The sequence below is a fragment of the Tenrec ecaudatus genome, chromosome 1, assembly GCF_050624435.1.
Source record: "Tenrec ecaudatus isolate mTenEca1 chromosome 1, mTenEca1.hap1, whole genome shotgun sequence".
NCBI classification, from domain to species: Eukaryota; Metazoa; Chordata; class Mammalia; order Afrosoricida; family Tenrecidae; genus Tenrec; species Tenrec ecaudatus.
This window is the reverse complement of record NC_134530.1, coordinates 314,569,051-314,641,139: the sequence shown is the minus strand read 5'-3', so window position 1 is coordinate 314,641,139 and position 72,089 is coordinate 314,569,051. Positions and strand designations below refer to the sequence as shown.

The window sequence follows — 72,089 nt, the reverse complement described above, 5'->3', positions numbered from 1 at the left end:
CCCTAATTCACAATGATATGATTTTTTGTTATTTGATGCTTGATACCTGATCCCTTCGACACCTCATGATCACACAGGCAGGTGTGGTTCTTCCATATGGGCTTTGTTGCTTCTGGGCTACATGGCCACTTGTTTGCCTTTAAGACCCCAGATACTATATGTCTCTATAGCGGAGCACCATCAGCTTTCTTCCCCACATTTGCTTATGCTCCCATTTGTCTTCAGCGATCGTGTCTTGAAGGTGAGCATCATGGAATTTCAGTTTAATAGAACAAAGTGTTCTTGTATTGAGGAAATACTTGAGTGGAGGCCCAATGTCCATCTGCTACCTTAATCCTAGACCTATAAATATGTGCACATAGATTTATTTCCCCATCTTCATATTTAAAATATTTTCATATGTGCATGGCTGTATTTAGACCTCTATAAATGCTCTTTGCCTCCTAGTTGCTTCCTCTAATTCATTTTACTTTCCTCTTGTCCCATTATCATGCTTAGCCTTCATTTGAGTTTCAATAATTCCTCTCAGTTACATTGCCCTTGATCAATCCCTAGTAGGCCTTCCATACCCTTCTTGCCCCTGGTTTCTTTAAACATCTGCCTTCAACTCTTTTGAGTATATTTTCAGGAGTGGAATTACTTGTTCATATGACAATTTAATGATTAGCTTAAAGGAGAACCGCTAAAATGGTTTCCCCAGAATAAATGGTTCTGATTTCTCCATAGCCTCAACACTTACCTTTCTTCTTAATTTTGTGACCACAATAATTCATATAAAGTATTATTTTATTGTGCTTTTTATTTGCATTTCTCCCATAAATAATGATACTAAATGTCTTTTAATGGCCATCCCTTTAGTTCTAACTTTTCTGAGAATATTTAAAGTGGGGGTTTTGTATGCAACATATGAGGGAGTACCCCCTCCCCCCCCAAAAAAGAAATTGTGCTGGGCAGAGTGGAGCTTCCAAGGTATGCATTTTTACTGCTAGGTGAACCTTGAGCAACTCACTCTGAGCTAGTGCACCCAGTGGCATCACCTGAGAAGGTTCTCTCTGGTCACAGTGAATCTTTTTGTAAAAGAACTTTTGCTCAAACCATGGTTTTTGGTGATGGCCTATTTAAGTGAAAAGCATGCACCTATAAAGTTTTGTTTTGAATAATGCCACAGAAACTATTGTGATGTTAAACACGGCTTACAAGGACAGCACTGCGAGGAAAACTGAAGTGTACGAGTGGTTTTCTCATTTCAAAAAAGGTGAAGTGTTGATTGATGGCAAACCTTATTCTGGACATCTGTGAACTTCCCAAATGGAACAAAATGTCCCCTCATAGTACATTTGGAGTTCATTCCACTAGGCTAGACTGTTAATCAAGCTTTCTAATTAGAGGTTCTGAAAAGATTGTGTAACAGTGTGGGACAAAAAAACGGCTTGCTTTGTGGCAGACGGGGGACTGGTTTTGCCACCACAAAAGAACCTAATCATACAGTCAACTTAGTGTGCTGGTTTGGGGCCAAAACAGCATGCCTGTCTTGCTCCACTCACCTTACTCACCTGAAAAAAAGTAAAATTAGGACCTGATTCCAGGAACCCAAGTGGAAAGCAGATTTTGAGAATGATGAAGGCAACGAATGTATAAGTGTGCTTTACACAATGGATGTATGTGTGGATTGGGATAAGAGTTGATTGAGCCCCAATAAAATGATTTGAAAACAACAACAACAACAAAAAGAAGTAAGCAAAACCCTGTCATACATACCTTGGAAGTTTTGTCAGGGGACACCAGTCCCTAGAGAACCTCATGGGTGGTAAAGTGGAGGGGCAGCAAAAAGCAAGGCAGCTCCTCTATGATATAGGTTGTCCCGGCGACTGCAGCATGGGACATGCGTGAGGATGTCACAGGACTGGGGAGTGTTTCCTTCCATTTTACATGAACTCTCTGTGCGTTAGGACCGACTGATGGCAGTTGTTCCATATATTAGTTTTGTTCTTCTACACATGGAGTCACTATGAATTGGAAATGATGCGACAGCATGTAATATATATATATTACCAATTAGTAAAGAACTATGGAACTTTTACATAAGTAGACAGATATATCATTCAAATAATGGCTTGGATTTCTAAATCAGAAGTAATGAAACAATAGTTTAAATAACGGATTCTTCAACGTGCCAGGAGAGACTTAAATTGCTTTACAAAGAAGGAAGACAGTAGGGTGTGCCTTTGCTTCCAGCATCTTTCCACAAACTCTTGCTTTCCTTATAAGAACTTATCTAAGGAAATTGTGAAGCATTTGAAAAAGCATGTGGGGCATCAAAGAGCATATTAATAAAGTAATACAATAGCATGGCTATGAATGGATTTGTGGCTTGCGTATGCATTTCATATTTCATCTGCTACTAACTAAAGCCAGTGTTTTACATCTAAGAAAAATAAATTTTAAACAAGGCTTAAAGCAAACAAAAAGGGCAACAACCACCCACACGAATACGAAGCCAAACTATTCAGATGGTTATCAAATATATAGCTTCTTGATATTTGTTAGAAATCACTTCAGTGTTTTAATATATATTTCTTCCCATACGACATGTTTTAATATTTACAGTAAAACTTCCATCCCAAAGGAGAGCATATGAACCACTCAGAATAGTACTCTCTAACAGCAAAATCAGATGTTACCCAAATCAATCTAGGGTTTTTTGGGGGGCGGCGGGGAGCATACATAATATTGTATGTTATGCAGGGAATTATTAAGGAGAAATTAAGTAGGGCATATAAATTGTAGGGGATTTTAAAGGAGACCCTGGGTGGCATACACAGCTCTGTGCCCGGCAGTTGCCCTTAATGCCTAGTGGTTTGATCCCCTCAGCAGCAGGTGGGAAGAAAGGGCTGCTTTTGAAGGATCTGCCATTGAGAACCCTACAGAGCAGCCTTCCGCGGTGTGCACGTGACCACAAGGAAAGGTCAAAGATAGTCGAGTATGTGCGTCTATATGGGAGTGTTCCTTCCCTTGTTTTCATATAATGAAGGGTACCCTATATGCTGCATAGTGTGACAGATATTTGACTTACTGACATTAGATATGAACCATGTTTCTTACTTCAATAAAAACTCAATTTTAAGACAGATTTAGGATCACTGCTTGTTCCTGATTCCAGGACTACCTGAAAGTCTCTCCCCTTTGTGTAGGGCAGACTTGTAATATGATGCAATAGCTCTTCCATGATTATGCTACATTGTGTGGTTTTAAAAAAAAAAGAAAGATTTTGCAGCTGGGTCTCAACTAAGCACATGAGCCCTTTAAAACAGATCATTTTCTTTAACTGGAAGCAGAAAAGGAAGTCAGAGGGATTCAGATCCTCAGAAGAATTTGATACGTCATTGGTGGCATTGAAAATAGTGGGAACCAAGAGCGTCAATCCTCTAATTGCTCTGAACTGAATTCTGTCAAAAACATGAATAAGCTTGGGAGCAGTCTTTTCTCCAGAGTTTCATATAAAAGCCCACCCTAGCAAATACCTTGATTCGGGCCTCAAGAGGTAGCCAAATCTATTCAAACTCCTGCGAACTAATAAATGAATGCAGACTTCCGTGGCTGCAAAGAATGCACCTCCATGGAAAATTATGAAGTATGGTAATATGTTCCAGCACGTCTCCTCAGGGAGCGCAGAATAATTGCCACGTACCTACCAGTGACCAGAGAACATAAGATGGGAACAGGAGCATGTGTGACGGTCTTGTGTTTGAGAGAGCACTCTGCTACAGCTAGAGCGGACAAGTGAGCCCGGTAGGTTTGGGTCTACCGCCACTGTTTGCCAAGAAAATGAAACAATTCTAGCAGATCTCATAGCCTCGTTCTCCTCCGAAGAAAAGAAATGTGATTCCTGAGCCAAATTTGGGGTTTGGCGTGTTAGTTTTTGGCCCATCGCAATCTGAAAATCAATTCTCCCCTGTGCAAAGACCAGTACACACTGCCATTTCTGCCTGCTTGCTCGTTCAACCCAGTGGATGGGTGACACGTGGAGCCGACTTCTCAGGACATGCTGTCCAAACCGATCAACTGACAAATGATCAAAGGCTAGACGAGATAACAATGGAATAAAAGAGGAGAGTTTCAGCCAAGAGATTCTAAGCTAAAGATTCCTATTCTCCTGGAATTGTAATGAATGATTTTCATCACTGACCTCTGGAGAATGTCAGATTTCACATTTATATGGAAATGGAAGCAGACTTGTTAGCAGCAGTTTATCACACTAAGTCTGCTGTGTTGCTGTGTTCAAGTACACACACACACACACACACACACACACACACACACACTTCTCCCCACCCCAGTGTGGTACTGTCAAATCTCGTGATTTCATCTGAAGCCTGACAACTGACAATAGAATTTAAAGCTGTAACCAAGTTAGACTTGAGAAGAGGTTCTCTGCCTCCCTGTGTGCCTCTCCATGCCCATGCCCATGTCCATATACTTGTCCATGCTCCTCTCATCTGCTTGCACAATGCACTCTGGTGGCACACCGGTTTCTCACTCAGCTGTTAACCCCAAACGTAGCTTTTTAAACCCACCCAACAGATCTGGGGGAAAAAACGGTGATGTGCTTCTGTAGAAATGACACCCAGGACACCCACGGACAGTTCCACTCTGTGTCATGGAGCCACCATGTGTTGAAATCAACTTGGAAAAAACTAACGCCAACATGTCCTACTCAGCCTGACCCAATGAGCTTTTTTTTAAAGCTCAGCTCCATAATTTATCCAAAGAAGAGGGACTACCTTCACCGTGGATGCTGTCAGGTAAGCATTGAACTTCTAACTGCAAGGTCAGTGGTTCAAACTCACCAGTTTCTCCATGGGAGACGAGGATGCTGTCTGCTTGGGTAAAGATTTATGAGTTGGAAAACCAATGAGTTCGTCACTATGAGTTGGAATCTACTAGACGAGGGTGTATTTGGTTTGGGGCTTGGCCTTCTCTACTGTCATTGCTGACTGATGTAAACAGCGACGAGTTTTTGTTTTTGCTTTCCCTACTCACCATTCTGGAGTGAGAAATGCAGACCTATTTTTGATGTTAATATCTTTACAGATAAGGCAGTGCTATGCTCCTCTTGCCATTTCCTAGCTATTTGCAGTCACAGGCACATTAACATTCATTTTGCCACAAAGGGGCACAAGGAGAATATGGACATTTTCACTAGTTTCTCAGAAGCTTGGTGTAGAAAATGGACCATTTCACTAAAAGGGTAATTATTAGAACTGTGAGATGGGAGTTTTCTAATACCACAAAATAGTTCCAAGCAAGGCAAAAGCACTAGCTTTTCCTATCAATTTCTAAAATCATAGATTGAATATAAAGAGACACAAGATGAAATGCGAATTTTTCAGATCTTGAAAACCAAGAAGTAATATCATTTCTCTGAAAAGTAAACCATCCATGAAAATGGAGACTTGGTGGAAACGCAGCTTCCTGGAATCGAGTCACATCTAGAAATACTGCATGTATAGCTAAAATGGATTTTTTTATGACAACTAGTATATGTATCAAGGAGCCCAGGTGGTGCTTTGGGGGTGGGCATTGGGCATCTAATTGCAAGGGTAATCGTTCAAATCTACTAATTTCCTATCAAGGGAATAGAAGAGGCTAAAATGTACAGCCTCTGAACTGGGTAGGGTCGCTGTGAATCGCTACCCACCCCACAACAATGGATTTTTAACATGGATGCTGCTCTTGGGCCAGCACGAGACTGCTCCCCAAGAGATCAGCACTCCAAACCCACCAGCCTTCTTCAGGAGAAAATTTGAGGCCACCAGGTCCCATCAGTATGTACAATCTCTGAGAACCCAATGTGGGATGACTGAGACAGAAAGGACTCCATAGCAATGGGTTTGGTTTGGGGCTTGGTCTATTTTCTGTATCATACAGAAATCTCGATACTGTTTTCCATTTCACAAAGATTTACAGAAGTTCCTGAAAGCAAGTCAGTTCTAGCAGTGCTGTCTGGGGTGCAGGCACTGGATAATTTTTATACGCTATGTCCTGTGTCCAATAGGAGTCCTGGTGGCACTTTGGATAAGCATTGGGCTCCTAACTGCAGACCCCACCACCTCACCAGGGCTCCACTAGGTCAGTTCTTACTAAAATAAATTAATAGGTTGTTCCTTTTTTCTTCAGTTACTTCTATAGACCATCCATCTAAAAACTTAAAAATAGATGAGGTATATATCCAAAAAGTTATGTCCTTATTTTTTATAGAAGCAGAAAAACAGAACATGTAAGGTTTCATTCGCACTGTCCAATAGACCACCTGGAGTCTGCTGAAGCCCTGTGCCCATTTGAAAACAGCTATTTGCAGCTGCAGGTTGAAAAAATATAGCCTACAGGCCAACTGCAACCTATGTCTTACATATAAATGTATTGAGACTCAGCGACACTTATTCCTTTAGGCATTGCATATGAATGCTCTTGTGCTACAATGATAGAACTAAGTAGCTGCCATGCAGGTTACATGCCCCACTCCGTAAGGGCTAAAATATTTACTCTGGAGCAATAAAATTAAAATGTTTGCTGGTTCTTGATCCAGAGAGCCCAAAGTCCAGAAGAAACATGAGAGATTAACTGTAACTGGTTAAAATTGGATGCAATAACTACTAAGTAATTCAATTAAATAATCATTAAGCACCCAAGAGTATATGTGCGCTTGGACAAACAGCCTAGTCATTCGCTGATCCCCATAGGTAAACTTGTATAATGCCATTTTGGAAATTCTTTGTGTATCTAATGCTCATATTATGTGAGAAAAGGGCAATAAAATAGAATAAAAGAACTCTGTGGGGCTCAAAGACAAATTTCTGGATTTGTCACAAATCCCCTGGCTCTATCACTAAGGAACTCAAGATTCAGGGATTAAGCACATTAACCAGAAGGTTTGCAGTTCAAGCCTTGCTACCACTCAGTGGGAGAAAGATGTGGGGGCACGCTTCAATAAGGTTACACCCTTGGAAACTTAATGAAGCAGCTCTACTCTATCTTTAAGGGTCACTAAAAGTCAGAATCAACTAGATGACAATGGGTTATCCATCCCTAATGCATGTAAGACCTAAGAAACACAACTACTTTCCAAAGTCTCAATTTCTGCATCACAAAAATAAGGACTTCATAAGGTTGTTGTGAACATCATATGACAATAGAAGACTATAAGCCTTAAATTAAGTTATGAAACTATACATTTTTATGAGTTCAATATGTAGTTTTTATTAAAGGACTGATATTTGAATGAAATTAGACCTTTTGACATTATATATTAAAAATACTTACAAATTTTCATGGTACTTTTGGCTAACCCTTAAGCAATAACTATGTGTACAATACTGTTTGAAACTGAAAGAAACCATGTGCACTTTGTGCTCTTCTGTGTGTGTGTGTGTTGTTCATTGCTACCAAGTGACCTTGGACGGATAGCAGCCTCACCAGTAATATTACTAAATGTTTTTCAGTCCTGTGCTGAATTCAGTGGAGATTGTTGGTTTTCATTTAGGAGATTTATCTTTAAGCACTAGGTTAAATAATAGTTTGGGGTAATCCCTTGAGTTTCCATTGGCTAATTTTCAAAAATAAATACCAGCTTACTTATTTTCTTCCTGTTGTTGTTGTTGTTGTTGTTGTTGTTAGGTGTCATCAAGTCATTGTATGCACAGGAGAATGAACACTGTCCAGGACCTCGCCATCTCACAATTTTCCTTCTTTCCTGGTCCATCTGAAACTTGAAGTTCTGGTGACCGCTGTCCACCACAGCTGGCCTCTTCCTTTTCAACATACCAGTGCTATGTGACAACACTATGCACTAAGAGATGGGTAGTGGAAAGATAGAATACAGACCAATAGAGAACAGATACTGGATAGATAGACATAAACAAGAGTATTTTGCTTTACAGTATGTCACGATCTTAAATTTAATATATTTTCAAGTAAGAAATTAGAAACCAAATGGTCAAGATTAAAAGAAAAGCGGTTAATATGTTGACAAAGCATTTCTTTATTTTGTTTCAATTTTAAATATGAGATATAAAGGTGAAATATCTAGATGATGAAGTATAAGAGAGTTCAATTAAATAGATGGGAATAATATCTATAACACAATAACCTATCTCTTGTTACAGGACGCTTTCCTCAACCAGGTCCAAGCAGGGAGGCATACAGTGGATGGTAAGTAGTTAGGATGAATAAGGGTCAATGGTGCTTAGAGAAAGAACTTGTTTAAAGGCAGGAAGATTAAAATTAAGACTGAGAATTTTAAAACAAGAAATAAAAGTCATAACAGTTTGATAAAAATAAGGAAGGATATTTTCATGACTTTGAAATTTGCTAGCTGTTAGTGCGCAACATTAATAGTGTACGTTTTGAATAAGCCTGTTTCCAGAAGTTTCAAGAGATTCTTTTTCACAAATGTCCAGTTTTGTGAATGAAAGATTATTTGGGGGTCATAGTTTTATTTTATATTTATTAGTTTTTAAAAATCATTTTATCGAGAGCCCTTACAAAGTTTATGACACTCCATACATCAATTGTATCAGGCAAATTTGTGCATATGTTGCCATCATTCTTTTCAAGAGAGTTACTTTCTATTGAGCCCTTGGTCTCAGCTCTTATTTTCTCTCACCCCTCTCATGATCCCTTGATAGATTATAAATTATTAATTTCCATGTCTCACACCGACCACTGTCTCCCTTCCCCCATGGTTTCTGTTGTTCTTCCCCCTAGAGGGGTGTGTGTGGTTGCATTGATCAGCTCCTCCTCCTCCCCTTTCTTCCCCAATTCACCCTTCCCATCTGGTATCTCTGATCCCATTCCTGTTCCTGTGTTACCTGCGTCCTGAGCTCTTATCTCTTATCTACGGCCATGTACATGCTCCTGTCTAGTCTGAAGTGAGAGGCATCACTGGGGGGACATAGTTTCAAAATACTATTTCTCCCCCCTCTACTCCTGTTCAATGTAAGGTTTGGGGTGGGAAAATCAAGATGACAGATCAGATCTGAAGATTTAAGAGCATATACCAAAAATCAAATTTTATTGGAAACCAGTGACGAAGACCAAAAATATAAAGCAAACACGTGTAAGAAGAGTCAAGTCAGAAAGCAAAATAGCAGAATCTGAACAAGGCAAACAAGGAAAATATTCTCAGTCCTCTCTCTGCCACAGTCAGAAGTTCTAGCACAAGGTTCGCACAAAACCGCAGGCCCCAAATGCTCGTTTCTGCAAGAAAAAAACAAGCCAGGCACCAAGAATGAATGGGGACACTAGTCAGTGGCTGCTGTTAGGTGCTCTGGAGTTAATTTCTAGTCTTAGCAACCTCACATGAAAAGATAGTACAACTGCCCTAAAGGGCTTCCTACGCTGTGCTCCATGGCAGCAGATCGCCCCTCCTCTTCCCCAGGGCTGCTCAGTGAGTTCAAGCAACCACGCACTCAGCCACTGTGCCAACAGGGCTCCTCAGAAAGTGGCAGAAGAGTAGTGAAACAGGGGTAGTGTCACTAACGATGGGTCCTCCTGAGGACATTGACCTGGCCCGCCGAGTGTTTTCACCCCTTTTGTTTTTCTACTTCAAAATAAGATACGGGCAGTGTGCATAGGAATTTGTTCATAGTTTGTTTGTTTTTTAACTATAGTCCGGCCCTCCAACGGATCTGAGGGAGAGTGAACTGTCCCCCTGTTTAAAAAGTTTGAGGACCCCTGCAAGTCTTCGGAGAAAAACAGAAAAAGTGACCAGACAGGATGTAAATGAGTTACTTCTTTTCACAGTGCAGAAAGATACTGGCTATGGTAACATAACAAAGATTATTATTTAAAAAGATAACATGCTACACTCGCTGAGTTGCATCTCTATCCCCTTTTGTGAAGTACAACTACTCAGATAGAAAACAAGCAAAGCGAACACAGCAACTAGAATGGAAACGACGGGAAGATCCACACATTGTGAAGGGTACAGCGAATGCAAATGAGCGATGTGTGTAAAAGTGACTGGATGGAAAACTCAATCCTTCACTGAAAACATGAAAAAAACATTATTAGAAGGAAGGAGAAAAGAAATAAAATTTAAATATGGGTTATTGGCAGATGACAGGCAAAGATAACTAATGAAGAGCAGAGAGAAAATTGTAGAAGAGAGAGAGACAGAGAGACAATAAATAGCAGGAACTGAAATGGGGGCAGACACAGCTGCAGGTTTAAGAGGGGGGCTTCATTTTGTTATTCATAAATGAAGGAGAGAGAAATGTCATATAACTGCAAATATAATTTCTTGAGGGGCAAAGTAAAATATTAAAAGATTTTCCCATTGCAAATAAGGCAATTAAAACTATTCAATTTGACAAAATACTGGGCCCAGTTGAATTACACCATAATTCAGAAGGAAGAAGAAAAAAAACAGTAGCAGGGGAAATAGAGAAGCCTTTGGCAAAACTCTTTGATAGCTCAATAAGAAAAGAATAAAAGGAGAAATCACATTCGAGTCACTAATAAGCATTCTCAGATTTAGCTAAAGAAAATCATTAAAAGGACTAGCATTTCCAACTTCAATTATGAAGCACAAGAATAAAGCTTTACTCAGATCTATGCATCTGCGCTTTACCTAAGAGAACTGGTCTGATTTTAAGAAATGTAAAATGTACTTTTATTCAGATTTCGGGAAAACACTTTCAATTTTAATAGCAAGTCACCTACCAATAATGAAAACCTGATAAAGAACAAAGTGCCTCAAGACGTCCTGGATACCGATAACGAGAGGTAAATTCCACGAGGTGATGTAGACTAGCCAACAGATATCAACAATACTGCTTTGAAACTTAAGATTTTTACAAAATGTGTCACTGATTAATAGAATTACTGCTAGTGCATTTTAATCCTACATCTGGATTCATAAATAGGTCCATCTTCCTTCACCCCCGCCTCTTGATTCTCATTCGTGTTCCCAAGAGACTGAGAGGCTGTCATAGGCTCAGTCTAGCTGCGTGGCTGCCTTTTCCCGCTGATTAAATACAGGGATGTAAAGCAAGCAGGTGCTTTCTTTGAGTACTCCCCCAAAGTCTTCGTTTTGCTTTTCTTCTGTGTGGTTTTGCAGGACCCAGACCTCAGGCTCCCTCGGATTCCTAGCCTGGAAATGGTGAGCATTTCAAAAGCACAGATGTTTCCGACCGCAGTGTTCTCCAGGGAATGCTCAGTTCATGATGAAAGCAGAGCACCGTGAGGGAAGTGCAGGCGGCCACGTGACGCCAGGTCTGCTACAATTGACATTCTACCCAATTAGATGGGTAAACTACTTTCCCTTGGGTCAGTGGTAGCTCAAGGTGACCCGATGTGTGTCAGCACAGAAGCAATCTCTGTGCTCCACAGGGTTTGCGATGGCTGATTTTTACAAAGAGATCACCTGGTCTTTCTTCCAAGATGTCTCGGGGTGGAATCAAACTTGCCAAAGTGTGGTGAGTGGCCAAGCACGTTGAGGGTTTGTCCTGCTCAGGGGCATCCCATTTTTTAAAGACAGAAATCGAAAAGAAGGTCATAGAATAAATTAATTAAATAAGAAGCCAGGTTTATCAGACGATTTCATTTTAAAAAGCAGAAAAAGCAAAAGAAAGGCATGTTTCATAACCCTCATATCAGAACTGTCTTAAAAATGCTGCCCAGAGTGACAGCTTGTAAAGCCCTTCCTGCTCTGAGGGTCGATGATCCTTTGGCTTTCTTATTTGAAATTATGGTCAGACATTGCCTAGGAATGATCCTCCCTGTGCTTTCTGCTTTAAATACTTTTACCAATAACCCGAGTGGGTGATGGAAGCTTGTTTAAAGTTAAAGTTTAAAATTGAAAGTTTCTCTTTTTCCCTTTACGTCTTAGAAATCTCAAAAGAGTAGAGATTTGTAACTGAATTGTGGCTCCGTAAAGGACTGCCTCAATAACATCCTAGCCTTTATGGATTAGCACGGGCTACTCCAGGATGGTATTTTGCAGTATTCCTTGACAACATATTACACCGCTATGGATATAAATGTGCAATTATCCCCGAAATTGCATCAACAGAGCTTTTCTGACCTTCAATTTGACTGAAGGAAGAACAGAGGGGTATGAGTCATATTAAGTAAAATGATGCTGCAGTAACCAACAGTGCTCAAGTCCCTTTGACTCAGACAGAATAGAGATTTATTTGTTCACTCCCACAGAGTCTACTGCAATGATGGTTGACACTCCAAAGTAACAAATAACTCCAAGTTCGTTGTTACTCTAGGATCGGGGTAGCATGCTTACTCCCCAGCTTCTTCAGCAAGTACAGTAAGCAAGAGCAGTAAGTTTGTATATCTGGTCTTCCACATTTAGGCCTGGAAATGAAAACCTCACTTCCACCACTTGCCCATTGGAAATAACTGGTCACAGCTAACTGCAAGGAGGTAGGAAATGTGCATGAACAAAGGAAATGTTGGGTGGCCATCAGTTTCTCCCATAAGAAGATCAGAGACGCGAACAATTAAGCACAATAACAAAGAGCAAGCAACGACTTAGCAAGCATACTGAGAGGCCAATGAATTCTCCAAAATATTTAATGTGTTAATGGAACTAACAGTAGCAGAAATAACGAACCAGTAAAACTAGTTACCATGGAGGCAGCTCTGACACTCGATGACCCCGTGTGTGTCAGCGTAGAACAATGATCTGCAGCGTGGTCATTTCTAATATTTTTCAGAAGCAGAACACCCGAACTTTCTTTTGAGGAACTTCAGGGTGGACTCAAGCCTCCATCTTTATAATGAACAACTATGTATGTTACGCCTTTGCACCACTGTGAGATGTCGAATAATAACAATAGCCAACACATACTGCACGCTTGCAATGTGAGATATATTGTTTGACATGTATTACCATAGACTCCTTACAATATCTATATATGATGAAAGTAATATTGCTGTTTTCATTTTACCAACTAGAACTTCAGCTGCATTGAGTAATCTATTAAGACTTGTTATTCATTTCTTCCTCATCTCATTTTAGAAAGTATGATGTGGTGGGAAGAACAGAGATTGGAAGTCAGAGAACCTGGCTTTCAACCCCAGCTTCACCAGGTACAGAAGGAATATTTCACAAACCCTCGACCTTTCCCAAGTAAAAATGGAATCATGTTTAGGCTGGCTTTTTGTCCATAAAAGTAAACTAATAAAAATGAATTTTAGGAACTCTGAAGTTCTAGCAAATGACGCCTTGGGTATAAAAGTATTGTACCAGCTAGGAGAGTTCACAGAGGAAGGTTTAAGGTGTAAAAATAATAGGAGACTAGTAAGTCTCAGAAGGATGTTTTATTTGTAGTTTTGTTTCATTCAGACTTCAGTAACTAAGTAAATTCTTAGACTATACCAAATGGTGTCTTAGAATAAACATTTCCAAACCGGAGCTACTTTGATTGGTCAATTATTTTTTTCTTACCTTCCTTTATTCATTAGATTAGAGTGCTATGAGCTGAAATGTAAATATATCTATATTTACATTTATATATGTAAATATATACATATACATATATTGAATATATTGCCTGGCCATTCATGGTCCTTACAAAAATGGGGGCATACAAGCAGAGAGATAACCTGGTTTTAATGCACATTATTTTTATACATGTTACAGAAATCTTGTACTCAGTAGGGTCTCCACAGTGCCTAATGGTTTCAAGGGAATTGAGCAAATTCTACTCATGTATTTATTCAATTTGAAAACCAGATAAATCTACCCTCTGTATACCCGTTTGTTTAACCTATATTATCACACAAAATGTAGAGATTTTGAGCTTCCTTCCTCTCACCCCTATTCTACTCTATGCTTTGTCAGGTGGACTTAATCTCATATCACAACTCCTTCTCTGCTCTCACTCTGCACTGAGCCAGTGGAAAATATACAGTAAAAGACTTTGCCCCATAAACTCAATCTTTCCAGTAAGTATTCTTTCCTGTTCTTTTTCACGATGAGCTCTGGTATTTTTCTCTCAAATGGGCAATTTTTTTATCATACCTTCTCCCTCCTTCTAGTGAGTTTTCCTTTTTTACCCCCAATGGAGGTTTTTTACTCACGTAGAGCCATCATTCCTTAGAAATTATCATTTCATTATTTTTGGCTACCATCATCAATTCATCTGTGAGCTCATGGTGACCCATGCACCTTGTAATACATTTCTACTTGACCCTATGCCCTGTCCATGATAGGTTATGCATCAGGCTGTCGTGATCTACAGAATTTTCATTGGCTAAATGTATGGAATAACATCACCTGACCTTTCTCCCTAGTTCTTATGAGTCAGCAAGCTCACTAAACTTTGTTCAGCATCATAACAAGCAAGTCTTCATGGACAGATGTTAGCTATGCCATGCATAAACACAGTAGCCAGGAACTGAGCTCAAGTCTTCCATTTGGAAGGCAAGATCCAGCAATGCTCTTCCCCATTCCCCCAGCATCATCAATACGCACACCTCAGGATAACATATTCTACTTGATTAGGCATTGAACTGCTAACTGCAAGCTTATCCATTTGAAACCACCCATCGCTCCTTGGGAGAAAGATGAAGCTTTCTGTGCTTGTAAAGATTTATAGGCTCAGAAACCCCCAGGGGCAGTTCTACTTTGCTTTACAGGATTACTATGAGTCTCTATCAACTCCATGTCAGCGAGTTTGGTTTGGAATTTTATTCCTCCTAATTGCTCACAATTTCAGGCCACATTTTTATGGAATTAACTAAATACAATACAAAATAAAATAAAAAGCACCTCAAGCTCACAGCCATCAAGTTGATTCAGATCGATAAGGACCCTATAGGACAGGATAGAAATGCCCTTATGAGTTTCCAAGATTATAATCTTTAATAAGTGTAATAGATTATTTGTTCTCTGTTTATTTATATATAGTGCTATACATGAACATTCTGTTATTCCTTAAGAATTCAGGAGTGGGGGGAGATGTATTAGCAACCAGCAATAGGCCAATGACACAACTTTGCTTCTGAAATCAAAGAAGACTTGAAGCACTTACTGAGGAAGATCAAAGGCCTTCAATATGGACTGCACCTCAACATAGCGAAAACAAAAATTCTCAGAGCTGTACCAATAAGAAACATCACAGTAAATGGAGGAAAAATGTAAACGGTTAACAATTTCAATATATTTGGATTTGCAATCAACATCCGTGGAAGCAGCAGTTAGGAAATCATATAGAATATTGCACTGAGCCAATGTGCTGCAAAAAAAAACACTTGCAAATTTTTTAAGTAAATAGATCACTTTGAACACTCAGGTGTACCTGAAAGAAGTCAAGGTATTTTTAATCTCCTCATTTGCATTTGGAAACTGGGGGAAAAAACTGAAGAAAAGTTGATGTGGTTGAGTCATATTGTTAGTAAAGAATGTTCAATATGTATGGACTGCCAGCAAATCTGTGTTGGAAGTACAGGAAGAATATTTCTTAGAAATGAGGATGGTGGAACGTTATGTCACATCTTTGGAAATAGAATCAGTAGCAACAAGTCCCTGATGAAGGACATCATACTTGATAAAGTAGCGTGTTAGTAAAAAAAAAAGTAGAAAACGATGAGATCTGTTGGGCAACAATGTGCTCATAAATAGAAACAATGATGTTTTTCTGTAGAAGGCAGATGTGGTGTTCTTTCTTCTGGTAGTGCATAGTCTATTTAATATGTAGTGACAACACCATGATGTGAATACATCAGTTCTTTGGTTTTCTCTCTATACATCTTTCTTGGACGGTACAACCAGCATTCTTCTTTGGAGGGGAGATATATGTACTGTGAGCGAGTTATCAGGAGGCACCAGTCTCAGGGAAAGGGCCTCATGCTTGTTCTCTAACGGATGGTCAATGAAAAAGAAGGAGGGCTCAACATGAAGCAATGGTAATGGGACTGATAACATATTTTCAAGTGTAACAATGCTGTGAGCACAGGGCATCATCAGTCACTCTTTCATTTTATTCTGCATAGCGTAGGAAGTGGTTCAGTGGCATTGAACCCATAACAACAAGGTTGGGTTGTCTTGGAAGCCAACTTGAAAGCACCTAAAATCAACTGGATGGAGAAAGTGAGGGGGTTGATGGACATCTGAGGGAAAGAAAATGAGAGTGAGAAAACCAAGCTGGGTCTACAAAGTTGTCTGAGTAGAGAGGCCAATTTCCTGGTAAATAAGAAAATTAATAGATTGTAGCATTGTAGAAGTCCTGGGAGACGAATTCATAAAGAATTAAAGAATGTTCATATCTACACTATATATAAAGAAACAGAAGAGAATCCATGATCTATTACATTTATTAAAAAGTTACGATATTGGAAATTCATAGGGAATTTCTACCCTGTACTATAGGGTCCTTATGTGTCTGAATCAACTTAGTGGCAATGAATCACTTGAGGGTTTTGAGGTTTTTTTCTGGTTAATGTCATAAAAAGTGGACTGCAATTGTGAACAAGTAGGGGCAATAAAATTCCAAACCAAACTCACTGACATGGAGTTGATGTAGACTCATAGTAACCCTGTAGGAAAGAGTAGAATTTTTCTACACATATGCACACAAAATAAAACAAAAGAATTTTAATGCTATATATTTGTATATATATTAATAGACAACTTTATAACCTTCGAAGTACTCTCTATTACACTTAATAAAATTGTCAAATCTGCGATTCTCCTTGGAAACATTCTTCAAACTCATCTGTTTGGATGGCTGACAGCACTTCCCTTTTTTTCCCCTCACATCTTCTATGTCTGCAAATCGCTGAGCTTTCATGACCCTGTGCATTCAAGGAAACAAAAAGAAGTCACACCGGAGGGAGGTTAGGTGAATAAGGTGCACTGGGCAAAGGAGACATATTATTTTTGCCAAAACGGGTGCACTGAGATGGCTGCATGTGCAGGTGCATTGTGGTGGTGTCAAAGCCAGTCCTCTGCCACAGAGGCCTTTTTATGTCACAAACTGTCACACACTGTTAAGCAATCTCTTCAGAACCTCTAAATAGAAAATGTGATTAACAGTCTGGCCTGGTGGAATGTCCTCCAAATGCACTAACTCCCTCATATTAAAAAAAAAAAAAAAAGAGCATCATCCCGATCTTTGATTTCACTTGATGAGTGTGTTGGAATGCAAAGTGGTGATGGCATATTCCACTGGCTTGATTGATGTTTGCTTTCGGGTTTATAAGAATAGCATCATGTCTCATCACTAGTAATGACCTTGTGGATAAAAAGTCTGGGTGGCTTTGCAGCTGATCTTTCAAAGCACGGCATGTTTCCACTTGACGCACTTTTCCCTGGACACTCAGGATGGGAGGCACACATTTCAAAGCAACCCTTCTTATTCCCAAATCTTCCTTTAAAATCCACCGGACCGAACTCCAAGAGAGTCCAGATAATTTCCCCATCTCATCAAATGGTCTTCAAACACAGGTGCACAAATTTTACCAACATTTCCATTCCTGCTCTATTTTGAGATGGGAGCTCTTCCTCAAATATATTTTGAGTGCCTTCCAACCTGCAGGGGATTATCTTCTGGAGCAGTATCAGACAAATTTTGCTGCTATTGATAAGTTTTTCAGTGGCCAATTTTTCAGAAGTGCTTTTTTATTCTCCTTAGGCTGTCTTCCTCTGGAAGCACCTCTGAAACAGAACCACCGTATAGGTGATCCTGCTGATACCTGAAATACCAGTTCCATAGCTTCTGACATCACAGCAACACGCAAGCCACCAGCGTACAACAGACTAACAGACAAGTGGTGGATTTCCATCCTAAAAGTGCTAATAGAGAAACTCAGGCATAAGCATTGCGCTAGTTATGAATTATTGGTACATTATTCCAAAATCTATCTATCCATCTAGTACAGACCCATTCTTTTCCATGCCAGACCCATTTGGTTTTCTATTTGCTGCAGAATTCCTCTTGAATGTCCCACAGAAACCTTCCCCTAAGCAGGTAACTAATATTCATAGAACATTGAGCATATGCCATTCCCGGTGCTCCATGTTTGGATCAGGGTCAGGGATGGTTCCACAAGGATAGTCTTGCCTTCTGTCTGGAGACTAGGGTTCAATCTCAGCCAATGCACCTAAAGTGCAGCTGTCACCTCTCTGTCAGTGGAGGCTGGCATGCTGCTACGATGCGGAACAAATCCAAGGCACACTAGGGAAAAAGGCCTGGCAATTTACTCTCCCAAACTGGTCATTGAAAAGTCTATGGATCACAATATTACAATCTGCAACCAGTCTCAAGGCTAGTTCAGGACTAGGCAGCATTTCATGCGGTTGGGTAGGGGAGGCCATGAGTCAACTACCAATGCTGAGCAGCTGGCTCCAGAAGCATGTTTAGAATATGGAGATGAAAGATAAGAAATTTGCCCCTTGATGCTCATCCAGTGCTTCTATCTAGCTTTGTAAAGGCCGTACTTTGAAGGAGTTATGCTTCATATATGCTATGCTACCACAGATGCCTTCTGAAAGAATAGAAGACATTTTTCACGATCTCATTTCAAAAGCAGCACATGTAGCAGAGCAAAATGGCATGTGGTCAGTGCAATTTGAAAGCAGACATTTCAGAATCATCTTCTTTGCATTAAGAGACTACATTATATTAGCGAGGATTTGAGAGCTCTGATAAGATCTCTGAGATGCTAAAGGCAGTTCAAGAAAAGGGAATAGCGAACAGCAATATCGGAGATTCCTATTTTTCAATTGCCTTGCTACTCTGGTTTTTCAAAATCACTTTATCCCTTTGGGAAATATAATTTTATCAAAACCAGAAATAATGTATTGCCCGAGCCACCAAAATATCACCTTACGTAAGATTTACATTTAATGTTTCAGTTGAGCATAATTTATATATCCGTCCCTGAACAAGCTATAGAAAGACACAAAACCGTATTTGTAAAGAGATTAGCATTTACAAACAGGCTTTCTTCAATTAAAGGTTAGGGAAAGTTTTAGTAAGAATAATTTTATTGGAAATTTAGAATTAGGTGCAAACATGGTCCCTACCTGAATGTTGAATTATCACCTTAAAAAGTATAGGAATATTGACTAGTTCAAATATCCATCTTGTTTTCTTTACTTACATAGGGAATCACAACTTAAAACTTAGCTCCCGATGGACTTAAACCTTTATCAACATTGACTTAATCTGTCCTTTTCCAAAATCATTAATGCACTGACATTTTAAATCTAGCAGGAAAAGATCTAACCATTTGCTTTACAGAGATGCTGTATTCACAAGAAAAATGAACCTCCTGGGTCTTCCTCCTCACCTAACTCTCTCTTCTCCTCTTCACATTTTCTTTAGGCACGGACCCTTCTGTTGATGAAAATGTTCCAGGCTTAAGACTTTCTATGAGAACTTGTCACAGGCTAGACCCATGGAAATTAAGAGGGGATCAAGGTGCACCTCAGTATTGCAAGCGGTGGTGCATCTTGGAAGCATGAATGCCATTTGCCAAAGAGGGTCTTCTTTCATTCACTAACAAAACTTTTCTTCTTATGGCTCTCCTTAATCTGTCAACTTGGAAAGCTCTATCGATAGAAGAAACCAAATAGAAAACAACTTTGGTGCCAGAATGTTTGAACATCTGACTTTGGGTTGAACAGAAAGTTTGGTAGTTAGAATCTACTCAGTGACTCCAGTGGAGAAAGACAGATCAATCCGAGTCAGTGCAGATTACAGACAAGGAAATCAGATGGGAAAGTTCTACTTTGTCATATGGTAACAAAATGAATCCGAATCAGTTCATGCCACCCAACAAAAATGGCAATACACAGAAGGTAATACTAAGTGAATCACCCTATCCAAGAGAACAGCTGCCATTGTCCATTGTTGAATGCTTCATAGGTCCACCAAACTATTACTCTACTCCTAATAGCTCATTGGATGTTCCACAAATTTACAGCACAGCCAGCATCTTAAGGTGTTTGTTTGTTTTTTTTAATTGAAGAAACGGAGACTCAGAAGATTAAGACCAGTATCAAGTTTCAAAGGTCCTTCAGGAATTCTAATTCAGGTCGACCTGACTAACAATTTTGGGCTCTTTTCACCAAATTTTAACAGTGAGCGGTATGTTGTTTAAATAACTGAAAGACAATGGCTAGAGAAAGAAAAACTGCTGTTGTTTAATTTTTTGATACAGAAGGAAGGCACTCTTCAGGTAACAAGTCCCGCAGCTGTACATGAAGGTTGAAATTCTTGTCCGCAATGGATCATGTATCAGAACGAAATGGGAAGGAAGCAATTTATTTCTCCTCTTTCAACCACAACAGGAAAAGCATTGTTTCTCAAAACCTCATGCAAAAGTTAAATGATGCATTTATAAATGAGATACATAACAGTTGATTCCTGAAGCAGCAGCCACAAAACAATGCCTGCTGTGCTTCTTCCTCTTCTGCACAGGCTCCTGGAGCTCTCCTCTCTGAGAGTAATGCAGTGGAGCCATCGGACACACCTGTGGGGTCTGCAATGCATAATAACCAGCCGGGGTCTACTCCCCCCTCTAAGGAGTTTCATGTTGAGTTCTAATTGTCTCAAGAAACAATTGAGATGACATTTTCTGATCCAACTCGATATGTTTTGTAAACTTTTTAAGATAGCTCCCTAAAGTCCAAGTGGGAAGTGCTATATCCTATCCTAAAGTTAGAGTCCCTGGGTATTGCACATGGTTAACGCCTTCAGCTGCAAACCAAAGGATTGGAGGTTTGAAACCACCCAGATTGAACAAATCTTCTTCCTGCGATGCAATGATGCAATTGTAGCATCTGGCAATAAAACTATAAAAAAAGGACATTAGACAAAGGAGGAAAAAACTGCTTGACACAAAACAGAATTGTATGTGTGGTAGGGAAGCACTTATTTAGGAGAAACATAGCAGAAAACTGTGGGATCTTCAGGACCCTTTCCATCACAGGCAATGAGATTTGGACTGAGGGCTTTCGGATATAAAGGAACAGAAAATGGGAGGGAAAGCAGGGAAGGCAAGTGAAACCCAACTGGTCAATCAGGTTACAGCCTGATGATGCCTCTTTAGGGCTGGGGCCTCCTTACAAGGAAGAAACTGAAGAGATCCCTCTCTCTGTGTCACTTCACCTTCCTGCTTGCTCAGACTCTGCTTGCCTCCATGGATGACTCTCTGTAGACTGCCCAACATGACAGCAGTCAGCACCCTGCTGTGTTTCCATTGGTCTTGAATCCTCGTGACACTGCACTCACCCGTCCATCAGTGATCTCCCTGCTTCCTGTTTCACCTTTGTGGGTCACTGGCTTCCAACTACATGAGTGATAAGAGGGCCATGGGGACTAGCATCAGATTAATTAAATAGAAATTAAATTTATTACATCTGTAGGAAAACATGATAAATATCAGCTGCTAAATCCAGGCCAGGAGCTAACTGAGGAACCGCCCATCCAGTGCTCATATGAAGTTTCAGAAATAAGGCAACTAGAACAAATCCACAAGAGCCATCATACAAACTGGAGTCTGTCCCACCTGAATTTTGGAAACATCTCAAGAACAGATTTGACACATTAGACACTAATGACAGAATTCCTGATGACCCATGGGAGGACATCAAGAATATCATTGATGACAAAAGCAAAAGGTCAGCAACAAGACAGGGAAGAAAGAAAAAAATCAAAGTGGCTAGCCAAGAGACTCTGAAACTCGCCCTTCCTTGTAAGGTAACTAAAGTAAATAGACAAAATTAAGACGTCAAGAGCCGAAAAGGAAATTTCAAAGGGAAGCTTGAAAAGAAGATGTGTAATGTTGTAATGAAACGTGCAAAGACAGGATTAGAGAACACTAGATGGTGCTCGTGCAGAACTTGTACGTGGATCAAGAGGCCGTTCTGTGAGTAGTGCAGTTCTGGGAATACTGTCTGGTTTAACACCATGGAAGGTGCACATCAGGGTTGTATCCTCTCACCATACTTTTCAATCTGCGTGCTGAGAAAATCATCAGAGAACCTGGCTTAGATAAAAAGAAGGTTGCATCGGGATTGTGAGAAGGCTTATTAACAACCTGCACTATCCATGTGGCGCAATCTTGCTTGCTGAAAGTGTGGAAGATTTAAGGCATTTGTTGATGAAAATCAAGCCTTCAATATGAATTTCAACTGAAGGAAAGAAAGACCCAAATCCTCACACCTGGACCAACAGGTAAGATTATGATCAATGGAGAAGATGTTGAAGTGGTCAAGGATTTTGCCTGGCTTGGACCCACAATCAATGCTCAAGGAACCAGCAGTCAAGAGATCAAAAGATTTGTTGCAGAAGATAATTCTGCTGCACAAGACCACTTTGGGTCTTGAAAAGCAGGGATGTTACTTTGAGGACTAGGTGTCTGACTCAAGCCATGGTATTTTCAATTGCTTTACAGGCAAGTGAAAGGTGGGCATTGCATAGGGAAGCCTGAAGAAGAGACCGTGCATTTGAGCTGTGGTTCTGGGGAGGAACATGGCCAGTACCATGGACTGCTAAAGGGACAAACCACTCTGTTTTGGAGGAAGCACTGCCAGAGTGCTGCTTACAGGCAAAAATGGTGAGATTTCGTCTCATCTACTTGGGACATATTGTCAGGAGAGACGAGTGTGGAGAAGACATCATGCTTGGTAAAGTAGAAGACCAGAAAAAAAAAAAAAAAAAGAAATGCCCCCAAGGAGATCGATTGACCCTGTGACTATGAGAAAGGGCTCACGTACAGGAACAGTGTAAGGACAGTGTTTCCTTCCCTGCTGCGTAAGGTTACTGCTCGTCAGAACGGACTCCATGGCACCGAGCAACACCAAACAGATACGGGTGCCATGGGATTTGTTTCACTACACCACCCAGCCTAACACAAGGGTGCAAACTGTTAACACACTAGCTGCTAACCAAAGTGCTGAATGTTCAAGTCCATCCAGAGGCATCTTGGGAAAAAAAGGCCTAATAATCGACTTCCACAAAATCCCGTCATTGACAACCCTCTGCTGTATAGTTCTCTCCTGCCCCTCATGAGGTTGTGGTGAGGTGGTCATCGGGTGTGGGGTTGGGTTTTATTTGATTCTGATACAGTGTGAAGAGTTTATTTCATTTTATCTAACAACAAATTTCAAAAGCATAGGTGCATCTTATTGATGAAACATATTACAGCGAGTGAACAGGAATAATGTGGGGGGGGGGCGGGGAGACAGACCAGAATTGGGACTGGCATCCATTTTAAAAGTCCTGCTTCACCTCAAGCCTAGCATGCATCTCAGCAGAGCCAGCATCCCCTCAGGGACCACAGCTCTGGAGTGGACAGCATGCACACATCTCCAGCTTGTTTTCATTTGGAGCAGCTGTTTAGCCAGCTGTGTTCATCCTTTCCTGGGGCTCCTTACTGGGGTAAGCAATGATGTGGACAGATTAGAAACTGCTGCCTCAACACTTCTGCAATGTGCTGAACTGCAGCACAGAAAAAACAACGAAAACTGTTGGCATCAACTCTCCCAAGAAAATACAATCCGTCATCCTTGAAAAGTGGGGCACATTACAAAAGCTAGGCAAAAGAAATACTCCTGGATAAATAAACAATGACATCTGATACATTTGTTCTCTGAAGTCTTGCTAGGCGGAAGTGGAATAACTTCTTATTCACTGTTCCTATCTCAGCAATTGATACACAGGAAGGAATTCAAAGTCCGGGATAACAGAATTGGGTTGGATGTGTCTTTCATCACACAAAGCAACCTGGTCCCCAGAGTCAGGAAGTGGTAAGTCAGGAGGTGGCGGCCAAGGTAAAAGGAATCATGGCAAACTTTGCCAAACCAAGCACTCACTGCTTTGGGCTGTCAATCTTTGTAGTCACATATAGTGGGGCAGCTGTGTGTGTGTGAACCATGGCCTTGTGGTCAGCCACTCAATGCTTATCTGAGAGGATCAACAAGTCTCTTTCAACCTACGTCACAGCCATCTGAATGTTGTTGTTCTCCTGCAATGACTTCCTTTACCAATAGTCCTCAAGCTTTCTGAAAATCTCATGATACCTTCACACTCTTAAAAATTACTCAAGACCCTTAAGGATTTTGCTTCATGTAAATTTTACCAACATATATTTATTAGAGATTAGTTTTAAACTATTGACTACCAATGCATTTTAAAAGAGAATATTAAATCCATTTTGTATTAATAACTATATTAAAAACTATTCTTGGGCTAAAATAACAGTAGTTTGGTAAATAAAAAATACTGAAAAGTTTGATATTCATTTATTCGTTTGTATAAGGTTCTTTAATGCTTAGTATAATAAATGGCAGCTAAGTTCTCAGCTGTTTCTACAGTCTGTTGTAATGTCAAGTGCCATAGAGCTTCTGGAAAATTCTCTGGAACCTTATTAGATAATGAGAATAAAAAGTGCAAGGGGTGTCAGCCTTGTTATAAAAAATAATTGCGACCCCATGAACCCCAGAAAGAGACTTGAGAACCCCAGGTGTCCATGGACCACACTCTGAGAAACACTGCCTACCCTACACTTTAGCTCACATCGGAGGTGCTGATAACATAAAAGACAGTCTCTTTCTTTTTCTCGGTTAACTAACTCAGACAAGAATGCTTTTCAAATTTGAAAATGAAAATGCACTTGGCTGCTTTTCAAAATAAAACCCATTTCCTCCGCCTTACTAACAGGGTAGTTCTAAGCGAGTTTCTAATCCTTCCTTTCAGTGTCTATACAAAGAGTCTGAAGGACCTCCACTTTGGGTTGCTATGGGAATGAGAAGCTACCCGTTGTCTATTTATGGGAAAGCGGATACGCACATGTGATGGTAAGTGTTGCCACGGACTACTACCGGTCACCAGAAGGTTCTCTCAACTATTATGCTGAGCCTTTAACAAGTGAGAGGTCAGCCTACGGTTAACTCCTAGGGAATTGTCAACCAGAGATTCGATTGTTAAATTAAGCTTTTCAGTAACTCCTGACTGTACTTTCCTACCTTCATGCACTTAATCTTAATATCGCTGCTTCTTTGTGATGCATCCAGGAAGTGCTGGCCAGATGCCAACCTGAACTAGCCAGGTCAGCTAAGAGAAATCCTTCCTCAAGGGGTTCACTGTTGCTATCTCCGCTAAATGCGACACTCTTTAATATTCATATGTGATATTAAAATGCCCTACATATTATCTTCTCAGAGTGGGGTATTTTAAACATGTGATCCCTTTTTGAGTCATTTTGGTCCTTTTTGTAAGTGTTATCATGTGATGTGTGCCCTTCTCTGCAAATTTGAGTTATATTCCTAATTCTGAAACCTTTGGATGTAATTCCTACTCAGAAATAGATTTCTTTGTTAAATTCACAAGACCAGAGCAGAGCAGGTTCTCGATCTGGTCAGTTCTGAGTTACAAAAAGAACAGAAAAAGCACACAGGGAGATAGGAGGGTAATTTACAAACCATGGAACCAAAGAAGTCCAGGGCTACCATTCAAGAAAGCAAACTGACATAGCTGAACATGGTATTGGAATTGTATGCTCCAGGATTATAATGGAATAAGCCCCAGTTGTGTTACATGTGTTACAACACCACTGGGAACTTAAAATGGTAAGTTTTGGGAAGTTGCAGTGACTGACAATCGGCGACCTATGGGCCTTATATTAAAGGTTCTTCCAAATTAGCATATTCAAACCTTCTTAATTTTTCTTTAGATTCTGAGAACCATAGCCGTTAATTGTCTAACGATCCAGGGTCCACAATCTCTTGTAATGTCCATAATCTTTCATCGCAATCTCTCATATGCCGTCCAGCAGAGTAACTGTCCACACTATTCCTTATGGCTCTGCTTTATAACCTACACAATCTGACATTCATTTTGCACATGATATTTTCAGCTGAAAAATTACCTACAGTGATTTTCCCCCCCTTTATTTTGTGTTCCTCAGGCTAAGGTGCCCTGGCAGCATCATAGTTACATATTGAACTGCCACCGTGAGTTCACCAGTACAGCATTTGCTTTTGCTACAACTTCGTCTGCAAAAATTTCATTCACCCTACCATCTCCGATGTTTTTAGAAAAGCCAAAAAGAATTTATAACCTATCTGTAAACTGAATGCTTTCCTCTCTAACAATTGTAGGGTTAGCAGCTCATATATATTTCTTTCTTAAAAAACTTGTATTTGCTCTTTTCCCTGGCTATTTTTTTTCCTGATATCACACACTTACTCACTCACTCACTCACTGCCATTGAACTGATGGCACCTCACAGAGATCCTATAGGACAGGGTTGGACTGTCCCTGTGGGTTTGCCAGACTGTAACTCTTTTCAGGAGGAGAAAGCCCCATCTTTCTCCTGTTTCCTGCTACAATGCTCTAAAATCTGTTTTGGTGGATCTTCCACAACAAAAAGTAATAGAAAATTCTGTGAATACTACAAGACATTATTTAAACAAATCTTCTCCAATCACCATCCAGAACTTGACTATCCTCATATCCCCATAGGGTAGATATTCCAGATTTAACAACAAAAACACATTCTGTCCTTCTACATTTGAATGTCAGTTAAATGATAAGTTTGGGGCTTGTTTGTTTGTTTGTTTGTTTAAGTGTAAGTATACTTTTTGCAATATTTGAGATGTTTCATTATTTAAAAGCACATCATTTATCTGATCATCAAATTTAACTGGACATGCTATATTTACTCTGACATCATTATATTGAGATAGGCTCTCATTGGATCAGCGTCTAACCTAGTCTGTTATTAATCAATCAGCCTCATCACTCACTGTCACAGAGTCAATTAGGAAAAATGGTGAGCCTACAGAACAGAGATGCACTTCCCCTGTGGGTTCCTGAGACTGTAACTCTTTAGAGAAACCTCAACTTGCTCCTGCAGAGCAGCAAGTGGCTTTGGACTGCTTGCCTGCGCTCAGCAGCCCAGGGGTTAGCAGTTCAGTGTGTAACCCTCTAAGCTGCCAAAGTTCCTTAATTATCTCATCTTTTTGTTCCCTCCTTTTCCATAATTGTAACCTCATAAAGTCTTTGGCAACAATTCTCAAAGCACAGTCAATACTTTCATCTGCATCTAAAATGGTTACATCACCTTGAAATTACCTTAACAATGCTTTGAATGTCTTAGGTTTTCATGCTTTCTCAAAACAGGCTTAATTGCTGAAGGATGTTTTGCAATTGCTCCTCTGGGTCAGAGAATAGTTGTCATTAAGTTCACTCTATCTCATCGATACCCCAAGTATGTCAGGGTCACTGTGCTCCATAGAGTTTTCCTTGACTAATTTTTTGGAAGTAGACTTTCAGGGAAGCTTTAGCATCCACACATGGAACCACCTGAAGCACCTGAAGACCCCTGAGGTAGTTAGTTTATTGTGCCAACCTGGCCGTAGCACAAGTGGGATTAATTGAAGGGTGGTAGAAAGATAAATAGCTTGATGAGTCTTGCCTTTGTGATCTCTTGCTGTGTGATGTTCGGACCAGGGTGCAGCTGCCTTAGCCAGTTCCTGGCTTTATCTGGCAAGGCTCACTTCCTGCAAGACATCCCTGAGGAGAAGCCACATGGACCTACCCTGATGCAGCCCTGGGTGCTGGAGCAGCCGCGTGGAGACCCCTGCCAGTGCTGAGTTGCTTACACATCCACTGACTCAGCTTTCCTCCTGCAGTCGGCATCATTGCGTCTGTTTTGTGAGATGGATCCACTTTGTGGATTGGTGTTGGACTTTGGTTTAATGTTGGACTTGTGGGTTTGGGCAGCACTGGGTTGGGATGTTTTCTTGATGCGCACTTAACCTTTATATAAAACTCTCTCTTATACATGAGTTTCTGTGGATTTGTTTCTCTAAAGTACCCAGATGAATATAACCCCAAAGACTGGTTAGAGAATTGGAAAGTGGTCTATAATCTTGACAAATAGGCACCCTGATTGTACAGTGGTTAAAGTTCAAGGCAACTATTGAAAAGGTGGGCAGCTCACCCACCAGCTGTTCCACAGGAAAAAGATACAGCCATCTGTAAAGATTTATAACCCTGGAAACTCTATGGGGCAGTTATACTCTGTCTTGTTGAGTTGGCATGAAGAAGTATTGACTTGACAGTGGTGGTTTCGGTTTTTGGTTAATCTTGAGAAAACACATATTCAATGCCTAAAGGTTGTTTCTTCTTCAGTATGAGTACAAGAACTTAAAAAAAAAAAAGGTCCATAGCAGAGTAGCAACACTATTCACCTTACTTAGCTGGTGAGATATGAATGATATAATTACCTCCTTTTTATTTTTTGGAGGTTTCCATTGTGTGGCCAGGAATTCCAAGGGTCTTTAAAAATAGGTCAGTGGGCCATTGTCCTGGTGTTAAGAGGCATCTGGTTAGGAGTTGATCTGCACAGTAGTGTGACCTCAATGTCTGAAAGCTAGAAAAGCCTTCTTTGGAAGAAGAATGAGGAGAAGTCAGGGATGGGAACAGTAGATGAAGAAGAATCTGGAAATTAATATTTTCTACAGAATCTGGCTTCTCAACACAAGACGTTTGAGGGAAGAAAACACTTTGGAGTGGGTCAATTTTGACCCATCGTCAATGTATAATCAGAACTAAGCAATTGTAACTGAGACCCAATCCCACAAGAGAGAAAAGGAGGAGGTTCCTGATGGTCAAAGCATGGAAGAGACCAGATGACCAGGAGCTGGCCCAAGAACTGGCATCACCCATTTCAATTCCAGCCTGTGATGCTGCCCTTTATCATAATGACTAGGGCTCCCTGTGATTAGAGCAATGAAGCATTTTCCTCAAGCACTGACAAAGCTCTATAATGCAGTCCCACATCAGGACCCAAGGTAGGTACTTAAATAATTTGTTCACAAAATTTAAATAATATCTACACTGCGTAATGATCAGGAGGCTGAGCTGGAAAGAGCTGAGCTGCCAGGTATTCCAATAGCCAAATGCAAGCAACAGGTAAGCCTATAAGCATAAAGTAATAGATAAGCAAGAGATGCTTAAAAAAAGCACTCATCACCCTCCCTTCCTCAATAGATCCAGAGAATGCCATTACGTGTCATATTGCCCAGTTAAAATTTTAAATGCTGGTTTGCTTGTGCTATTTTACTCATGTGTAGTGAGTAATTTTATATTTTTCAGCAATTCAAAGATTCTGATTATAGGTATGGCTGGTGTCTGCCTCTCTCCCAACCCCAAAGCACCTTCTGCAAAATCATAGAGTATTTCAAAATTTATTATCCCTGAAAGGGACTGAACAAAGTAAGCACTGGTTAAACTTGCTATCTGAGTAATCTTCTCCCATGGGGGCTCATCTCACTGTTTCGCCACAAAGGAAGCCCCTCATGGTCCACTTTCAAGGCTGTATCTCTGGAGGGAAGGCCAAGAGGGAATCACCTGGGTAGTTGTTTCACCTGAAAATTCACACACAGATTTTGAGTCGGGAGCCAGCCTCGTCAGTAATATGTGTTACATCAATAAACTGAGATATTAAAACACATCACATATAAAATCTTGATAAAGAAAGATACTAATTGGTCACTGGACTTTAGGCAAGTCACAGAACTTTAGTGGGATTCAGACTCCGCTTATAGAGAAGAGATATATCAAAATCTCTAAAAACAGAGCCAAAGTTGCTTGGTATTGAACATGTATGCATGCTCCTTTTCAATGATTCGGTTCTCTGACACACTGTGAACACTGGACACAAAAACTCCAAATGCTTTGCAAGCAAGCTGGTTCTAACCACAGCAATACCATAGGACAGAGGAGAGATGCCCTATAGGGTTTCCCAGCCTGTATTCAGACTGACACACCTTTCTCTGATGCAATGGATAGTGGGCTCTAACAGGACCATTCTCTTCCATGAAACCAAGACAGCAACAGGTCACTTCATTTCTCCAGTGTCCCAATCCCACCCCCTCAGGTACCTTTCTACCACCTGCCCCTCTTCTCATTCAATTCAACTTTCAGAGCTTTGTGTCTGATGACTTATATGACCTTATTATAAGGAACTTGAGCTGCTCACGTCAATCCCATAATGCACTGAAGGATACATCCCAAAATGTAGCTTCTAATAGTAATGAGGGAGATAAATATGTTGTACTCACTTTTCAGGAGCCTATGACAATCTAAGTCAGAAGATGCTACTGGATTGAAAGCTACAGGGATAGACTAAGCAAGGTAATAATTAATAACCCAAGGACAATGAGAGATACTGCCTTTGAAGTTACTTAAAAGCAGACTGCAAGATACATCCCCAAAATAGCATTACAATTAGAACAAACTCAGCTCTTTTTCCATAATTAGTGTTTATTTCCAGTTTCCTTCTATATTGCTTTTTTCTTTTCTTCCTGTTGATATTTAGGACATATTTGGTCACTTTTTATAGAAAAATTTTACCTTATTCAACTATTATTTCTCATGTCCTATCTTTTAAACTATGCATTAGTATGGCTTTGCGAATGGCTAGATGACAATCGTTATCTGTTTACGTAAAACAAATTCATTGCCATCTGGTCGATTCAAACCCACAGCAACTGACAGGACAGAATAAGTAGAACTGCCCCTGTGGGTTTCTGAGACTGTAACTCTGTATGGGAATAAACATTGTTCTCTCTCTCCCGTTGAGCAGCTCATGGTTTCAAACTGCTGACCTTGTGAGGAGCAGTCCAATTCTTACACTACTATACCACCAGGACTCTCATTGTATTTGTCTGGGTACTTTAGAGAAACAAATCCACAGAAACTCATGTATAAGCGAGAGTTTTATATAAAGGTTAAGTGTGCATCAAGAAAACATCCCAACCCAGTGCTACCCAAGCCCATAAGTCCAACATTAACCCATTAACCGATATGTCCAACACCAATCCACAAAGTCCTCCTCCATCTCACAAAGCAGACACAATGACGCTCACTGCAGGAGGAAAGCTGAGTCAGTGAGCATGTAAGCATCACAGCGCTGGCAGTGGTCTCCACATGGGTGCTCCAGCATCCTGGGCTGCATCGAGGCAGATCCACGTGGCTTCTCCTTAGGAATGTCTTGCAGGAAATGAGCCTTGCCAGGTAAAGCAGGAAACTGGTTAAGGCAGCTGCAACCTGCTCCGCTCATGAGAAATCAAGAGACCCAAGAACTTGAAAGATGAGGCTCACCAAACCATTTATCCTTCTACCCTTCAAGTAACCCCATATGTGTTTATTGGCCCGTTGGCACAATAAACTAACTACCTCACTTGTTTACCTGTGGAATAGTATGTAGGCACTTGGCTACTATATAAAATGTTGGAGGTTTGAATCCATTCAGAAGCTCCTGGGAAGAACGACCTGATAATCTGCATTAAAAGATAATAATGCATTAAAAAATAATAATACATTGTTGAAAGTCCTATGGAAAACTTTACTATCCTGATGAGTGTGATTAGACTCTAAGGCAACAGGTTTCTATCTGCCACACATCCTTTGTACTGATTAACGGTAAGAGAGAATTTAGATATAGTCAAGAGACTGAGTTTCTCTAGTTGCTTGTACCGGAGATTTCCTTTAACATAATTAGTGTGAAATAAAACACACCAACAGGGAAGTATATCAAACATGTAAGTCCCCATTCATATATAAGTTATAAAGACAACACTTAGTGTGATAGAAAACCTTTACATGGCTCTCAATGATCACACGTCCTGGGACTCACCCCCTGGTACAGCCCCTTCTTGAATAACTTGCTGCCAACGGGTAGTCTATCCCACCAGAAGTGCTGGGATATCGGTTTGGAGAGTAGGTTATCAAATGATTGTCATGCTGCTGGAATTCTCACTGGATTTCCTTGTTTCCTTTCTCCTGAGGGCAGCCTCTGACCAAGAGCCAGCATGGAACTGGATCCTGTACTCAACCACTGAAATAACAGAAGTGGACCCATAAAACCATGAGATATCTGCAACCCCAGCAATGCTTGGATGTCAGCCTGGTGAGAAATTTGGGGCAAATATTTTGTGAAAACATTTTTGAAGTGCAGCTCAGTGCTTGAAGTAGTGGCCTCTGTTAAACTGCCCCAAGGTATCTGATCCCCAAAACTGCATGATAATAGATTTTTGTAGTTGTAAGCACTACACGTGGGGGTAATTGTTTATGGGACAATCAATAATGCACCCAGTAATTAGAATCAAGTAAAAAAATTGATGACTTGCAGCAACTGGACACCTCATCTTTTCTTCTCCAATTAAAATTCCATCCAGCTCTACTTAGTATGAGAACTGTATTCACTTATGAAATAGACATCTCCCTTCCTTCTTTAAATAATCTTATTCGTACTTATCTTATGAATGCATCACTACCTGGGATGGTGTAGTTTTAGAAATTCATATGAATGAAATTATTGTGATTTGGTGCCATTTAATTAATTTCAAGTCGAAGTGACCCACGGACTACAGAAAGAAACACTGCCAAGCCCTGCACAATCCCCACAATAGTTCCTCTGCTTGCATCCATCAGGCTGAGCCCATCTTACTGAGGATCTTCATCTACCCTCTACTTGATCAAGACTGGTGCTCTTCTGCAGGAACATGCCCAAAACATGTGTGAGCAAGTCTTTCCATTCTCCTCTCCTGGAGCATTCTGGCTGTCCTTCTTCCGACACAGATTTGCTCATTCTCTTGGCAGTTCAATGTGCACCTAATGATTTCCACTGGTACAATAACTCAACGTCATCCATTGTGCTGCCTTCCTCATCCAATGTGAAGCTTTTGGGTATCTGTGAGGTGATTGAACAAACCATGACTTGAGTCAGGCACGACTTAATTTTCAAAGTGACTTCTTTGTCTTTTAATGTTTCGAAAGATTCTTTGTATAGGACTGATCCAAGGCAGTACATTGCTTGATTTCCTGACTCTTGTTTTCATGGGCAGGGATAGTGGGTCCAAGTTACGTGAAATTCTTGGGTACTTCAGTTTTCTCGCCATTTACCATTATGCTGCGTTTTGTACCACTTACGAGGGTTTGGCTTTGCCTTACATTGAGGTGTAATTCATATTGAAGGCTGCAGGTTTTGACCCTCGTCAGTAGGTGCCCCACGCCATCATCACTTCCAGCAAGCAAGGTTATGATATGTGCATCCTGCAGGTTTGTAGTGAACCATCCTCTGAACTTGATGCCATGTTCTTCCTCATATAATCCAGTCTGGGAGATTACTTACTCAGTAAACAGATTGAATAAGTATGAATGCAACTCTGGCACATGCTTTTTCTGATTTTAAATCATGTAGTATACCCTGGCTAAGTTCAGAAGGCTGCCCAAGTTCCGGTTCCATGTGAGCACAATTAAGTGTTCTGTTCCTCACAATGTTTTTCACAGTGTTCCCCATAATGGGTTATGTGCCACACAACCAAATGCCGTTTCATAGTAAACAAAACTCAGGGAAATATCTCTCTGACATTCTCTGCTTTCAGCCAAGATCCATCTGATATTCGCAATGATATCCCTTATCCCAAGTCCTCCCCGGAATCCTATTTAAACTTCTGGCAATTCCTTAGGGATGTTCTATTGCAACCACTTAAAACAAATTATCTTCAGGAAAGCTTTGCTTGTATGTGACACTAGATATTGGTTGATACGTTCCATATTTGACAGGATCATCTTTCTATGGAGAAGGAACAAAGTTGGACGTCTTCCAGTTGGTGAGCCAGGTAGCTCTCTTTCTGATTTCTCGGCACCAATGAATGAGAACCTCCAGAGTCGCATTTGTTGAAACATTTCCATGGGTATTCTGTCAGTTCCTGGAACTTTGTTTTCACCAATGCCTTATTGCCACTTGGACTGCCTTCAATACTATCAGTTCTTTTTGTAAGATAAATGACGTTTGCAATATAAGTACAAGTTTATAAATGTGCCCTTGCTTTTTCATTTTTATAGCTCTAATTATTCTCCTGTATAAATATATGATAGCTTTAACTCGTGTTAATATTGATGAGCATTTGAATTGTCCTCATGTAGGATTTTTACAACAATGATGCTATCAAGATTGACATACATGAATATGTATCCTGGAGTACATGGAATACATCTAGCTGTTTGTGGAATGGCCAAGTTTAAGAACGTATTTGTCTTCCTGATACTATAAAATGCCAAATGCATGCTGTTTTCTCAAATAGTAATAGCGATTCTGTAAGCACCATACAGAATCAAGCAGAGAAAAGGGCAAGAAGAGTGATATAAAATATTTATTTTTCTGATAAAAAATACAAACAGAAAAATATGTACCAAATATAGCTGTAAGACTATACATGAAAACAGTGAAATATTAACTCTAAATAGTCTTGGGAAAGGTATAAGTGTATAATGTAGTCTCTTTAAACAAAGAAATTCACTGGCATCATCCATGCAATTTCAACTTACAGTGACCCAACAAGTCAGAGCAGAATGTCCCCTGAGAGTGCTTGAAACTGTAGTCATGCTCCCTGTAATCTCTATAGCAACCTTTAGACATGACAAATTGATAATAGATTATTTTACATGTACATATAGATAAGTTCAAACTCTAATATGTAAAAGGAAATTAAACATTTAAACAGAAGGTAAAATAGTAATAAAAAAGAAAACATGAATAGACAAAGATAAAAATAATAATGAAATAGTATATTTAAATCCAAACCACATCAATGTTTACATTAAATACATAAACTGGAACAAATTAACAAAAAGAAGTTTCTATATTAAATGTTAAAGACTGAAAGACTAACTATATTATTTCTACAAATTAATAACATTAAATATATTGATACCGATGAGCTCCAAAGGAAAGTTAAATTGCTATGAAACCCCTAACCAAAGGAAAAATTGAGTATCTTTATTGGCAATAGACAAAGTACACTTCCAACAAAGAAAATCTCAGGAACAAAGAGAGATATTACATAGCAATAAGGGGATCGATTCACAAGTAAACTATAACATATTCACCTATCAGACCTTCATAATGCATGAGCAAACACTTGACTATATCAAATATTTTAGACTTGTTTGACATAAAATATTTTCAGATGAAGGGAAATATAGATGACTTGCTTCCTGTGACCTACTCTGAAAAAAATTCTGAAGGAATTTCCTCAGACAGATGAGAAATGATTGCAGAAGAAACTTTGAACATTGGAAAGAAAAAGGTAATGGAAATGATGAGCTTTTGGGTAAATATACTTGATGATTCTTCTCCTTTGATTTCCTCAAAATATGTTTGATGACTGGAAATGAAATTTATAAGATTATCTATATGCCAAAGTACTACTTTGCTTTCTAATCATTGGTTGAGTGGGGAAATTCATCCAAACAATCCATATCTCTAATTTGGCTGTAAAAGAGTAGTGCTATTAAAAATATATGTAGATGCAACATGTAAGTTCACAATATATACCAAAAGATGGAGGAAAATGGTGTATTACTATTTGATGGTAAGTTGTCTACATTTCACTTGAAGTGGTAAAATTATTGATTATAAATTGATTGTGTAAAGTTAATCCCCAGAGGCAGCACTGAAAAAATTTACAAAAAGTAGTCTCCTTGTATAATATTGGATAAATTAAATGGGAAAAAACTAACATAGAACAAGTCAAGGTATGGGAGAGGGGGAAATATCAATAGAAAGAGAAAACAAAATATGATTAAGAAAAGCATAAGATAATTAAAAGACATCAACAATTTCAGTTAACATTAATGGTCTTGGTACACCTTTTAAAAGCAAGAATCATGAAAAAGATATAAAAGCATAACTTCTATTATCCAGTCTGTGCAAAAAAACCTTCAATATAAGTACACTGGAATAGGTAATTAAAAATATATAAATATGTAAGAAAACGTATCAAGAAAATAAATTCAAAAAAAAGCTAGAGTGCGTATTTAAGAAATAAGCTGTTGAGACTTCAGAGGAGAGAACATTACCAGAGATGAAGAACATTACATAATTATGAAAGAATCAAGCAATCTTAAATATGCATGTATGCACCTCACACCAGAGAGTCAAAGATCATGAAATGAAGACAAACATCAGACTTGGAGGAGAAATAAGAAAATCCTGGGGTTGGGTTGGGGCGGGGGTGGGGGGGGGAGCGGAGAGAAAATCCTGAAAGGCAATTGGAGGTGTTGTTAACTCTTCTCTCAGCAATTGATGAAAAAGTAGATCGTATATTGATAGAAAAAAAAAGAAAATTGGAAAAAATAGAGAAGACTTTAACGATACTTTCAACTAGTTTAACATAATTAACATTAAAATATTTTTATATGTGAATTAGTTGGGAGTTTTCCAATTTCTCCCCCATCTCCTGTTTGTCTGATTTTATTTTCTCTTTCAGGTTGACACTCTCTATCCGCTGCCCTATTATTCCCCCTCCCTCTTTTCTCCTGCATCCTTTGGTATCCATCAGCCTCTTTCTTTTGTTATGAAAACCTTTATGTTATTTCATTTTTTCTAATAGTGGTCTTATACAATATTTATCCCTTTGTGATTGACTACCTTCACTTAGCATAATGATGTCCAAATCCATCCATTCCATGAGTTGTTTCACAGCTTCATCTTAACCTTCAGTGATATGTAGTATTCCATTGTGTGTGCCTACAAAGGCTACTATTCATTCTTCCACTGAAGGACATTCAAGTGGTTTCCATCATCCTGCTATTGTGAATAACACTACTATGAACATGGATGTCACTGTATCTACTTATGTGTGGTTCCTGGTTCTTCATGGTTCTAGTCCCAATTATTGTAAGAGTTCCAATTTCTCCACACCCTCTAAAGCATTTTATATTCTCTAGGTTGTGTTTTTGTTTTGTTTTTTAAGGTTTTTTAATTGTAAATTAATTAAGGAAAGTTTACATTTTTGATCATTAACTTTTTATTCAGCAGTTTAAACTACTAATTAATGTCTCCAGTAGTTTAACCTTCACCTACTCCTTGATTCTGCTTCTTCCTGTGGGCTACTATCTGCCATTATACCCACGTTAATGCCCATCCACAGTCTACCCCATTGCTTTATCTTCCTCCGTTTCCCTCACCCCATTGGTATGAAAGTCTTTCCTTGGTTTTTCCTTTTTTTTTTTAAGTTACTTTATAACATTGATCTATTATAATACGTGTCACTCATCCTAATGTTCCCCCAGTCCATCCATGACATCCGTCATTTCATGGTTCCACCATTGATTTTTAACAATTTTAATTATCCCTCAGTGAGATAGTTTGACACAATGGGATCAGGCATAGGAGCAATTGGGAGAATGGCATAAGACCCTGCAGTGTTTCACTCGGTTATGTGTAAGGTTGTTACGGGTTGGAGTCAACTGAATGACACCTTCAAAAACAACCACAGGATTCCACTAAGTATTTGTCCCAGAGCTTCTTAATCCATTCTTCTGTTGGCAGGCCCTTACATGGTTACCTTAGATGAAATAAATCTAAATGATGCTCGTTATAAAAGAAATTGAATACTTCCAGCAAAAACAATCTTCCAAACTTAAGGGATTTGGTTATGAATCTTTTTGAAGTTTTAAGATAAAAGTATGCCAATTCTGCAGTTGTTTTTGAGGGGGAATAGTGGAATATGATTCCCCAACTCATTTTACCAGACCCACATTACACTGATATTAAAAACAACAGCAGCAGCAGCAGCAACACAATAATCAAAAAGAAAATTAGAGAGTAATATCCTTCATTAACACAGCTACAATAACCCTCAATAAAATGTTAATAAATCAAATCAAATCCACCAATACATTGGGATTCACCCAAGAATGCAAGGCTGGTTCAATATTCAAATATCAGTAAATGCAATTCACCCTATAGCAAACTAAGAGTTATTAAATCACAATATTATCTCAAAGTAAGCAGGAAAAAATTGTCAAAATCCTACAACCATTCACACTGGAAAAAAATTCTTAGTAAACTAGGAATAGATAGAACTAATAAAGGCTTGTTTAAAAATAAAATGCAGCAAATACCATATTTAATGATGACATACTGAATGCATTTTAGGAAAAATCTGGAACAAGGCAAGAATCTTCTCTTGCACAACCGCTATTCAACATCATATGATAAGGCCATCCCAGTATAAGAGGTAAAAAGAAGAAATAAAGAGCATACAGATTGGACAAGGTAAAAAATAACTCTCATTTTTCACAGACAGCATCTGTACAGAAATTTTATACAGACATATTTCTTTAAATCTAAAAACTCAACAGAGAAAATAAGCACCCAATTATTTGGAATGACACAATATTTTAGCACAGCCCACCCATGAGGAATGGATGGCTGTAGGCACATAAAATGATGCTCAGCATCACTTGTCATCAAAAACATGGAACTAAAATGACCTTGGCACAGCACTAGCTAGTTTTACCATGGCTCACCTAAAAATACTGCCGAGACTAAATTCTGACACTGATGCCGAATCATTAAAAGTCTCATATATGCTCTGCTGGTGAAAATACAAAATTGTAAAACCATTTTTGGAAACTCTAAATTGAACGTACATTTAATAAATGATCTATTTTTCATCCATGAGACGCAAATATTTATGACTATGTACAATTGTGTATAGGAGAATTTTTAAGAAGTGGAAACAACTTAAATGGATCAACATATATACAAGGGGGTACACCCCCCCCCAAACACACACACATGGAATATTTTCCCAAAGTTATGCATTTAATTTTTTTTTACAAAACAACTTTATCATCTTCAAAGTACTCTCCATTATACTTAATACATTTGTCAAATCTGTGATTTCATTTTGGAAACCTTTTTCAAACTTATCCGTTTGGATGGCTGACAGCACCTACCTCGTGTCCCCCCTCACCTCTTCTATGTCATCAAATATCTGTCCTTTCCTGTTTCTTTGCATTCACAGAAACAAAAAGTAGTCTCACAGAGTGAGGTCAGGTGAGTTATGTGTATGGGACAAGAGCGGCATGCTGGGTTTTGTGTCAGAAACAGGCACACTGAGATGGATGCATGAGCAGGTGCATTGCCGGGATGGCAAAAACAGTTCTCCCGTCTGCCACAAATCAGGCCTTTTATGTCAGACACTGCTACCCAGTCTTTGCAGAACCTCTAAATAGAAAGTTTGATTAACACTCTGAGCTGGTGGAATGAACTCCAAATACATGACGGGAGGACATTTCAGTCTGTTCTGGAAGTTGATGGACGTCCAGCTTGAGGTGTGTCATCAATCAACACTCCACCTTTTTTGAAATGAGAAACCCAGTCACACACTTGAGTTTTTCCCATAGTGCTGTCCTTGTAAGCTGTGTTCAATGTCACAACAGTTTCTGCGGCATTTTTCCCAAGCAGGAAACAAAATTGTACAGCCTCACGCTGTTCTCTTAAGTCGGCCATCACAAAAAAACGATATTGGAGTGAAACTGATTTTATGAAAAAATACACTGTTACCATGCAACTAGATTCAATACCTCAGAGCGAGTTGCTTGATGCTTGCCTGGCAGAAAAATGTGTACAATGAAAGCTCCACCCAGTGGAGCTTTTTTTTTCCTTTCATTTTTTTGGGGGTACCCCTTGTACATGTATATAATAAAATAGTATACAGCAAAAGAAAAACCTTTCTGACATCAACATGCATGAATTCAAATGCATCACATTCAGTTAAAGAAGCCAGAGTAAAAGATTCATATGGTGGCACTCTATAATATTCTGGAGAAAGTAAACCTGCAGAATAAACCGGTTGGTGGTTGCAAGGGTTTAAAGTTCGGAAGAGGCAAGCTCAGAAAGATTTCTGACATGATATAACTCTTCTGTAACTAAATTACGGAGCTGCAGTAAAACTATTGTACATGTTTGTAAAACATACAGAGAACCATCTACCAGAAAGAAGTCCATTTTCTTCCAAGCAAATTTAAAAATAAAAAAATGTTAAATGATGGATACAATGATATTTTGTATCACTGATAGTATCAGATGTATTTGTAAATATGCTGAAGCTCTGAATAAGACCATTATCCTTCGGGGAGCGGGGTAGGGCTTTTGGGGGATAATTTTTTAAAGCACGTTTTAAAAGTGTGTATCTATTTGGAGCAGTATTTCATTGCTTAGGTGCCTCCTTCTCTCTCTTTGGGGTTTTGCCACCTCTGGGAGATGTTGGGGAAATGAAGTGCCCTCCTCTCCAGAGGAGGACAAGTCACTCCCTGAAGAAGCGTCTCCTGGAGGGATGATAACCCTTCATCAAGACCAGTAAAGTTGACAAAAAACCCAGGGTAACATTTCAGAAGGACTCAACAAGCCTGTGTCGACTGCAAAAGGAAACGTTATTTGTCCCCAGACATGCAGAGATGAAGTACATAATGTGCGTGTATGTGTGTGTGTGTTTCTCTCTCTTTCTCTCTCTCTCTCTTCAAAGAGAAAAATGGAAGCTGCTGGCTGAAATGGACGCTCATTGATCATCCGCTGTCTTTTACCCCCACCCCTTACAGATCAAAGGCTCCTGAGAACCTTCAGGGGCAGGCAGCCTCATGACCATTCCCATGAGGGTGAATTTTGCAAATGGAGTGGATTAAAACTGAGCATCAACACAATTGTTTGCAGAGCCTGCAAGCTGCCTGGTAATGAAATGCACATCTAGGAAAAACTACGGCAACCTATGCTCCATTTGTCTGTCTCCTTCTTCCACCTCTGTCTGTCTTCTCCATGCAAGGCACCTCGTTCCCCCGAGCCCTCCCCGACTTCTCTCCACTTCAGAAATCAGTTGTTGCAAGCATCAGAGTTCATTTAAATCAGTGTACTGTCTATCCCACAGGCACGTGCCCTGCGGCCTCTTGTCTGCTTATGAAATAGCAGATATATGATGCCTGTGAAACAACAGAACAGTTGAAAGAATTCGGAGACATTTGGAAATGCTCATGTGGGCATCGGATGTGCTCATAAACAGCTCGATACAGGCAGCTTTGCTTTAAAATGAGACGGCCCTATTGGTTCACACTCTTAAATACTCCTTAGTCCACTAGCATCAAGTTTCAGACATCAGAGAATTTCCCAGCCATGCAATGGCTGTTTGGGAAGCAATTTGCCAGATGTCCGTGACAGTTAACTCACGCTAGCTCCCTATGCAATCAAGTCTCTAGTTAACAGCTCCAGAGCCATTAAAGACTCAGTATTTGCTGTCTGATGCAATCTTCTTTGTGCAGAAGTGGTCCCTATATGACACTAGAGGGGAGAACAATAAGCACATTGGTACATGGTGATGGAGTGTATTCAAATCTTTATCTCCAGTTGTATTGTCGGAGAAAGTTATAACCGTTTTGCCAAATGGGAGAAATGGCTCCCCTTCATATGTGTACACTAGTCAATTTTTCTGTTGCAGTTACTGGTCACAGCTTCTTGCTATTAAAAAGGAACATGTCAGACGCAACAGATAAGTACCTGCTGAGGATGCTGTGAGTCTTTAGAACTTCAAAGCACCGAGTTAGGGTTCTGGAACATTGCTGAGCCTGCCCTGTATCATTTCCTATTAAGAAGCAAAATAAATAAGTGGAAGCACAATATTTGTGATCAGAGGAAGAAATTGCTAGCAAGACATATGACAGGGATTGGTGCTGGAGGAGACCACATATTTTAATTGTGTGTACAAATGACTTGGTACCGATGGCAAGATTTGCAGATTAAACAGGGTATGGGGAGGGGAGACACAACACAGTAAATAACAAGCACTCAAATGCCAAGCAGCGGCCAAGGATTTACATTATTACATGCGCTGTGTGAGTCAAGAAGATGGAAAATGCAGATAAGTGTAAATAAATGTCAGATAATGTGCCCAGTGGCCAAGAAATATAGAAAGTGAATTTGAGATCAGTAAAACAGTTCTGGCACAGGATGCTCAGGAAGGAAGGTGAACACATGGCTGGTCACCCTGGACAAGCTTCCAGGAAAGCTAGAACTGTCTCTGTACAGATTAGGATAAAAGGGGAAATCCACTGACCTTTATTCCCAAAGCACTGGTTTCTCCATCACATTAGTCCCTCCGGTGTTCAAAGAAACATGGTCTTGAGGGATGGGACCTGAGTTTTAGTTCCACCTCAGTCGCTGGCTAGTTGGTTGTCTTAGCTTCCTAATTCTGCTGTAACAGAAATGCCGCTAAGAAGACAGATCCGTCTCCTACAGCTTCTATTCACCTGGGGATTCCTGGGTTGTTCCCTGGCAATCTGCACATGGCATTGACCTTCCCCACTCTGTCTAATATGAGTTTTTTTTTTCTTGTTTTACTGTAATCTTTTAAAACTACCATATATACTCGAATATAAGCCGCCCCGAATATAAGCCGAGGTACCTACTTATTACCTGGGAAACCAGAAAAACTGATTGACTCTAGTATAAGCCTAGGGTGGGAAATGCAGGATGTGAATTAACACAGAGACCAGAGGGCAGAGACGGAGCACAGCCACAGACACATCTTTACCAGTTCAGCTGCCAGCGTAAGTGAATCACCGGCATAAGTGAATCTCTACAGGTGCTTCTGCGAATTGGAGCCATCCACATCATAGGACAGCTCTGATTGATTAGATGTGAGTAAACAAACATTCAAAGCCCTGCAGTGTCAGCGGGGCTTTAAGTGAACAGCGGATGAATGGCAATCACCCACAAGATGTTACACCTCACTGGGGTACCACTGCCCCATGTATAAGCCGAATCCCAGTTTTTCAGCACATTTTTTTTTTGTGCTGAAAATCTCAGCTTATACACGAGTATATACAGTAATTCTAAGTAGGGGTGGGGTGGGGAAATGTAACAACTTCCTGCTGAATAATCTGCTCTTTTTATAACCCCAAAGTGATTAGGTTTAGGATACATATTACATTACATGGCTATTAACCTTATTAGTAACATAGCAAATAAAACCTTATTTTCCCTCAGGGTTACTTCCACAGGTATTGAGGTGAGGAGACCACCATACAGTTTCATCTACCCTCACTGCTGCCAAGTCAGTTCCAGTTCATAGTGATCCTAGGACAGTTTAACATTGCCCCTGAGGTTTCTGAGACTCTAACTCTTTATAAGGACTAAAGTCTTAACTTTCTCCGCTGGAACCCCTGGAAACTTCAAACTGCTGACCTTAAGGTGAGCAGACCAACGCATACCTGGTATGGCACATGTATTACAAAGGGTCACTATTCAGTCCATAACACCGAATGACAATGGTCAAGTGTTATACCTCTCTACCTTCAGGTTCTCATCTATTAAATGATAACATACAACCACGCCTGGCTTCCCATGATTGGAAATCTTCCTTACTCAGCTTGCATGACAGATGGTCACATGACATTTTATCAGGGCTGGGACCCCCTTTGGTATCATGACTCAGTGCATGCCAATGCTCGGGACATGCTAGACACTAAACACTATGCCAAAGTGCTTGTTATTGTTACGTTGAATGGCTGCTGGGATTTCTGACAGCTTGGCTTTCACGATTCAGTCAATTCTCTGGAGCTTCCTTTAAAAAAGAATGTTTTCTGCTTCAGGTATACCTTTTAAAATGGAAGAGTCTGAGAAAAATTCAATTCATTCAAGTGGAGTTTTTATTTTAATTACCTGCTATTTCTTGCCAACATAGGATATATTTCAGAAATATGTAATAGCCATGTTTGAAATATCTGCTTGGAAGGCAAAGAGGGATGCTGTCAACATTTTCAAAGCATTTCTATCTAGATGAACTTCATCCTTACAAGTGCCCTTTGTAGGATGATTGATTATAAGTAATACTCCATTCATTTACAGACAGGAAAAATGAGTTTGGACAAAGTAGGCAACCAAATACCCACATTCCTTCATGGTGCCAATATTTCAGAGAAAATAGGTAAAGTGAGAAATCTAAACTACAACTCTACCAATTGTCAGGATGGGGCATGTTTCAGTGATTTTTGGAAGCCATGTCACAAGCATACAAGTACCAGCAAGGTCACCTGTGGTGGACATATTTCAGATGAATTTCTAGACTGAGACAGATTAAGAAGGAAATTCTGGTGATCTAACTGTTTAAAAAGTGGCCAATGAAAACCTTATGGATTACAACAGGATGTTGTCTGACATAGTGAAGGAATGTAAATCCCTGAGGTTGGCAATTAAAGGAGCCTGGTGGCAGAGTGGATTATGAGTTGGGCTTTTAACCACAGGGTTAGCAGTTCAAAGCCACCTGCTGCTCCAAGAGAGAAAAATGAAGCTTTCTACTCCTGTAAAGAGCTATAGTCTCGAAACCCACAAGGCAGTTCTACCTATTGTCTCTGATCACTGAGTCAGAAGCAACTTGATAGAAGTTGGTGAGTGGGTGAGTGGGTGAGTGGGTGAGTGGGTAGGTGAGGGAGTGGGTGGGTGGGTGAGGGAGTGGGTGAGTGAGTGGGTGGGTGAGAGAGTGGGTGAGTGACTGGATGAGTGAGTGAGTGGGTGGGTGGGTGAGTGGATGAGTGGGTGGTGAGTGAGTGGGGGGGGTGAGTGAGTGGGTGAGTGAGTGGGTGGGTGAGTGAGTGAGTGGATGAGTGGGTGGTGAGTTAGTGGATGAGTGGGTGGTGAGTGAGTGGGTGGGTGGGTGAGTGGATGAGTGGGTGGTGAGTTAGTGGGTGAGTGAGTGGGTGGGTGAGTGGGTGAGTGGGTGAGTGAGTGAGGTTAGAAGTCATTCAAAACACACAATAATGCAGCAACAGACTGCAGCTTACTAACAGGACAGGACATTTCACTCTGCTGTATGAGTCAGAGAGGACACAATGGCAGAAGACAGAAACAGCAATAAATAACAGAGCTTACATGCTCTGTTTTCCGCCTGCTACAGACGCATTGTACTTACCCACCACCTGCGGATGGAAGTCAGATGTCCTGAGGATGGAAAGTGGCTCTCTGCTTATTAGTTGCTTCCTCTTAGGCAAGGCTTTTACATTTTCAAATGTTCAGTTGCCTCATCCGTAAGACAGAATTCGTCATAATCCCTACTTTATCGTGCTGTTGTGACTGTGAAATGATGTGGCATATTTGCAATAATTAGAATGGAGTAAGAAATATAAGCCATAGAGTATGAAGAACAAAATCCTAAAATTCAGATTAAAACAAGCCTAAAACTACACTCCGTTAATACTTCAAGGATACCTTTATTTTATAAGACTTTTTTCCCCAAATAATTTTATCAGGAAGTAATCCACACAGCATATCATTCCAGAGTTCAATCACATCAAGCAGTACTGTACAGTTACTACCACAATCAGTTTCATACCTAGTCCTTCCTCGAGCTCCTTGATATCAGCTCACCTCCCCCACCTTACCTCTCCAGGCACCCTTATTCTGAGGGTTTTCCCTATGGGCTCTTCAACCCTGGGTTTCATATGTCGCTTTAATTTATAGGTAATATTTTTATAAAATTAAACAAAACACTTAAAATGCAGTTTTTATACATCAATATCTCTGAGAAAATATTTTGTACTACAATACTATGTGTTTTAGTTTCCTACTTAGAAGAAGAAGATAACTATATAAACGAGAGCTAAATAAGAACTATTTGTAGAGGATTTAAATAAATAATTCAGTATTAAAAAATCAAAGCAGAACATAAAACTATCTATACAACCTAATGAGCTCTGTACTCCAGTGGCCTTGTCACAAAAGACAGGCCTTCTGGCTACCCCTTTCATTTATTTGACCAAGAGAAATTCTGTAACTCAACTCAAGTTCATCGGTCCCAGACCTCAACCAGAGCGTATCCTTAAGATGTTCTCATATGGCTCCTTCAATTCATAAATGTATGATGAAAAGAATATAGGCCCAGAGCAATGATAGGGCCCAGATCAAGCAGCAAGCCGAAGGCACAGTCTTGCCAGCATGATCCAAAACAAGAACCTCAACATGTAGCTTCTGTGAAGGTAACAATTACATGCTTACCTTTGAAGATTGCAAATCGAAATTATGACCAGAAGACCATAGTGCTATGCAGCCACAGAAAAACAGTAATAGAAAAAGGACGAGTATTATTTCTTATAACAATTATGGTTCACTGAAGGGCAATGTAAAATGACTTGCATTATCTCGGTAGGAAAAATTAATTGCAAAGGCAAGGATCTCAAATTCCTATTTCGTGAGCTCCTCGGGTAATGAAAAGGCGAGCTCCGGAGCAGGTAGACAAGCCAAAGTAGACGGCATCCTTCAGAGGTGTGAGTATAAGGAGCCAGGAAAGAAGCTGGGTCTCTGGCAGTGAACAGTCAGAGAGCAATTTTGAGAAAAGGGAGACCGTGTTCGGAAGGATGGGAAGGACACGGGTCTAGTGTGTTCCGTTTCTGAAGAGGACAACACTTTGCCAGGGGACTTGATAAGCAGAGCCTCTCCCCACTCGATTGCAGCACGGCCGAGAAGAAAAGTTCACTTCACACGGCAGAGGAGCAACCCCACTTCTGGAAACAGTGGAGCAATGAAGAATTAGCAGCTGCCAGGAAGGTCGCTCCTGCATCTTGCTTTTCTTCCATGTAGAGCTTGCCTTCACATCTTCCAAATTCTCGACCTAAGGTGGCTGCTGGTCAACCTTCGGAACAGGGGTGTGAGCAGGGAGAGCTCCAGCTGCTTCATCCCAAATGAGCAGGTTTCTCTGTGCTGCATCCACACACGCCTCATGAGTGTGGCTGCTGTGAATGAGTGCCCACGGGCCATCCAGTCCTCACTTCGTCAGCAGAGACAGGACAGTCTTAGAATGAAGGACATAACTTGGACGGTGACAAGGAATAATAACCGCGAGCAGTTCAGGTTTTATAACTGGGAAGCATAAATAAAACTTAAAAGACATAGATCGAGCCATGTCTTTTCAACATTAAAAAGAAGAGGATAGAATCGCCTTCCATGCAAGATTGTTCAAGGCGAACACTGGGACCATTGCCAAAGCAATTAGGTGTTATCCTGGGGAAAGCATAACATTAAAAAGAAGATTACGCTCAATTGTTTGTTCAAAGCCTTGGCTGGTGCCCTGTAGGATGCTGGCCGTTAAATGTGCAATGGAGGAGTTGACCTCAAGAGGGATATCTGAGGAGGTTCCACAAGCCAAGCTGCTGATAGGAGAGGAAGGCTTCATTACTGTTTGATAACAACCTCAACTCCACAACTTATGACAGACCTGAAGTGGGCCCAGTGTAATTGGATTTCTCCCCCATCTGAATGTCAACATCGTTGCCAGGCTCTGACAAGTGACACATGGAGGAGAAGCTCTGTCCTAGAAGGACATTCCAAGGACATGGACATTAAGCTGCGGAGAGTAGACTTTATACATGAAGTATAGAGGCATGCAGTTAAAGAAGAGGGAGAAATGAGCGATGAAAGATGCGGTGTTTCCAGGGCGGCCTTGGCTTGGCAAGTCACCTTGTCTATTGGCCTCAGGGCATTCTGCATTATCAACGGAGGAAGCCGCTCATTCCAGTTTTCTCACATTTGAGCCACTAATTGAATAAAGGGTGTAGTAGTTCTGAATGTTTGCTGAGACTTCTTATCGAGACATCTCAGTCGGGAATTTTATCCTAATAAGTCTGGTTTAAAATTGGAAGTGTGTGCATTCAGATTGTAATCTTTTAGTATATTTAATCTGTATGCTGAGCAAACATTCGGAGAAGCTGGGCCATACGAAGAAGACTGTGGCAGTGGAATTGGAGGAAGACCCATTACTAACCTGCATCATGCAGAGAACACAACTTTGCTTGCTGAAGGGGATGAGCTAAAACCCTTACATGTGAAGATTAAAGATTACCACCCAAGATAGTTCAGGTTTATTGTGCCAACCTGGCTGATAAACACATGTGGGATTAACTGAAGGGCGTAGAGATAATTGTCTCTGTGAGCCTCGCCCTTCTGGTTCTCAGGGCTCTTGTTTTCTGATGGTCGGACAAGGGTGCAGATGCCTCAGCCAGTTCCCTGCTTCAGCTAGCAAGGCTCACTTCCTGCAAGACTTGCCTGAAGAGAAGCTGCATGGGCCTACCCTGATGCCGCCCGGGGTGCTGCAGCAGCCGTGTGGAGACCCCTGCCAGTGCTGAGATGCTTACACACTCACTGATTCAGCATTCCTCCTGCAGTCGGTATCATTGCATGTGTTTCGTGAGATGGAGGAGGACTTTGTAGATTGGTGCCCAAGATATGGGCTAATGTTGGCTTGGATAGCACTGGGTTGGGATGCTTTCTTAATGTACACTTACCCTTTATATAAAACTCTCTCTTATACATATGTGCTACTGTGGATTTGTTTCCCTAGTTAACCCAGACGAACACACCACCTTCTGTATGGGTTGCACCTCAACATAAAGAAAAACACAATCCTCATAATTAGGCCACTAAGAAACATCAATATAAACTAAAATAACACAGTGGTTGTCAAGCACGTCATTTCACTTGGATCCACAATCAATGGCCATGGAAGCAGCAGTCAGGAAACCAAACAATAATGAGCAAATCCCAAAAGAATTATCGAAAGTCTTCCAAAGCACACGTGTCACTTGGAGGACTAGGATGCACCGATAGCATTTTCACTCGTCTTATATGCAGGTGAACACTGGACAATGAAAAGGCAAGACGCAAGAAGAACTAATGCATTTGAGTGACACTGTTGGGGAAGAATAGGGAATGTAATATAGACAGCCAGAAGCAGAAGCAAGCCCCTCTTGGAAGGGGTGCAGATTGAATATTCCTTAGCACACAGAAGGGCAAGATTTCTTGTCCTATACTTTGGACATGTTATTAAGATGAACCAGTGCCTAGAGAAGAATGTCATACTTGATAGAGGATCAGTGAATGAAGAAAAAAAGAAGTTGAAGGATCTTTCAATCAGATATATTGACACAGTTGCTGCAACAATTGCAGAATGGGACAACATCGGGTAGCGTTTCCTTTGTACATAGGGTTGCTATGAGTCAGAACAGACTCAAGGGCACCTAACAACAACAACCAAGATGCTAAAGAGCCCTGAGGATGGAGTGTTTAAGGGCTCATCTGCTAACCAATGATCCATAGTCCCAACCCATCGCCTGCTCCTGGGGAGAAAAGTGAAGCAATCCGTTTCCATAGATTCCAAAACCAAATTCACGGCCGTTGAGTCGGTGCTGACTCATAGTAATCCCCTGTGAGTCTCTGCGACTGTAACTCTTTACAGGAGTAGAAAGTCAAGTCTTTCTCCCACGGAAATGCTGGTGTTTTCCCACTGCCGACCATGCAGATCGCAGCCCAACACGTAACCATTACATATTGGATTAGCACATTGGAAACTCTATGAAACAGATCTATTCCATCTGCTAAGCCCCTATGAGTCAAAATCAACTCAAAGACACCCAACCACATTTATGCTGTGCTTGGTATATTTAGTCTCCGGTTTATGTGTTGGCATTGATTATTGGTTGGTAGAAAAATATGGAATTAAAAAAATAATTGCATTTTCCATGAACTATTTTTGAACCCCTCCCTATATTCCCTGAGCAAATTTCCAACCTCTCCAATTTCCCCCTGAATTACTGCTCTCGCCTCTGCCAGTATGTACTGAGTCCTTGTGCACTGCTGTTTTCCAGGGAAAAAATGTTTTGCATGGACCTCTGTTCTGAACATGGAATCAGAGTGAAACGTTATTGTCTGGTACTTTTTAAAGGTATTACAACCCCAGCTGGGGATGGAGGGGCAATGTCCATTTGAAGGGATCCTGCTAGTACAAATGGAAAAAAGCAAACAAACTACTGCAGTGCCAAAATGTACTAGTTAATTTCAGAGAGTGCTGGGAAAAATCCGATTTTCAAGCAGTGGCAAATAGGATTGTCAGCCCAGGTTTTACTAGTGGGCTAAGTGCTGCTGTAAGTATTTAGTAACTAGGAGCTCCATACAAGAATGACTAATATCAGAGTGTGCATTGCATGGATCCAAATCTCAGCTCCATTTACCAGAACTAGGACCTTCAACTGGCTTCCTAGCTTCGCAAAGCCCCAGTTTTCCCAACCCCAAAATGGGCACAATAATGTACATATGTATTATTAAAGTATTCCTGACAGTGCAGTGGCTAGACTTTATAGACTTTGCTTGGCTAACTGTAATATTGGTGGTTCAAACTTCCCAGCTACTCAGAGGTGAGGCGGTATGGGAGGAGGGGCTGCAGGCCAGGATGTGTGTGATGAGGTTACCTGCTCCCATAAAGATATATAATTTCAGAAACCCTACACAGTGTTGCAACGAGTTGAAATCCACTAGAAGCAATGGTTTGGGCTTTCTTTTCTTTTGTGGTAATTATTATTAGGGTCATGTAGTGATCCTCATAGTGAGCCTAGGTGTAAGAGCACTTCCTCTTAGAGGTTTCTTGGCAGTAATCTTCAGAAGCAGACCAGCAGGTCTTTCTTCTGGGGAGCTACTGAGTTGGTTTGAATTGCCTGCTTTTCAGTTAGCAGTGGAATGCATAGTCTTTGTATCACCATTACTCTTCAATGGTATCTCTTCATCCAAGAAATCAAATTTGCTGCTGTGGAGCTGATTCTTGCTCATAGCAACCCTATCAGACAGAGTTGAGCTGCTCATTGGGTTTCCAAGGCTGTAAATCTTTATCAAAGCAGACTGGCATGTCTTACTCCTGTGGAGTGGCTGGTGGATTCGAACCACTGACATTTCATTAGAGCCATGCCTTAACAGATAAACTCAAAAATTCACTTCTATCAAGTTGATTCGGACGTTTAGCCAACCTATATATTTCTGAGGTGGTGTATGTTTCCCAGAGCAGATAGCTTTGTATTTCTCACATGTAGTAAATACATTCAGTTGCTGTTTTTGTGTCAGGTGCCTTTGCGTTGGCTCTGACTCCTAACAACCCTATTCACAACAGAACAAAACGTCGTGCTGTCTGTCTCTCTCACGATTGTTATCTTTGAGCCTGTTGTTGCAGCCAGTCCATGGATCCATCTCACAGCGGTCTTTGTCTTCCTTACTGACTCTCCACTGGTATGATGTCCTTCTCCAGGCCCTGATCCTTCCGGATAATGTGTCTAAAACACATGAGAAAAAATTTGCCATCCTCACTTCTAAGGAGTGCTCTGTCTTATATTTCTTCCAAGAGAGATTTGGGTGGACTCCTGGGAGTCCGTAGTAAGTTTCAGTTTCTTTGACAGCACCATCATTCAATTGAATTTGCTCTTCTTCCATCTTTCGGACTCAATGTCCAACTTTCACATGCACGTGAGGTGATTGAAAATGGCATGGTTTGGTTCAGGCACAACTTAGTCCTCAAAGTGGTAGCCTTGCTCTTCAATACTCATACAGCTTATTTACTCAATGCAACACATCCTTTGTTTTCTTGACTGCCACTTAGATGGGCACTGGTTGTGGATTCTCAACCACCCAGAACCGTACCGGAGACATGTTAAAATGCAGGCTGCTGGGCTTCAGCTGCAGTCAGGTATGAGAATTTTCATTTCCAGGAGATGCTGCTGCTGGTCTGCTTGGAGGATTCCCGTGTAAAAGCTACAAAAGGAAAGAGTAGATAATGACTGGGCACATAATAAGCACAACGGGTCCTCTGTGCATTTGCAATATCAATTTCATTGAAAATATCAATCTCTCCAGATAACAAAGCCTTATTTCTAATTGGTCACGACTTTTGCCATTTCACACTCATAAATTGGCGAGGATGGAGGTACTCTCCAAGGGAAGAAATGAATTCGCTTTCACACACATATGATTTCAATAAGTTCTGGTAAATCATGGTATCTAGTGGTAATCAACTTGGGTTTCGATCTACTAGTACATTCGGGGGTTGAATAACACACTCGGGCCTGCCTTCCAAGATTCACATGACAATGTCTTTGTTATAAGGCAATACCTAAATGACACAAAGGAACTCAGGGGAGAGAAGTAAGTGGTTGGTCAGGAAATTAAGCTCATAATAGAAACATCTCTCATCAAGATTATCAATACTGTCACTAATCCAAGCATAGACATCAGTAATAGTAAAGGACCCTCGTGGCATTGGAGTTATGTGTGTGCTGGGCTACAAAAAGCAATTAAAAACCACAGGTTAAGGGAGAAAGATGAGACTTCACACTCCCATAAAGAGTTACAGTCTCAGAAACCTACAGAGGTAATTGTATCCTATCTGATTGGATCACAATGAGTCTGACTAGAGCCCATGGTACTGAAATTTTTAGTTTGGGAACAGCTATTAGTTGTAAGTTAAATTTGAACAAGAAATCTGTAATGGATTCTAACTGTTCTCTTACTGATTGCTATTGGCACTTGTTGAAATTACAAACAGCATTAAAAAGTGATCAATGACATCATACAATAAACTGAAATTTAGATCTATGTTCAAAGGGCCCCATGGGCACTTTTTAGAGTGTTATTAAAGGAGAAAAAAATAAGAGTTAAAAAAAGGAAAAAAGACATTGGTTTAAAATGAGAATGGGATAAAGGGATATTTAAGACCCTTATAATTCCTTTTAAAAATGAAAACCTAATATAGCTCTACCTACGTCCTTTTCTATTCCAAACATGTTTCAAATGGAAACTTTGAAGCCAGTCAAATCAATCAATGCAGCATAAAATCGGAGATCAGACACTATGACCTCATCTATGCCAAAGCCGCACTTTAATGACATGATATCTTACTCAAGGGTATGGTGCAGAGGTACACATAAGGTATGGCCATAGAAGTTCTACCGGGTTCCAGTTTGCCCTGTAAGAATGCACTTCTTCACAGTAGGTCATTTGACGTTCATAGTCATAACCACATAAAGGAAAATTTTAAATAATTGGGTAATAAGTCTTTCTTTTTTGTATGTGAACTTCATTATCATATGCTTTCAAGCCAGTAGGAAATAGCTTCCAGAGAAAAGCTTATGAGCAGTTTTAATCTCATTACAATTCAAACAGTAAACCAATTGCCTCTCTGGGTAACTGCTGGTGCTTAATCTGCTGGGGTTCCCATTCTAACTCCCCACACACACTTTCAAACAATGGTTTCAAAGAAGTAGAAAGCAAAAACAGTGCAATGTTGATTTAAGGTTTCTGCTGCCAGTGTATTTTTTGAAGAAAATAATTTGGTTATTTTAGATATTTTTTAAAATATATGAGATTTGGAAAGAAGAATCACTGTGTTTTGTTTTATTTTGCTTTTTAGTTGTGGTGCTGGTATTATTTTTGTTAGTATTTTGAGATTTTTTTTTTTTTTGGTCAACCAAAGGACCAACCAGAGTTGTGTTTTTTTTTTTCCTTTGAAATAAACAATAGTTAATTCTTGTGTATCTTAAACAAAAGTCTCAGCTCATTCATTGCTAAAACATCGATTTGGGCTCATCACAACATTATTTCACAGAGTAGAATCGCCCCTGTGGGTTTCCAAGACTGTAAGTCTTCATAAGGGTAGAGAGCCTCAGTCTTCGCCTAAGGAGAAGCTGGTGCTTTCAACAGGCTTACCACAAAGTTAGCAGCCCAACCTATCGCTCTTTGCACCACCAGGGATCCTTCAGTAGACATCTGGTTTGTTGTTGTTGTTAGGTTCTCTCAGTTGGTTCCAACCTATATCGACCCTGTGTACACCAGAACAAAATGCTGCTAGCCTTGCATCCTTGCATCATCCGCATAATTGTTCCTAAGTTGAGCCCATTGTTGCAGCCACTGTGTCAATCCATCTCCTGCAGGACCTTCCTCTTTCTTGCTGCCGTACCAAGCATGAGGTCCTTCTCTCCGGACAAGACATCCAAAGTATGTAAGACAAGTCTCACCATCCTGGCCTCTAACAAACACTCTGGCCATACTTCTTACAAGATAGATTGATTTGTCCTGTAATCAGTCCATGGTACTTTCAATATTGTTCTCCAGCAATACAATTCAAACACATCGATTCTTCTTGGTCTTCTTTATTCAATATCGAACTTTCACATGCCTGTGAGGCAATTGAAAATATCATGGCTTGGTTCAGGTGCATCTTAGTATGCAAAGTTCTGTCCTTGCCTGTCAATACTGTAAAACGGTCTCATACAACAAATGTATCCAATGCAGCCTGTCTTTTGATCTCTGAATGCTGTTTCCAGGAGCATTGGTTGTAGATCCAAGCGAGACTAAAGCATGAAAACTTTGATCTTTTTTGAATTGTCATGATGTTACCATGATGTCCAGTTGTGAGAACTTTGGTCTTTATGTTGAATTCATATTGAAAGTGGTAATCCTTGATCTTTCATGTGCAGCAATATCTCATATTTAGAAGACCCAAGTCCTCTCATTGACCTTCCTCTGTAAGCATGTTTCCAGTTATATTGGCTAGTGCAACTATGCTATTTGATAGGCATAAAAATGAAGATATTCAATCTTCATCAGCAAGTGTCTCAAGTCCTCTCACTTTCATCAAGCAAGATAAAGTCTAGTCTAGTTTTCATAAAATCCTTTATCTGTGGAAATCCAAGGAAGTAAATTTACAGATATCCTAATCTTATGGCAGAATGATATCTGGGAGAAATGAAATATTCTCAATCTCAAAACCTGCTTCACAGCCATTGTAATCAAAACAGCCAGGAGCAATGACAGACTTGAGGACACAGAATAAATGTAATCGAGGAGCCACATACCTATGGATAACTGATCTCTGACCGATGGCCAAGAGACACTGTCTCTTTAACAAATGGTGCTAGCAAAACTGGGTATCAATTTGAAGGACTATGAAACAAGATCCATGTGTAACACCATATAAACCTGACCCAGATGGGCCAAAGGCCTAAATGTAAAACTTAAAACTATAAAGACCAACAAAGAAAACAATGGGACCAACTTAGGAACCCTAATAACTGCCGTCAAGTATACTTTCAGACACACCTGGAAACACATGAACAGCAGAAGACAAATTGGAGGTTGTGACCTCCTCAAAAAAGTCTTCACTTGTGTGTATTTACTAAGCTTTTACCGAAAGAGTGAAAACGGAGCCCACCGACTGAGAAGAAAGTCTTTACCAATGACCTCCCAGACTGAGGCTAATCTCTAAAATGTAGAGACAGCTTTAACACTTTGCTAAGAAAAAGACAAATAATACAATTTTAAAAGGAGCCGAGAGATGAAAAACATTTCACTGAAGGAAACATCCACCAATAACAGTGAGTACAAAGAAAAACAAAATGTTCCAAAATTGATGGTGGTAATGATTGTACAACTCTTCTTGGTATGACTGAACGACTGAATTGTATGATATGTGGATAAAGTGCCAATAAAAAGGCCTTTAAAATTAAATAAATAAAACCCATTGGAAGATGGATTAATAAAAAGAAAAGAAAACATCCAGGTGACCAACAAGCATAAGAAGAAATGTTTGGAATAATTATCCACCAGAAAGAAGAAAATCAAAACAATGAGATATCATCTAACTCCAGCATTAGTAGCAATGTTTGAAACCAAATAAACAAACCAGAAAACAACCAACACTTGTAAGAATGAAGAGACTAGAAACTTGGTGTGAATGTAAAAGAGTACAGCTATGGTCAAGGGTATAGCTCTTCCTTAAAAATATTGAAATTGGTAATATTACATAATTTACAAAATGTGTTACTTTGCACATATCCTATAAAAACAAAAGCTGTTATCAGAGATCTTTCCACTCAGGCTCATCAGAGCCCTACATATAGCAGCAAAATAATGGAGACTACCTAAATGTCTATGAATGGTTGAGTGTGAAAACGAAGTACAGTGCACAGACTCAGTGGAATGCTACACGGCTATAAATAGCAATGGCTCTGTGAACCACCCCACAACATGGATGAACCTGGAGGACAGAACGCTGACTGATACAATTCAATCAAGACAGGGTTTTCACACCGAGAGAGCCATTCTTGGATAGTTACCAGGGTTGGGAAGGGAACAAAGTATAAATTACTCAGAACTAGAAGGCAGACCTATATTAACCTTGATGAAAAAGGAGGAGGTTTATAATGAGAATGATCAGCAAACAACGATAGAGTCGAGGGAAAGCACTGAGAGGAACACAAATGGTCAAGACAGTAAAGACAATATGACATCAACCAAAATAGTCATACCAACAATATACAGTGGGTGCATCAATCGAAATACAAGTTGAGCAGAAGTAAGAAGGCAAATGGGAATATGTAGACATATTCTCTTGTGTTGTAGTGGTTACGAGTTGAGCTGCTAATGACAAATTCAGCAACTCAGAACCACCAGCTGCTCTGCAGAAGATAGCTGTGGTTTTCTGTGCCCATAAATCGCTACAGTCTTGGAAACTCACAGAGGCAGTTCTAGCCTGCTCTGTAGGGTTTCTATGAGTTGGCATCTACTGGATGGCAGTGAATTTGGTTTGATTAGATAGATTGATTGATATATAGATAGGCACATGTATACATATATATGTATATTTATGACACAGTATATATCTACACATATATTTATATGTGTTGTGAACATATCCATAAATATAGTAGAACAGAATACAGAGATAAATTTATGGCGATTTCTTTGTCATAACCAAACACATTGAGGCAATGAATCAATGGGTCTGGGAATTCAGGATCATAATCTCAGGGGATATAAACATCAATTGGTATAGCATAATTCCCAAAGACAATGTTTGATGTCCTACTTTGGTGAGTAGGGACTGGGGGTTTTAAAGCTCATAAAAGACCATTAAAGATACTTCCTTGTTTGGAACAAAGAAGAGTGAGGAAGATCAAAGGTACATGAAAACAATTCGTCCGAAAAGGAATGGACCATGTGAACATCAAACTCTATGAGACCTCCTGAGACCAGAGGAGCTAGGTGGTGCCCAGTTACCACTAGAAACTGCTCTAAAGTAGATCTAATGTGGAGCCCATATGGCTATACTTAGTACAGTAAGAGAAAATTAGAGAACAAAGTTCAAAGTTATGAGAACACCAGGGTTACTGGTCGGTCAGCTAGAGATTAGCGGAAACCCATTAACCACTTTTCAGGTCTAAAAATGAGCTTACAGCCATGGCTAAAGTTTTAGCTAAATAATTTTTGTTGATAGGTTCCATCAGAAATCCTCATATTTCTTTGGGGGCGGGGGTGGATGGGAAATCATATCATCATGAATGAGGGAAGCACAAATAGTGGGGAGGAGATGAGTCACTCAGGGTTCAGTGTAACACTTCCTTCCCCAACTATCATGATCCCATTTCTACCTTGAAAACCTGCTTAGACCAGAGGATGCACAGCGGTACAGATGGAAACTGGAAACACAGGGAATCTAGGACAGATGAACTCCTCAAGACCAACGGTGAGAGTGGTGACACTAGGAGGGAACGGGGTGTAGAAAGGGGGAACCAATCACGGGGATCTACATATAACCTCCTTTCTGGGGCATGGGCAACATAAAAGTGGGTGAAGGGAGACACCGGTCAGTGTAAGATAAGATAAAATAATAACTTATATATTATTAAGGGTTCATAAGGGAGGGGGGAACAGGGAGGAAAGGGGAGGGAAAAGAGGAAAATGAGGAGCTGATTCCAGGAACCCAAGCAGAAGGTGAATTTTGAGAATGATGAGGGCAACGAATGTATAAGTGTGCTTTACACAATTGATGTATGTATGGATTGTGATAAGAGTTATATGAGCCCCAATAAAATGATTTAATAATAAAAAAGTGTCTGGCTCCTTCAAACACGGTGGTGCTAGTTATGAGAGGCCAACCATAAAGGTTTTCTGAGGGGGAAGGATGGTGGATGGATCTTCTGGCACTGGATGATGGATGCACACCACCACCCCCCCTGAGCAAGGTGTAAAAGACCCATCTTCCTAACAATGTCTAGATTTGGTGATTATGGCTTTAAAGAGTTTTAAAGAGTTAACCCTGAATGAAATGTGTTTCTGTTATAATTGTCTAGTTTAATGTAAGGAGTCCTGGTGGCACATAAAATTAATGGCAATGGTTTTTTTTTTGTTTGTTTCTTTTTATTTTGATGGTGCAATGGTTAAGTGCTTGGCTGGTAATCTAAAGACTGGTTATTTGAACCCACCAAGGGTTCTAAGAAAGCCAAGACCTGATGACCTGCTCCCTAAAGATTACATACTAAGAAGCCCCATAGGATCGTTATACTCTTCCAGCAGGGTTGCAGTATTTCAAAATCAACTTTATGAAAGAACAATCAACAACAGCCTTGGGTGAGGTGGAACTCTCTCAAAATAAGCAAAACCTATGCCATTTGTGTGTGTGTGTGTGTGTGTGTGTGTGTAGAAAGACAGGGAAATGGCTTACACAGTTGTAGAAGTAGTTCAGTCCGGGCCAAGTCAAGCTTCTCCCGATTCATGTAGCTGTGGAAGGTGACCAACAGGAAGCAGGAGGATAAAGCAGGGATTGCCCACATGCTGGAAGAAGCAAAGGTAAATGAATTTGAAGTCAGCCAAGTGAATCCACTAGCAGTGGTCTTCTGACGGCTCCTGAGATCGGCAGGTAACGCAACAGGAAATCAATGATCTAGACACAGGATCAATTCAACAGAAGGTGAAGAACCAAGGACAAATTGGGTCTGTTCAGTGTCTCTCTTATGCAAGAGACCACACCCCAAGGGCGTGTCCTCAGGCTGCAAACTGATTGATAGGTTGACCTCCACTCCTTCCTCAGCCGAGAGTGTCTAGTTGTAATCCATAAGCACCACAAGTCTAACACATGCTCAAGAAATATGAGGGGGCTTCAAGAAGTTTGTGGATTTTTTTTAATTTTTAAAATGATCTTTACAAGATCATTTTAAAATTATCTTTTAATTACATTGTGATGAAGTTTTTGAAGCTCCTTCATATTATAGGGGAAAAAAAGAGGGACCAAAAAATTCCCTTCAAGTATCAATCTGGATATGGGATGCCATTGTCTCTATACAACTGACTTTCAAAGGCAGGTCTTCTCTGGGTTCCACATTGCAACTCAGAAGGGTCTCTGAAGGTAAAATAGTTCAGAGAACACTGACTGAGGTAGTTAGTTTATTGTGCCAACCTGGCTGATAAGCACATGTGAGATTAATTGAAGGGCAGCGGAGAGATAAATGGCTTGGTGAGCCTTGCCTTTCTTGTCTCTTGCTGTTTGATCATCCGACCAGGGTGCAGCTGCCTTGCTTGTTCTGTGCCTCCATTTGCAAGCTACACTACCTGTGGGACACCTATGTCATTATAATTTGAGGTTCCTTCAAGACCTGCTTCATCACACCATCGGAATTTGCCTCTCTTGAGCTTGGGACTGTCAGACCCTGTCATCTGGCTGACTGTTGGTGACCTGCCTTGCTACTTGCTGCCTGTGCCCGGATAGCCTGAATTGATCTACAGAGGACTACCCAGTGGCCCTCAAGACTTGAAGGACTGCCAGTGTCTCACAACTCTCATGAGAGTGAGTTGCACTGAGCCATTTGTACTACTTTATAAATTAATTAGCTGTTTATTTCTTATGTTGTATGTCTATCTTTCTGCATAAATATATATAAAATTATTAGCATTCTGATTTTGTTTCTCTAGAGAACCCTCTCTAACACACTGACTCACAAAGTTAACAGGGCCTGGGTATATTTCTCAATGCTTCTCACGTAATGGTTGTTGAAAGTCTTCTTTGAAGGATGCTGTCTGAATATCGCTCTTTATATAGTTTATTTCTATCAAGTATACCTCAAGGAAATTAAATAATTTAAAAATTCCCATAAAGCAGTTTCAGTGTGAATTAAGTCCACAAAATAGCCAAAGCAAGAATAAAACCTTCAGGTTGCTGAAACCTTTCAGCTTGTCTTAAAGAGATGTCTTAAAGAGACACAAACTGCTGCCCTTAAATGAATGTACCAGAATGCAAGTATCTGTTAGTTTATGCCAGTGGTAGTTCTAGAAGGCTTACTGATGGGTTTAGTCACTCTGTGTTTGCATATGACTTGTTTTCCTCTAGTTGGTGATCGGCATTGAACACCTTTTGCTTAATAAGGGTCCCTGTTCTGACATCAGAACAGGGAGAGAACAGAGGAAGCCAGGGCCACAGATGTGAAGCACCTTTCCTGATACAAAACTAGAGCTTCTATGTTACAAACCACCAGAAGAGGAAAAGTGTTACTGCAACAAAGAGAGAGAGAGAGAGAGAGAGAGAGAAGGTTAGGTTACATTCTACAATAATTTTCTTATGTAATCATCCCCAATGTACCTTTATTTTGTTTGTCATTAAATAGGGTGGAAAACTACATTTATAAAGCCTTACCAGAAAACAAAATGATAAGTAATACTAAAATGCCCCTGGATTACTGACGAAATTGTGTGGGTGTCACATCTGATCTCCTCTGTCTACACAAAGATGCAGGAGAACCCACGCCCACACCAGTCCATGGCCCATTGCCACATGGACCACATCAGTCATGTTTTCACCTTGCAACTTCCTGTCCTGTCCTCAGACCTACAACCCGTGCTCCCACACAGCATTCTACTCTGTTGGGATAAATATGTTTCAATGGCCCCACTGAACTCACAGACAATGCTCATGATTATGGGAGCTCATTCGGGAAGTTAAGAGAACATTAAGGATGTAGTCATTTGTCCAAGCAACACTTCCCAGTCAGAAGCCAAGCCTCTCTCTAGTCCTCAGCCCTTCGGTCACCTGCAGCCCTGGCTTCTGCCTCCGTGGGTGTGGAGACTTGCCTCTACTCTGCTCACAGCCTCTCGTCTCAACATAGGAGAGCCTGCTGCTTCCTTCGGGCGGGGATCTCCTACCCTTATATCCACGAGTGAATGGTTTCTTCTTGGTTGTCCTGGGATTCTCCCTTTCTGCTTCTCAGATGACTCTCTTATACACGTGGAAGAACTGACCAATCCCCAATGCAGAATCCTCTTCAGCCTAATTGCATAGTCCTGCCCCCTCGTTTGGTGGCAGTTATTGAGTAATGGAGAGGAGGGCCATATTTAAACAAATTCAGTTCTCCACGATTCCACTGATCACTTTGAATGGAGTCTGGAAACCTTCCTTCTGTGTCTTTTTAGCACAAGAAAATTTGAGAAGGATTCCAGTCAAATTGATAGTAAAGAAATGAATGGTGCTTCATACTTATTTACTTTTAATTGTAGCTTAGATGAAAGTTTACAGAACAAATTGGTTTTCCATTCAAAATTCATACATATTTTATCTGTGAAATCTAGTGAATCTTAAACCATGCAGTACCACTCTTCCTATTTCTCCCTGGGGTTCCCCCATCTGTTCTCAGTTCTCCCCAGTCCTTTCTGCCTTCTGAGCTTTCATCCTGGGCAAATGCTGCACTACGATCCCTTTGCTGGTTGGTCTTCGCATCCATACTTCCTTTGTGTTACTTTTTCACCTTATGGGCCTTTCTATTGCTTGGCTGAAAAGGGGGTGGCTTAAAGTGGCTAAAGGGATTTGACTAAGGGTCCAAATCTCAGATATTAACATCAATCTCCATCAAAGCAATGAACCTAACATTTTATATGATTTTGAGTTTTGTGTCACATTTTTTTTCTACCAGTCCACGCAAACCTCCTATTAAGGTTCCATTCAGATTGCTCACCGGCGGTGGTCAGGCACCATCTAATTCTTCTGTTCTCAGGAGAGTCATAGTGACTGGGGTTTGCATGGTCCCTTAGTCTTTTGACTAATTGTTTCCATGTGTTTTTGACTTTCTTCTCTCTTCGTTGCTTCAAACGAGCACAAACCAATTGTTGCACCCTGGATCGCCACTTACCAAATTTGAATACTCCAGCCCCTATCAAAGTAGCAGGTAGAACCTTGTTGTTTGTGGAGTATGTTATGATAATTGACATAGATATCCTTCCAAGAACCCGGACCTCCAAACCCTGTGACGCATTCCCTCGAGGTGTTTTGTTATGGCTTGGAGGTTTTCACAACTTTGCCCCTTTATATTCTCCTAACTTCATGGATATATTTACAGCACTAGAAATGCATCTATAGAAATAACCTCTGTTAAATATATCTATCTAGCTATCTAATATATATATATATATATATATATATATATATATATATATATATATATATATATTCATTGGTATCTTCCCATTTGCCTTCCTACTCCTGCTAAGTTGTGTGTTTATGTATCCACCTGTAGATTAATATATTGTTATGGTAGGACTGTGTATGTAACAGTGTGATAAATTTTATAGCAACTAGACACTCCTGGGTAAAGCTAAGGGTAGAGACCAACCTATCAATCAAGTCACAGCCTGACAATACTAGGTTGGGGGTGTGGCCTTTTGCATAAGAGAGATCCTGAGTAAAACCAAGGTTTCGTTTTCCTTTTTGCCTCTGATGGAGCTGGATCCTGCATCTGATTCATCAATATCCTTGTGTGTCACCTGCTGATCCCAGAATCCAGCAGCAGACTACCATCAGCTGTCATCGGATTCATTTGCTTCTGCATCCACCAGCCTATAGCTCCCCTGCTTCACCATCCTGTTTCCTGTTCATCAGCTTCTGCAGGTACTTGAGTCAAAGAAGGCTTCAGTTCACATCTGACCAATGGACTTGAACTGAACTGAACTTCCATATTTCTCCAATTGTGTAAGCATATATATAACACATACAAGTATTACTGGTGTTGCTTCTCTAGAGAACCCAACCTAACACAAATAGTATTTACCCTGTTGCCTTAGTCCTAAAGTCTTCAAACTGTTTAAACAGGGGCCAGTTCACTGTCCCTCAGACCCGCTGGAGGGCCGGAGTATACTTTAAAAAAAAAAACTATGAACAAACTCCTATGCACACTGCACATATCTTATTTTGAAGTAAAAAACAAAAGGGGGGAAAACACCCGGTGGGCCAGATAAATGTCCTAAACGGGCCACATGTGGGCCACGGGCCGCTGTTTGAGGACCCCTGCCTTAGTCCTCATGTTGCTCCCACTATCTTCCTTTGGCTTGATCACTTTGTGATGACCTCCCATATTGTACTTTGCCATCATGTGTTAGTCTGGGTAAACTTGGGAAACAAACCCACACTAACTTATATCACGTGGAACAAGCACACCAGCCTGTCTTGACTCGATCACTGAGGACAAAGTGGGTCCATAGCAAAAGTGGTGAAGGAAGCTGATGGTGCCCGTCTATCAAAAGATATAGAATCTAGGGTTCTAGAGACTGAAAGATAAACAAGGGGCCATCTAACTGAGAAACAACAAAGCCCACATGGAAGAAACACAGCAGCCTGTGAGATCACAAGGCAACAAAGGGATCAGGTATCAGGCATCAAAGACCAAGGGGGGCGGGGGTATCATAGCATTGTGAATGAGGGGGAGTGCAGAGTGGGGACCCAGGGCCCATCTGTTGGAAATTGGACACCCCCTTGCAGTAGGGCTGTGGGGAGGAGATGAGCCAGTCAGGGTGCAGGGTATCAATGATGAAACATACAATTTTCCTCCAGTTCTTGAATGCTTCCTCCCCCCACTATCATGATCCCAATTCTACCTTACAAACTTGGCTTGAGTGGAGGTCATACACTGGTACAGATAGGAACTGGAAACACAGCAAATCCAGGACAGATGATCCCCTCAGGACCAGTGGTGAGAGTGGCAATTTCAGGAGGGTGGAGGGAAGGTGAAGAAAAAAGGGAGAACAGATTATAAGGATCTACATAGAATTTCCTCCCTGGGGGATGGACAGCAGAGAAGTGGGTGAAGGGAGGTGGTGGATGGGTGTAAGATATGACAAAATAATAATTTATAAATTATCAAGGGTTCATGGGGGCAGGGGAAGCAGGGACGAAGGGGGAAAATGAGGAGCTTATACCAACGGCTCATATAGAAAGCAGATATTTTGAGAATGATTGTGGCAACATATGTACAAATGTGCTTGACACAATGGATGGATATATGAATTGTGATAAGAGTTGTACGAGCCCCCAATAAAATGATGAAAGAAAGAAAGAAAGCATCCCAACCCAGTGCTGTTCAAGCCCATAAGTCCAACATTGGCCTATATGTCCAACACCAATCTACAAAGTCCTCCTTAATCTCACAAAACACAGGCAATGCAGGAGGAAAGCCAAGTCAGTGAGCCTGTAAGCATCTCAGTGCTGACAGGGGTCTCTGCACAGCTTCTCCAGCACCCAGGGCTGCATCGGGGTAGGTTCATTTGGCTTCTCCTCAGGGATGTCTTGCAGGAAGTGAGCCTTGCCAGCTAAAGCTGGGAACTGGCTAAGGCAGCTGCACCCTGGTCTGACCCCCAGAAACCAAGAGACCCGAAAGCTCAAAAGGCAAGGCTCACTGACCACGTGTTTATCAGCCAGGTTGGCACAATAAACTATCTCACATCCCCTCCACCCGAGTTAACATGGGTTTACCCTCTAGTTAACAATTTCTTCTTTCTTCCCCTTACCACTGGTAACATTAAAAAATGTTTCATGTGCTTCTTGTTATTAGTTTTTTTTTCTCTGTAAACCTTTTCTTGATCTTTTATGGTAGTCTTCGATAACATTTTTGTCCTTTTGTGATTAACCTACTTCCCTGAGCATAAGGTTCTCTAGTGAGAGTAATTCATGTTATGAAGCATGGCATCATTTTTAACATTATTTTTGAACATATTGTTGCATTCTATTGTGTGTGAACCATAGCTTGTGCCATCATCCATCCATTAATGGGAACTGACATTGTTTCCTTTTATTTTTTTTGCTGTTGTAAATAGTGCTGCAGTGACCATGGGCTTTCATGCTTCTATCTGTCTCATGGTTCTTATTTCTCAATGGTACATTTGTGTATCTCATATTTAGACTGTAGTATTAGATACTTCCTCTTCTAATTCTTTAAGAAAGTGCCATATTTGTAGGCCACTAGACATCCCCTTACAGAAGGGTCTCAGGGAGGAGATGAGCCAGTCAGGGTGTGATGTAGCAACAATGAAAATTACAACTTTCCTCTAGTTCCTAAATGCTTCCCCCCTTGCCACCCTCCACCCGCCCCCTGTACCACCCACTATCATGATCCCAATCCTACCTTGCAAGCCTGGCTAGACCAGAGGATGTGCACTGGTATAGATGGGAACTGAAAACAAAGGGAACACAGGGTGGATGATCCCTTCAGGACCAGTGGTGTGAGTAGCAATACTGGGAGGGTAGAGGGAGGGTGGGTTGGAAAGGAGGAACCGATTACAAGGATCTACATGTGACCTCCTCCCTGGGGGATGGACAACAGAAAAGTGGGTGAAGGGAGACGTCGGTGAGGGCAAGATATGACAAAATAATAATTTATAAATTATTAAGGGTTCATGGGGGAGGGGGGGGAAAGGAGGGAAAAAATGAGGAGCTGATGCCAGGGGCTTAAGTGGAGAACAAATGTTTTGAGAATGATGAGGACAATGAATGTACAAATGTGCTTTACACAATTGATGTATATGTGGATTGTGATAAGAGTTATATGAGCCCCTAATAAAATGATTTTTTAAATTGCCATACCATTTTCCATAGTGGTTGGATAATTTTATACTCAAACCAGCAGTACACAGGATTTCAGTGTGTCCACATTATCACCAGAATTTATTGCTTTCTGATTTTTTGAACACTGCTATTCAAGCTGGGGTGAATTAATGTCAATATTGTTTTGGTTTGCATCACTCTAGAGTTATGAACACAGTATTGCTGCATCTGTTTTTGGCTACCCTTGTTGAAGTATCCATGCATATCCTCTGCATTTCTAAACTTGTAGTATCTGTCTGTTTGCTATTGAGGTGTTGAATTTTTCTATAAATTTTAGAGATTTTCTGATACATCACTGCCAGTTTTTCTCCTAGTATGTAAGTTCTCTTTTTACTCCTTTGGTGTGTGTATGTATGTATGTATTTATTGCCTGCTTGTCTTCTTAATTAAACTGCTTTGTTCAGTTAACTTGGTAGGCAAGTGTAAGAAATTAACTTTAAAGATAAGTTCAGATTCTGATCCTAGACCCAAAGCTAATTTCTGAACCTCATCTCGTGCTCTGCAGATGTTATTCCCATAGGAGGAACCAGAGAAGATGTAGGGGTATCTTAATTCCTTTAGGATGGCCTTGTCTGCACCATCACCGTCATGATGCTGGGGGTAAAATTTAGAAGAACTGGTTAGCTAAATTGCTTATTGTTCATGAGATTAGTCAGCACATACAGGAAAATCTATTGTGCCTCAGACCATCCTTGTAGTCCATGGGAACTCTTAGTTTAATTTCTAATCCCATTTGTTTGCTAGGTCTTGAATTCTTTCAATTCTGTTTTCCTGAGCATTCCCTGTAGGGAAGCCATGATGAGCTAGTCATTGCATTCAGCCAGGCTAATTTTCAGGTCATCAGCAAATGCTTCAGCTTCTCACTTTTAGCAAGCAAGGTTGTATCATCTTCACATCGCAGGCTATTAATAATCCTTCCTCAGATCCTATGTCTGACAAAGTTTTGCTTGCATTATGTGGGCCTTTGATATCTGGCAATGCTTTGAAACTATGCATAAGGTTTTTAGCAGCTCTTTCCTTCAAAATAAGTAACTGAGACCCTCTTGGTTGTCTGGTCCTAGTTTGGACATTCCACTGAAACCTGTTCACTGTGGGTGACCCTGCTGGCATTTGAAATACCAGTGACACAGCTTCCAGCATCACCACAACACACAAGCCACCACAGTACTACATACTAGCAGACAGGAAGCACTTGCTGATCGATATGACTCAATGTAAAGAAGACCAAAATCCTCACAACTGGAATGATAGGTAACATCATGATACATGGATAAAAGGTGGAAGTTGACAGGGACTTTGTCTTGCTTGACTCTGCAATCAATGTTCATGGAAACAGCAGTCAAGAGATCAAAAACATGTTGCGTTGGGGAAATCAGCTACACAAGACCCATTTTGGGTACTGAAAAGCAAGGTTGTTACTTTGAGGTCTGAAATACTACTAACCCAATTAGTATTTTCAATTTCCTCCTATGTATGTGAACGTTGGACATTGGATAAGGAAGACTGAAGAAGAATCAATGTATTTGAATTGTAGCATCATAGAAAAATATTGAAAGAACCATGAGTTGTTAAAAAGACACACTGATCGCTCTTGGAAAATGTATGGCTAGTACTCCTGAGACGCAAGGATGGCAAGCGTTAGTCTTACATACTCTGTCAGGAGAGACCAGTCCCTGGAGAAGGACCACGTGCTTGGTAAAGTGGAGGGGCAGCAAGAAAGAGGAAGGACCTCAAACAGAGATGGATTATCACCGTGGCTACAGAGGCTCCGGTGCAGGAACAATTGTATGGATGGTTCAGGACTGTGAAGTGCTTTGTTCCGTTGTGCATGGATTACTATGGGCTGTAACTGTGTGGGTGACCCCTAACAGGAAACAATAGGGTCAGGCGTAGCACTTGTTAAATAATATTTAAAGGAAACAGACTTCTTAGCCCTTAGAGTTACTGGACTCTTCTCCAATTTAGATGACTATTTTCATAATCTAAGAATAAAGACTCATGTGTTAATGTTAAAAACTGGAGGGGCTACCTAAGCAGTTATAGTTGTCTGAAAAATCCCAAAGCAGAGGACGCTAGAAGCAATAAGGACCACAGGGCAAATAAGAGGATCTAGGTGTCAGGCTGTAGTGAACCTGTCTGAAGAGTTAATAAACCAATGTTGTGCTTTTCGAGAGGGGGAAAAGAAACGCAAAACATCTGTCCATGTACAAATTTTAGAAAAAATCCTTGAAACCACCTTCATGAAGAGTGGTTGGTTTTAACTGACTGAGAAGACCACAAGAGAATTATCTATGACAGATTAAATGGGCACTGTTTCTATTTCCAGTTGCTACCTATTCCACTAGACAGGAAAATCTGTACTCACCTATCTATCAATTCATGAGCTTTTACCACCAAATAAGGCTCATATAGTCTACTAAAAGTGATCATTTCAGTATTACATAATTCTATTAGACTATACATGTGTTTGCTGTAATGGTGGTACTTGCTTCTCAGAGGTCCCTTCTGACTCTTAACACTAGCATCTAGATTCAGCAGCTCATTGCAGTGCATTCATGGTATTGCTTTGTGAGAATACTAATAATTTCACCTACATTTGAGTTGATATGTATTTATTTAAATATGTTTTTAAAATTTTAGACTCTGGGGGCATCTGGTGACTGAGTGAGTGAGCGATCGGCCGGGAAGAGGCGGATCTGAACGGATCGAAAGTGCCCTTGCTGGCTCTTGTCACCCAGGTGCTGGCCCTAGACAATGGGCTCCTGAAGACGCCACCCATGGGCTGGTTGGCTTGGGAACGCTTCCGCTGCAACATCAACTGTCAAGATGACCCAAAGAACTGTATCAGGCTCACTCCCTGGGTCTGAAGCTGGGCATCTACGCGGACCTGGGCAACTTCACCTGCATGGGTTACCCAGGCACCACGCTGGCCAAGGTGGTCCAAGACGCACAAACCTTCGCCAGGTGGCAGGTGGACATGCTGAAGCTGGATGGCTGCTACTCCACCTCCCTGGAGCGGGCCCCAAGATGGCTGCTGCCTTGAATGCCACTGGCCACCCCATTTCCTTCTCCTGCAGCTGGCCAGCTTACGAAGGGGGCCTCCCCCCAAAGGTGAACTATACCACGCTGGCCAAGACCTGTAATATCTGACGTAACTATGAGGACATCCAGGACTCCTGGAGCAGTGTGCTTAACATCCTGGCCTGGTTTGTGAATCACCAGGATGTCCTGCAGCCTGTGGCCGGCCCTGGGCACTGGAACGACCCTGACATGCTACTGATTGGGAACTTTGGCCTCAGCTTCGACCAATCCCAGTCTCAGATGGCCCTGTGGACGGTGCTGGCGGTGCCCCTGTTCATGTCCACTGACCTGCGGACCATTTCCGCCAGGAGCATGGACATTCTGCAGAATCCACTCATGATCAAAATCCACCAGGACCCCCTTGGCATCCAGCGGCGCAGGATTCTCAAGGAGAAATCCCAAATTGAGGTGTACCTGCAGCCACTGTCCAACAAGGCCAGCGCCCTGGTCTTCTTCAGCCGGAGGACGGATATACCTTACCACTACCAGTTCTCCTGGCCAACCTGAGCTACTCCAGCACCTACATCTACGAGATCCAGAATGTCTACACGGGTGAAATCATCAGCGGCCTCCGAGCCTACACTAACTTCACAGTGATCATCAACCCTTCAGGGGTGGTAATGTGGTACGTGTACCCCTCCAAGAACCATAACACATCCTGGCTGTGAGGGGCAGGCTGTGCGGCAGCGGCTGTGGCGGTACCAGGTCCAAACCATGCGTGGAGCGTCCGCATGTCCAGGGACAGCGGGAGGGCTCGCTGCTCCCAGCTCCCCTCGGCGTCCTGACCCCAGCATACCGGTCCCCACTCAGAGCCAGGCACCACCAGCTGTCCAACTGTGAACAGGTTGGGGACTTGTCTCCCGGCCACAGACCCCTCTGAACACCTCAGCCAGCCCCCTGAGCCCTGTGCCCTGCAGGAGCCCAGCCTCCGAGCTCCTCCTTACTGACTTTGAAATCAGGACTTGTTTGTCTCCGAGGTCTGACCCCGTCAGGGTGTCCCTGAGCTGTGTGATTGGTCTTCCTGCTGGAAGAAAGCCCTGTGGCAGGTTGGTGCCACAGGGTCAGAAGGAGACCCAGGCCCCCCGGGGCCACCAATAAAGCTGTTCTTGAGTCCAAAAAAAAAAAATTTTAGACTCTGTCCAATTTTAACTATCCAGAATACATAAAATGCAGTATTCTCTTGTTCTGTTCCCACAAATGCTTCTTGATCTACATATAGGTTCTGCATGTGCACGAGACAGTGCACTGGAATTCCTATCTTTCTAGGTTTTTTTAAATGAAATATGCAGTCGCAAGTAAATATCTTTCTGATATGCTCTGCTTTTTGTCAAGATCCAGCTAAATATCAGCAACGATCACCCTTGTTTTGTTTCCTCTTCTGAATCTTGTGGAAACTCTGATAGTTCGCTACCTGTCAATGTAATGTTGCAACATTTTTGGATGATCTTCAGCAAAATTTTACTGGCCTGTCATATTAGTGATAATGTTCTATAGTTCAAGAAGGTGGCCTTTTGTTGGGTCACCTTTCTTTGCAATGGGCACAAATACAAATCTCTTCCAGTTAGTTGGCCAAGTAGCTGTCTTCCAAATTTCCTGGCAGAGAAGAGTGAGTGCGTCCAGTACTTTTTATCAGCCTGTTGAAACATTTTAACGGATATTCCATCAATTCCTCTATCCTTGCTTTTGGCTAATGCTTTCATTGCAACTTGAACTTCTTCCTTTTGTACCTTAGTTCTTGCTTGTATGCTACGTCTCAATGTAGCGGAATGTCAACTAATGCCTTTTTTAGGTAATATCTCTATATTGCTTTCCTATTCTTTTGAAGTTTCCTGCTTCATAGAATATTTCGTCCATAGAATCTTTCAACGATACAACTCGAATTCTTTGAGTTTTTGAATTTTTTTCTTCAGTTCTTTAAGCTTGATATATACTGAGTGAATCCTTCCCTCTTGGTTTTCCGATTTCCAAGTCTTTGTACATTTCATTATAATAATTTACTTCTCTCTTCTTGAGCTGCCCTTTGAAAGTTTCTGTTCAGCTCGCTAACTTCATCATTTCATCAATTTGCTTGTGCCACTCTATGATCAAAAATAAGATTCAAAGTCTTCTCAGACCTCCGCTTTGATGTTTTCTCTCTTTTCTGGATTTTTAGTGACCTTCGGCTTTCTATATGTCTGATTTTCTCAGCTCACCAGGTTTTCTGCCAATAGTGTTCAATGAGTCAAATCTATTTGAGATGTTTTTAAATTTAGGTAAAATATACTCCAGGTTGTATTTTGGCTTTTGTGCATTTATTTTAATTTTTTCAATTTTAATTTTCCTGAGTAATTGACAGCACAATCAACTTCTAGCCTCATTTGCCTGCTGATATTGAGCTTATCCATTGTCTCTTTCCAAAGATGTGGTCAAATTGAATTTTTGTATTTGTACAAAAATTTGTACACATTTTTTGTACAAAAAATGCATTTGTACACAGAATTCCATCTGGAAAATTACATATATATTCATTAGTTATATTGTTGAAATAAGGTATTGGCAATGTAGAGAATCAGACAGTGATGGATTTCCCACCCCCCAGAGCAAGTAAAAATGAGTGGTTTGGGGTAGAAAGAGAGCGTGTAGAGCAGGTGATTCTGAGCACTTGGACTTGGTGACCCAGGGAAGTGGGACTCAGTACTTTAACTTGAAGCTTATGGGAGCGGGATGCCTCTGGGCACTCAATTCAAGGAGCTGGGTTCACTGATTCACTGATCTTGAGCTGAATGCTTTCAGATCAAGGCTTACAGTGGAGTGGGATGCTCATTGGGCATTCATTAGCAACCTCAAAAATACTTTGTAACATGTCCTAACCCAGTATCTGTAACCTGAGAAATTCTAACCTGCATTGTAAGCTGTTATTTTTCTTAGGAAACCCTATAATCATGAGAATTATCGGAGCCTCTGTATGACCATTACAATGAATTATAGAACTCAATAGCTGAAGAGTAGAGTTCAATGGGAGATAGAGAAATAAGTGTAGAGTGCGGTGTTTGAGAAAGAGCACGTGAGTCATATCGCATTTCTATTCCCAATTGTTTGAGGAAGCGCCATACCAATTGCCAGAGAGGCTGTACAGTTTTACAGCCCCACCGTCTGTGGAGGAGTGTTCCAATCTCTACATATCCTCTCCAAAATTATTATTTTCTATTTCTTTGAACTTTGCTATCTTTGCATCTCTGAAACAGCTAGTGATATGAACATTTCTTGATATATTTGTTTGTCTTTGGATGTCTTATTAGATAAACTGTCTGCTCCTGTCCTCTACCATTTTCAAATTGGAATATTCATCTTTTTTGTTGTGGTGGTGGCATTGCAGTTTCCTATATAGATAGTAAGGATTAGTCCCCTATCATTGGCAAGTTTATAAATCAGTATGTGGGTTCTCTCTTTACTCTGTTAATGACGTCTTTTGATGCACATATGTGTCTTATTGTTAGGAGGTTTCAGTTCTCTATGTTGTGTATGATTTTCATTATGTTTGAGAGTTCTATTCTATATGTGTCTGGTCCATTACGTTTTATCTCTAGTTTTTCATTGATGACCTTTATAGTTCTAGGATTTATATTTAGGTATTTGATTCATCGTGAGTTCA

General features: G+C 40.7%; 1 pseudogene; it reads left to right on the top strand.

Annotated features, from left to right (window-relative positions):
• Nucleotides 1-35,391: 35,391 nt before the first annotated feature.
• LOC142442328 (alpha-N-acetylgalactosaminidase pseudogene) lies at nt 35,392-69,584 on the top strand (annotated as a pseudogene).
• The last annotated feature ends 2,505 nt before the right edge of the window (nt 69,585-72,089 follow it).